Here is a 70,616-nt window from a genome sequence, read left to right as displayed (position 1 = left end):
CTCAGACCCTCGTGGCTGCCAGGCTCCTTGCATCCTGGTCAGGAAGTCACTTTTTCCAGCAGCCCAGGGCTGCCTGCCAGGGAAGGTCAGAGTGACCTGGTGATTGTGGCGCTCAGACTGGAAAGACAAAGTCCTGGGTCTATTTTGTTGTTACTGTTGTCACTTAGTCTGTATGATTTACAATTATTTTTAGGAACCTTACTGGACATTTAAAAAATGTGCACTGTGACTCTATCTATCAGACACTGGATGCTATTGGTGGGAAACAAGCCAGAAGAATAAATTCTATGCTTCAACTATGGTTGTGATTCTTTCCATGTGTAAATTAATTGAGGTTTTGCTACTGTTTCTCCCCTTCCTTCCTCCCTCCCTCCCTTCCTTCCTTTTTGTACTGATAGCTCAAAACTAAAATGAATTGAGTGCATGAATGCTCTGAATGGTTAATTCTTTGGATAGGTGTATATTTAGGAGCAATGTTGCACAGTGTGTTTCAAGATTATCTTCAAGACTTTATTTTGCTAAGTGCACTTTAATTTTTTTTATTGTGATAAGATGTATATATCATGAAATTTACAATGTTAACCTTTTTTTTTTTTTTTTTTTTTTTTTTTTTTGCGGTATGTGGGCCTCTCACTGCTGTGGCCTCTCCCGTTGCAGAGCACAGGCTCCGGACGCACAGGCTCAGCGGCCATGGCTCACGGGCCCAGCCGCTCCGCGGCATGTGGGATCCTCCCGGACCGGGGCACGAACCCGCGTCCCCTGCATCGGCAGGCGGACTCTCAACCGCTGCGCCACCAGGGAAGCCCGGACCATTTTTTTTTTTTTTTTTTTTTTTTTTTTTTTTTTTTTTTTTGCGGTACGCGGGCCTCTCACTGTCGTGGCCTCTCCCGTTGCGCAGCACAGGCTCCGGACGCGCAGGCTCAGCGGCCATGGCTCACGGGCCCAGCCGCTCCGCGGCATGTGGGATCTTCCCGGACCGGGGCACGAACCCGTGTCCCCTGCATCGGCAGGCGGACTCTCAACCACTGCGCCACCAGGGAAGCCCCGGACCATTTTTAAAGTGTATAATTCTGTGGCATTAAAGGACATTTATAATGTTGTGCAACTACCACCACTATCCATCTCCACAACTTTTTCATGATTCCCCAAAAGAAACTCTGTACCGGGCCTCTTTTTAACACTGGACCCTGGAAGAGACTGCTAGAGTCCAGTTTGACCACTGAACTTCTTGGTGACTCTGCCTGTTCTTCCTAGCCTGGGCAGAAAAGTAGTGTCCACCATGTTCTGGCCCCTTCCCCAGTGGCAATTCATCAGATACGGACAACAGCAGAGAAAGAAGCTATGGCTGCCTTGGTTTCCTACAGTTGCAGAATTCTGTAGCCAGAAGAGACCCCTAGAGGTCTTTTGAACACCCCTCCCCAGAGCAGAACCACAGCTAACCTACAGCCTAGCTCTGTGTCTGACATATAATGGGCTCAAATAAAGATTTGTTTAATGAATGAATGAGCCTGTACAGATAGATCACTATCCCTGGAAAGGAGACTTCATGGCTGTTCATGGTCATAGGGAGATGACAAAGCATGTGCTTTAGGGTCAGAAAGATCTGGGTTCAAGTGCTGGCTCTGTCCCTTACAAAATATGCAGCTAGGTTTTTCTTTGTTAGGTCACAAATGGGAACAATTCTTACCTTATGGTGTGAGGCCTGAATGAGGCAATGTATATGACGTACTTTACCTTAGAGTAGATAGAAGTTCAATTACGCTAATTCTCTTTCCCTTCCACCTACGAGAGGATCTCACAGATGCATTTCCAGAAATGACTTTCTCCTTTTTGATTCCATTTCTTATTGGCTCCTTTTGTGTCAGGTGCTCTGACAAAGAAGAAAGAGCATCTTCCCCATCTTCCCCATTGTCTGAGCTCTGACCTCAGCCTTTTAAAGTTGGAATTTTAATAATGATAAACCATGAAAGGGGAATGTTACTTTCCCCTTATCTGACATTGAGCCTCCCGATTTCTATTTTATTGGATATGGTTGTTGTGATTTATTTGTTCATGTTACGCGTTTTTTCTCTCCTTCCACCCACTCCCCATACACAATTACCCACACAGGCCACTCCTCTCATCCTTTAAACTAAACTTTCACATCTTTTACTATTTCCAAATCCAAAACCTTGGTTCCACTCCCCTGGGACAGAGGACATAGGGCTTATTATGGGCCCCAGGTTTTAATAGTAACAAGATCCTATCAATCATTCATTGGAGACAATGCAGTTTTATGGCTTCTGCAGTGAGTTTGCTGGGGAAGGGAAGAGGAGAAAAGGGGCAGGTGTCAGGGAGAGGCAGGCCTGAGGGCCAAGGATACTTAAATGTGTTACAGGATCAGGAGAAAGAGTCAGTTGAGTGGGAGTGGGCCAAATACTGTCAGTTACCTACTCAAAACCCATACCCCTTTTTCTTCCCTTGGGGAGCGCTCTTCCCTCCAGGCAGGGGAGGAGTTGGAGAAATTCCACTTCCTCTGTCCAGTGATTGGTTGAGGATAAGCATGTGACCCACTTCTGGCCAATGAGATATAAGGGGGGAATCTGTGGAGGTTCTCTGGAAATATGTTTTCCCATGATAAATAGGACAGTCACCGGAGGAAAAAAAAAAGCATTTAAAATTTATTTGTATTCTCTTTTTCACTCCTGCCTCTTTCCTTGCTCAGTTGAACCATGTCCTCTGAGGATGAGAAACTTGGAGCTGCTGCAGCCTCCTTGGAACAGTGAAGGGATGAGCTAGCTGGAGGGTGACATTCAGTCCGCTGAGGATGGCAATACGGGAGGATGGTAGGACATGGATCCTTGATGGTACTTGACGAATTTGTTGAGCTGCTGAGAAACCTGAGATCACCTCTGTTAGGTCTTATTAAGAAACTCTTACCTGCTTTATGGGTTAAACCACTGCTAGTTACCTTTCCAGCTGAGTTCATCCTTACTGATATGGGGAGGTTGTTATATTCTGGACCCAAGGTAATTTAGGTTGGTCTTAAAATGGGATCAGGGTACCAGTAAAACTTTTAAAGATGTCAAAGTAAAGCATCTCTGATTGGGACTCCCTCCCTAAAGTAGCAGTCAAGACCATCACTCTTTAAAACAATCCTGAGTTGCCGATTACTTTGTGATGGGTGGTGAAGATTATGGAAGTCAGATCTCTTCGCCTTTCTGCTTGAAGCCAGGCTAAACAAGCCCCTACATCTACAGTTCTAAGCAAGAAATGTCAGTTAGCCCTCTCCACGCCTTCTAGTCCTTATCGGTCGTTCTTGATCCACTGGGAGGCAGATTTTCCTAACCCTTCCAATTGGCCACACTTTGATCGTAATAGGAGACAGAACTTTGGACGCCATACTTTCCTCTGGAGTTTAGACAGAAGAGCAGTGCTCTCTTGATTGAGAGTTCAGTAGGCTGGGCTCCAGTCCAGAACATGGGCCTGAAGGAAGAGGAGAGATGTGCAAAGGAGGCATTGCAGAAGTAGCCAGGAGGTACAGGCTGCTTTTCTCGGGGCTACTGAGGAATGTATAGGTGACTGGGAGTAGAGTACCCACCCTGGAGAAATGTACAACCTAGGGGAGAGAAAGTTTTCAAAAGTAACTAATAAAAGCTTAAGCGTTTCTGTTTCATTTCTTTCTGCTCTGACCTTTATAATTTCTTTTCTTCTACTGACATTGGGTTTTCTTTGTTCTTCTTTCTCTAGTTGTTTTAAGTGTAGGGTTAGATTGTTTATTTGAGATTTTTCTTGTTTCTTGAGGTGAGATTGTATTGCTATAAACTTCCCTCTTACAACTGCTTTTGCTGCGTCCCATAGGTTTTGGGTCGTCATGTTTTCATAGCAAAGATTAGTAAAACTAAAAGCTGGTTCTTTGAGAAGATAAACAAAATTGATAAACCCTTAGCCAGACTCATCAAGAAAAAAAGGGAGAGGACACAAATCAATAGAATTAGAAATGAAAAAGGAGAAATACAAAGGATTATAAGAGACTACTACAAACAACTATATGCCAATAAACTGGACAACCATGAAGAAATGGACAAATTCTTGGAAAGGTACAACTTTCCAAGACTGAACCAGGAAGAATTAGAAAATATAAACAGACCTATCACAAGTAGTGGAATTGAAACCATAATTAAAAATCTTCCAACAAACAAAAGTCCAGGACCAGATGGCTTCACAGGAGAATTCTATCAAACATTTAGAGAAGAGCTAACTCCAGTCCTTCTCAAACTCTTCCAAAAAATTGCAGAGGGAGAAACACCCCCAAATTCATTCTACGAAGCCACCATCACCCTGATACCAAAACCAGAAAAAGATAACACGCACAAAAAGATTGTAGACCAATATCACTGATGAACATAGATGGAAAAATCCTGAACACAATACTAACAGACAGAATCCAAAAGCACATTAAAAGGATCATACACCATGATCAAGTGGGATTTATCCCAGGGATGCAAGGATTCTTCAATACATGCAAATCAATCAATGTGATACACCACATTAGCAAATTAAGAAATAAAAACCATATGATCATCTCAATAGATGCAGAAAAAGCTTTTGACAAAATTCAACACCGATTCATGGTAAAAACTCTCCAGAAAATGGGCATAGAGAGAACCTACCTCAACATAATAAAGGCCATATATGACAAAACCACAGCAAACATCATACCCAGTGGTGAAAAACTGAAAGCATTTCCACTAAGATCAGGAACAAGACAAGGATGTCCACCCTCACCACTATTATTCAACATAGTTTTAGAAGTCTGAGCCACAGCAATCAGAGAAGAAAAAGAAATACAAATTGGAAAAGAAAAGTAAAACTGTCACTGTTTGCTGATGACATGATATTATACATAGAAAATCCTAAAGATGCCCCCAGAAAACTACTAGAACTAATCAATGAATTTGGTAAGGTTGCAGGATACAAAATTAATGCACAAAAAACTCTGGCATTCCTATACACCAACAATGAAAAATCAGAAAGAGAAATTAAGGAAACACTCCCATTTACCATTGCAGCAAAAAGAATAAATACCTAGGAATGAACCTGCCTAAGGAGGTGAAAGACTTGTACTCAGAAAACTATAAAACACTGATGAAAGAAATTAAAGATGACCTAAACAAATGGAGAAATATACCATGTTCTTGGATTGGAAGAATCAATATTGTGAAAATGACTATACTACCCAAAGCAATATACAGATTCAATGCAATCCCTATCAAACTACCAATGGCATTCTTCACAGAATTAGAACAAAAAATTTTACAATTCATATGGAAACACAAAAGACCCTGAATAGCCAAAGCAATCTTGAGAAAGAAAAACGGAGTTGGAGGAATCAGGCTCCCCAACTTCAAACTGTACCACAAAGCTACAGCAGTCAAGACAGTATGGTACTGGGACAAAAACAGAAATATAGATCAATGGTACAAGATAGAATGCCCAGAGATAAACCCACGTACATATGGGCACCTAATTTATGACAAAGGAGGCAAGAACATACAATGGAGAAAAGACAGCCTCTTCAATAAGTGGTGCTGGAGAAACTGGACAGCTACATGTAAAAGAATGAAATTAGAACACTCCCTAACACCATACACAAAAATAAACTCCAAATGGATTAAAGACTTAAATGTAAGACCAGACACTATAAAACTCTTAGAGGAAAACGTAGGAAAAACACTCTTTGACATAAACCATAGAGAGATCTTTTTCCACCCACCTCCTAGAGTAATGGAAATAAAAACAAAAACAAATGGGACTTAATTAAACTTAAAAGCTTTTGTACAGCAAAGGAAACCATAAATAAGACAAAAAGACAACCCTCAGAATGGGAGAAAATATTTGCAAATGAAACATCAGACAAAGCATTAATCTCCAAAATATACAAAGAGCTCATGGAGCTCAATATCAAAAAAACAAACAATGCAGTTAAAAAATGGGTGGAGGACCTAAATAGACATTTCACCAAGGAAGACATACAGGTGGCCAAGAGGCACATGAAAAGATGCTCAACATCACTAATTATTAGAGAAATGCAAATCAAAACTACTATGAGGTATCACCTCACACCGGTCAGAATGGCCATTATCAAAAAATCTACAAACAATAAATGCTGGAGAGGGTGTGGTGAAAAGGGAACCCTCCTGCACTGTTGGTGGGAATGTAAACTGATACAGCCACTATGGAGAACAGTATGGAGGTTCCTTAAAAAACTAAAAATAGAACTACCATATGACCCCACAATCCCACTCCTGGGCATATACCCTGAGAAAACCATAATTCACAAAGAGACATGTACCACAATGTTCAATGCAGCACTATTTACAATAGCCAGGACATGGAAGCAACCTAAGTGCCCATCGACAGATGAATGGATAAAGAAGATGTGGCACATATATACAATGGAATATTACTCAGCCATAAAAAGAAAAAGTTATTTGTAGAGGGGTGGCTGGACCTAGAGTCTGTCATACAGAGTGAAGTAAGTCAGAAAAAGAGAAGCAAATACCGTGTGCTAACACATATATATGGAATCTAAAAAAGAAGAAAAAAAATTGGTACTGATGAACCTAGTTGCAGGGCAGGAATAAAGAGATAGACATTGCAAATGGACTTGAGGACATGGGGTGAGAGGGCGAAGCTGGGGTGAAGTGAGAGTAGCATCGACATATATACACTACCAAATGTAAAATAGTTGGGTGGTGGGAAGCAGCAGCATAGCGCAGGGAGATCAGCTCAGCGCTTTGCAATGACCTAGAGGGGTGGGATAGGGAGGGAGGGAGGGAGGCTCAAGAGGGAGGGGATATGGGGACATGTGTATGCGTATGGCTGATTCCCTCTGTTGTGCAACATCAACTAACACAGTACTGTGAAGCGATTATACTCCAATAAAGATCCATTAAAAACAAACAGGGCTTCCCTGGTGGCGCAGTGGTTGGGAGTCCGCCTGCCGATGCAGGGGACGCGGGTTCGTTCCCCGGTCCGGGAGGATCCCACGTGCCGCGGAGCGGCTGGGCCCGTGAGCCATGGCCACTGAGCCTGCGCATCCGGAGCCTGTGCTCCGCAATGGGAGAGACCACAACAGTGAGAGGCCTGCATACCGCAAAAAAAAAAAAAAAAAAAAAAAAAAACAGAAAAAAACCCTAAGCATAACAGGCAGAGAGAAAGATGGATTGGAAACAATGGGGACTGAAAGCAAGGAATCTAGTTACTGGAATATTCTAGGTGAGAGAAAACGAGGGCAGTGGCAGGGGAGATGGAAAGGAGAGGAGGATACAGGAGGCCTTGCTGAGACAGAAGCAGCAAGAACTGCCAACCAGTTGAATGTGGCATGTGAGGAAAGGGAAGAATAAAAGGACGAATCTCCTAATACAGCATTGGGAGAGACCTTAAAAATCAGCTAGATCAAGTCTGAAAACCAAACCTGGAATACCTTCTTCAACAAAGCCGTACACACATGCCCAGTGTATGTGGGATACAATGTGTTTTTCTCTCTCCCTTTCCTTTTTCAGGAGTACGGCACACACACTGTGTGTGTGATTCCACACACAAGATTCCACAACTGTTCTGTGCAGGGATTCAGGGGTACTGCTGCAGGGCCAGCTTTACGGGTGTGTGACCCATGTGGTCCCACAGGGACCTGTGCCTAGGGGGCCCCATGTTTGGCTTAATGCTCTTCTGTTGCTCCCTTGGAATTCTTCCTAATTTCTGAACAAGGAGCCCTGCATTTTCATTTTGCACTGGGTCCTGCAGACTACGTGGCTGGTCCTGGGAAGAGAGGCAGAGGTGAGGGTTAGATAACCCAGTCCGTCTACAGGCTCTGAAATGCGAGGGCAGCCCGGGTTGAAATGAGCGTGGATGAGAAGGGTGTGGATCCTCAGAGTCGCAGCCTAGCTCACAGGCTTGCTGTGAATGTTAAATGAGCAAATGTATGTAAAGGGCTCGGAACAGCGTCTGGCACGTCGTGATTGCTATGTGCATGTTTAGTGTTAGTATAATTCCCTCCCTGCGTGGATTCCTCACTTGACGGCCCCAGGTTGATTATTCACAGGGTCACAGTTAACTTCTCGTTTTTACGTTGTGAGCCTGGCATTCACCATCCAGCCCTAGGCTTATGACTGTCTTTTGGGGGAAAAAATCCAACAATAATAAATATCACAATAAATAAACATGTGATCTCACATCCTCTCATCCTTAGTGTAGCTAAATAGTGCTTCAGGCTTCGTCTGTCCGTGTGGGATGTGTGTGTGTGTGTCTTTGTGTCTGAGAGGAAGCTTTTTTTTTTTTTAAATCTTAACTCAATTAATTAGGGGTTCTCTCTGGTGGTTTAATTTTTTTCTTTACCTGCGTTTTTTGTTCATATAGAAAAGACCCTTGAACCACCTGCTTCCTCCCTCCCTCCACTTGTCCTCAAATCCCCAAGGGGAGGGCAGGATCTAAAGGAGGGACTCTGTCACTATTGTCATCATGATAATGGCCCCCTCCCCCACTTCCCTCCACTCCCATCTGAGTCCCCAGAGCCTGTAAAGTGCTCAACCTTTGTCCTTAAAGTACAGCTCCTTTTACTGGCGGTAAAAAATTAAAATACTGGACCGACACTTCTATTCTGTGAACAGTTGTCCTGATCAAAGTCTGGAAGCTGTTCCCCCTGCCCTCTCCTAATCTTAAATGGTCCCAACCCATTCCCAGTAAGGCGGAGCTCTCTCTTAACTATCCTGGGGTTTCAAGTCTATGGAGGACTGCATATTTTTTCCTTAGCAGAAATAGTTGTGGTTTTTCCTAACAGCTTTGCAAGTTCCCCAAAGAGCTGGAAATTCCATTCCTGGTTACAGCTTTTAATGGATGCACAAGAAGCCTGGTCTGGTCCTATCTTTCCTGCTGTGTGACTCTAGGAAGTCAGCTTAAAGTCTCTGGGCCTCAGATTACAGGGATTTCCTAGATTAGAACGGATTGAAGGCTGAAAAGGAAAGGATTTATTTTTGGAGGGCCCTGGGAGAAGGGATTTACAGACATCTCTGTGGTGAGAATAGCCAATTGGGGAACTACCAACACACTTAGATTCCTCTTCTTGAAAAGAAAATGAGCTTAATAATTTCCATTGCTAATTCCTATCCCTTACCCTTACCTCCATGCCTGCCTCCACCCTCAGCTGTTGACTGATAGGGTAGATAAGCTGTACTCTCCCCCCTCCCACTTATACACACACTTCTGGGAGGCCTTAGATAAATAGGAGGCAGAGGCAAGCCTGAGGAACTATTATTACCTTTATGATGACGATTATGCTTTCAGCATGAGAAACAGGAAGTGAAACTGACTAAAATGCCCAATGATAAATGTCTAGCCCCATCTTCTCAGCCAGACCTAAAGGCAAAGAAGCCGGCCAAAGAAAACTGGGGTCCCACCACAGGCTCTATCAACCTCCTGTGTGTGTGTGTGTGTGTGTGTGTGTGTGTGTGTTACAAGGAGTGTCTTTAAATAACTAGTTTCCAGGACTTGTGATCTTTCTACCTTATTCTAATGCCCATGCTTCCTCTTTCATGTGATACCCTCAGGGTCCTTCCTTACTACTTCCTTCCCCATTTCCTAGAGAGAGCTTCCAAAGGCTGTCAGATGTTAAAGGACACGTCCAGTGATTAATTGGTTCCTCTACACACACCTTATCTGCTGAGGCCAGGTCTGAGTCTGATGCTTTTCTCTGGAGCCTGTTTTGTCCCCACCGCAGACATTCCCTGAGCCAGAGGCCTTTCTTCTCTCTCCCTTCAGGGGAGCTATGTTTTCTCTTCTGTCCTAGCCTCCTGACACTCCATCTGCCTGGCTGATTATCCACATCCTTTGTCTTTCTCAGGAATCGATTATCGATAAACGGTAGTCGGAAAACGGCATGGGGCCATGTAACTACCCCACGTTGACATTTCCATTCGCAGCACCAGGGCCCCTGGAAACGCTGAAAAACAGTAGAAATGACCTGATTTTCAGACTGCCTTGTTAGCTCAACTTCCCAGGGAGAAAAGAGCAGACAGCTGTGTGGGAAGTAAATGGAGCAAGCTGGTGTTTTGGAAATACCCCCGCATTTGGACAATGTTCTGAAAAATGCAGAGGGAACAGAAGAGAAAAGGCTTCAGGACAAGGAGCAGGGAGAGGAAGAGGGAGTAGGATGCTCAGCTCTTGTTCTCCTCCCAACACCTTTAGTGGCTTTTGGACCAAGATCTTGATCCAGAGGAATAGATGATTGGAAATTTGGTTTGGGAAAAAATAACCATCTTAGTTGCATTGCCATTTTTTCCAAGCCTAGAACAGGGTCCAGTGGAGCCCATCCAGGGTTGGCATGGGGGTGAGGTCACAGCAGGGTAACTGATGGGAGAAGAAACTCTAGGATAGAGCCTTATGCCCCAAGCTGTCTATCTTTGGTGGCCTCTGCTCCCTGCTCAGGAAAGCATGGTGCCTAAGAAGACAGGGTTGGGTCCCAGCTTCCTGCCTTCAAATCCCCACTCCAGTCCTTACTTTAAGTCACTTAAACACACTGGGCCTCAATTTCCTCATCTGGGTCCCCGAAAGGATATTAGTAACATCTGCCTTGTAGGGTTGTTCTGGGGATTGATTAACACATGGTGAGCATTTAGACCCATGTCAGGAACATAGGAAGTGCTTGATCAATTGGCATGATTATTATGACTTTTATTTGTCTTTCCCTGAGTGCCAGCCACCGTCTTCCATTCCATCTGCCAAGCAAAAATAAGCGTCCTAAAAAAAAAAAAAAAAAAAGCGTCCTATTCTGTGGCAGGCGCTGGACAGTCACTAGGGATGGATAAGAAGTTTGCAGGAGGCTTCACTGCCTGCCAGTTCTCTGTTCTTAACACAGTGCGGAGTGCACAACAGGTAGTGTCATCTTGACTCCAGTCTTCCTGGTTCCTTGCCCCTGGTCCTTGACTGTTCACCTTCATTTGCTTCTTCTGCTGCCCTGCTCTTTCTTTTCCCAGCTCTGTAGAAGATGGTCCCAGATGTCCCAGCCCAGGCCATGCTGGAGTCCCGCCAGGCCCTTCCCTGACTCATCCTGGTGAGGAAGCCCGCTAATCTTCCCACTCAGTACGTCTCCCAGGCCCTGGGTTCCCCACACACTCCCTGAGGAAGCTGGAGGAGGGCCGCTTGGCTCTGTAATCACCACACTTCTTGGTGGTAAACAAGAACCAGATTCCTGGGGAGTGACGCAGGCAGGAGCTCAGTGGCTGGGGCAGCTGCGATCACACCGAGAGTTGAAGAAACACCTCTACTTGGGCCCTGACCCAGGGGAAGGCTGCCCACACACCCCTCTTTGCTACCCTTCCTATTGACAGGGGCTTTTGCAGCAGATGGCTCTGCAGACACAAGGGGGGCAGCCAGTGGGCCCAGATTCAGAGGCCTCCCCCACAGAACTGGGGAGCATAGCCCCATCTCTCCTCTTCCAGGATTGGTCTCACCCTCTTCCCTGATCTATACCCAGCTACCACCCCAGGCCATCATCGCTCACTTCCTATCCCTCCCCTCACCGATGCTGGGAGAAGCCTCAGACTCCAGAGGATGCCCTGATCCCAGGAAGCACATAGTAAAGGCTACACTGAAGGTTGGCATGGCCATGAGCTATCCAAGCCTTTTGACTTTGGGTAACATGGATGATCTAGGGCTTCCCTCTTGACAGTGTGACTTCGGAGTTTAGGATCTGGTGTCCTGGGATTTAGGCCAAACACAGTCCATGCTAGTTCCTAAGCAAAAAGCTGGACTGGCTCAAATACCTCTGGAAGGATGCACGAGAAAATCGGGCAAAGAACTGGGTGGCTGGGAGAGAGCTGTTTACTATATGTCCTTTGGGGCTTTTACATTGTGTACCATGTTCACGTACTAAAGCAGGGGTCCCCAACCCCCAGGCCACGGACTGATACTGTCCCGTGGCCTGTTAGGAACCGGCTCGCACAGCAGGAAGTGAGCGGTGGCAAGCAAGCAAAGCTTCATCTGTATTTAGAGCTGCCCCCATCGCTCGCGTTACTGCCTGAGCTCCACCTCCTGTCAGCATTATGGTGTGTTGTATAATTATTTCATTATATATTACAGTGTAATAACAATAGAAATAAAGTGCACAAGAAATGTAATGAGCTTGAATCACCCTGAAACCATCCCCCCTCCCACCGGTCTGTGGAAAAATTGGCTTCCACGAAACCGGTTCCTGGTACCAAAAAGTTTGGGGACTGCTGTATTAAAGGTTCAGAGAGAGAGAGAGAGAGAGAGATGGAATATTCTGTAATTTTGTAAATCTTCTACCTGTTGGATATAGGGAAGAGTCCTTTGTCTCGCTCCTCCAAGGCAGAAGGGGCAGTGAGGCAGCTGCATCGGGGAGGCCTCATCTGGGTCCGACTTCAGGCTTAGAAGGGGCTGTCAGAGGCAGGTGGCTGCTTGGGGAGATTTTCCAAGTGTCTGAATGAATTGGAATCTTGCACTAAAAGGTGACACGTTGCTGAGTGCAGTGATCCAGGAGGAAGGAGGGGGGACCTGCGAACCTCTAGGCCTGGAAGGCCACTCTCCCATCTCATGGACAGTTAAGCCCCTCCGTACCAGAGAGGTCGACATGGGCGGGTCATTCGGCCACCTTTGCACTGGGACCCAACACCAGGGGGCTGGCCTGAACCAGCACCCCAGGGGCCCAGTGTCCTTTCTGGTAGATGCCAGAAACTGCCTCCAATTTCCAGGTAATGTGTATTAGTCTTAGTACATTTGTTTCTTTATTTTATTTTTTAAAATATTTATTTATTTATTTTTGGCTGTGTTGGGTCTTTGCTGCTGCGCGCAGGCTTTCTCTAGTTGTGGCGCGCAGGTTTTCTCTAGTTGCGGTGAGCGGGGGCTCTTCTTCGTTGCGGTGCGTGGGCTTCTCATTGCAGTGGCTTCTCTTGTTGCGGAGCACGGGCTATAGGCGCTTGGGCTTCTGTAGTTGCAGCACGCGGGCTCAGTAGTTGTGGCACACGGGCTTAGTTGCTCTGCAGCATGTGAGATCTTCCCAGACCAGGGCTCAAACCCATGTCCCCTGCATATTGGCAAGCGGATTCTTAACCACAGGGGAGTCCCCATTTTTTTCTTTAAAAACATTTCTTTCTTTTTTGTTCTAAGTTCTTGCATTTATATCATGTGTTGAAGTTTGCACAGCACTTTCACATAGTATTACCAATGGCTCCCTGTTGCCCAAAGTCCAAAGCCTTAGTGGAATGTCTAGCCCTTAAATCTGCTTTTCGCCCCACATCTTGACATTCTCCCCTGCACACCCTGCATTCCAGCCTGTGCTGACCACCTGCTGTTCCTAAACAGGCTGTGCAATTTCTCGTCTCCCTTTGCTCCATTGTTTAGCGTTACCCCTTTCTCCTCCTCTGCCTGGAGAATTCTTTTTTTTTTGCGGTACGCGGGCCTCTCACTGTTGTGGCCTCTCCTGTTGCGGGGCACAGGCTCCGGATGTGTGGGCTCAGCGGCCATGGCTCATGGGCCCAGCCGCTCCACGGCATGTGGGATCTTCCCGGACCGGGGCACGAACCCATGTCCCCTGCATCAGCAGGCGGACTCTCAACCACTGCGCCACCAGGGAAGCCCTGCCTGGAGAATTCTTGCCCATATTTAGATCCCTAGGTCAAATGTCATTTCTTTGGTGAGAACTTTCTAGATGACTCTCTCCTGTTTGTGAGCCCTGAAGACCCAAACTTAAACCCTCTCAAGGCCACACCCATTAGGACGGCTATTACCAAAAACAAAACCCAAAAAACCTAGAAAATAACAAGTGTTAGCTAAGTGGAGAAATTGGAACTCTTATGCATTGCTGATGGGAATGTAAAATGATGCAGCTGCTATGGAAATTAACATGGCAGTTCTTAAAGAATTTCACATAAAATTAGCATAGGATGCAGCAATTCAACTTCTGGGTATATACCTAAAAGAATTGTAAGCAGGGACTCAAACAGATATTTGTACATCCATGTTCATAGCATCATTATTCACAATAGCCAAAGGGTGAAAGCCAACCAAGTGTCCATCAAGAGGGATGAGTGAATAAATAAAAGGTGGTGTGTATATATATATATATATATATATATATATATATATATATATATATACAATGGTACAGCCTTAAAAAAAAGAAGGAAATTCTGACAGATGCTACAACGTGAATGAACCTTAAATACATTATGCTAAGTATAACAAGCCAGTCATAAAAAGACAAATACTGTATGATTTCACTTATATGAGTTTCCTAGAGTAGTCAAATCCATAGAGACAGAAAGTGGAATGGTGGTTGCCAGGGGCTGGGAGAAGGATGGGAGTGGGGAGTTATTATTTAATGAGTTCAGAGAACTAATTTAGGAAGATGAAAAGTTCTGGATATGGATGGTGGTGATGGCTACACGTGAGTGTACTTAATGCCTCTGAACTAGTTAATAGTTAAAATGATGCATTTTATGTTATGTATATACATAACTGTCACCATTTACATATATATGTAAATATATATATATGTAACTTCTCAAGGCACTCAAGGTCCATCAGGGTCCTCTGAGCATTCCTATGCCCAGTACAATACTTGACCTGAACTGGAGCTCAGTAAATGTTTGTGGATATGAAAGGGGGTGCAGAGTTGATGGTGGGGGTCAGGTGCAGGTACCAGGCTGGCCCACATGCCAACTTCTCTCTTCCAGCACATCCAATTTTCCCCTGCACCTACTGCTCCAGTGAAGGGAGGGTTCTAGACATCTATCCAAAGCTGTGGGGAGACCCCTGGCCAGCATCAATGAACGAGCTTCCAGGAATGAGAGGGACTTGCCCGCAACATGTACTATATAGGTCACACAAAAGGAAGAACTTCCTTTCATGATATAGTGAGACACCGGAAGTTCTGAGAGCCTAAAGCTTTTAAGGTCACACACCTACTTGTCTACATGTAGGTGTGGTCTTTTGAGAAAGTTGACGGATCAGGTGGTCTTCATAGGTCCTTTTCATCTCTACAATATTACAGTTTTCATAACCTAAAGAGAAACATGGGGGAAAAAGTTAGCTCCTACCTCTGTCATTTAATGAGCAAAACCAAAACAAAATGTGGGTTATGCCACATGTACCTCATATATTTAAGTCATTTTTCAAAAGCTTATACATCCTAGGATCCTAAATTCATTACTGCTTAAATGACTTTATTCATTGCCTTTAACTCTCTGTCTTGGAGGAAGAGTCTTTGGAATTTGAGTGAGATGCAGGTTGCAGACTGTTTCCTTCTCCTGAGCCAAATGCAACTTACAAGAGCATTTAGGAACATGGACTTTGACATGTGTGGAAACAGCATGAGTTTTCAATTCCAGCCCTTCTGCTCTAGTGTGATGACTTTGGCCGGGTATTTAACCTTTCTGAGCCACAGTGCTTTCAATGATTGGAATAGCAGAAATAATACTAAGTACAGCCTGTCGAAAGGACTGAAAGAGATGACTGGTATGAATGTACCTGCTGCATAATAACTGCTCCACAGAGGCCAATCAGTATGTGTCAGTAACAGCTCAGAACTTGGCACGGGAATATTAATCTAGGGAATGTTATCTCCCCCTTCATTATACAAAAAGAATGCAGAGGTGCAGTTTTTATAGTAGTAAGTGGTAGAGGTGGGATTTGAACCCAGGACTTGATTCCGCCATGTTCTGCTGCCTCAAAATTATGGTCTCACGGGAAGCTGTTTATTCTTATACACTTAGGAAATCGCTACCCAGTCCCCCACCCCCACACATCTCTTCCTACCTTTCCTACCTTCCCACTCCCATTTACTCATCTTAAGTGAGGGATGGAAAAAAATTCCAGGGGTCAGCAGGTTACCAGACAAAGACCAATGACCCTTTGGGTTGACACACCCTGGTTGTGCTCCTGGATGGCAAATCCCCTTTACCTTTCTCCCTTCCCCATTTCACTCTCCAGGCTGAATGCTCATCTGAATTGCAATTGACATGCCAGATACAGGCTAGACTGGAGGGGCAAAGCTTTTAATATGGGACAACAGTCTTGGGCTATCTTGACTACGGTGGGATAGTCACCACTTTCCTCTCCATTTCCCATACTAAGGCACAGAATTCACAGTTAGGCAACCTGTAGTCTTAATTAGTCCCGTTTTCCGTCCCTTTGGACCAGGTCATGTCTGTCGATGTTCTGAGGCTAAGTTTCTGTTCCCCCTTAGGTACTTCCTTCTTTCTCTTTCCCTCTGCTCCGGCTGCTCCCTGCTGTGGCATTAAACAGTTAAAGGATGGGGTGCGGATAAGGGCATTGGGGCGGAGGAGCAGAGCATTTCTTCCCCTCTGAGATGTCCTCACATAGGGCATTGCCCACAATATTTACTTTGGGTAAAATTTCTTTCTGTGGATCAGTCCCTAGCACTTTCAGAGGTTTCAGAAATTTTGTGATGAATAATTCTTATATATCCGTCATTTTTGCTTTGGAGAATTTCTCAATCTCTCAAAGAAAAACTAGCCTATAAGATGAAGACTGCTTATCTCTCCCTGGCCTCAAGTCATTTTCCTTTCCAAGAGTGAGCTTTCATTGAAGAGAGCTTTTCCTGTGAATCGTGCTGCCTTCCGCAGAATTTTGTGTGCCCCAGCAATAGATACAAAGGCCACTTTATCTGTGTGCATATATCTATCCAACAGCTTGGGGATGATCGTATTTCATCAAGAGCGTGTTATCTGAAAATTTGCAGGAAATTCACCTCCATAGATTTTCACCCTTTGTCATCCATTCATAATGCCATATCACAGCAAAATAGGAAATTTTTACTCTCTGATGGTGGAAGGCAGGACGGGAGAAGCCTTGAGAAGAGATATTGCCATGGATTCACAAGTAATCCTATCATATAACCCAGTCATGCAAATTAACACAGACCTGTACTCTGTAACAGATTAGGTCAAGATTGAAGGAAATTGAGGTGTGGGAGATTTAAAGTTTATCTAAAATGGAAAGTATAGGCCATACCTCTTTAGGTCATTCCTGCCCAGAAATGGCAAGATACCATATTTCGGACATCAAGAAGGATATGTGGGTGTATGTCTGCTTAGGATTTAGAGTGGGGGCCATGAAAATGGACTTTGGGTCAGAAAGACCTGGGTTCTGTGCTTTGCTAACTATGTACCCCTAGGAAAGTTATTCAATTTCTCTAGGACTAAGTTTCCTCATGTTTAAAATAGATAAATGAGGATAACAGTACGTATCTCATAGGGTTGTATAATAGTTAGAATGGGATTTGGATGTGAGTGATAGAAAACTTAGAACATCAGTTGCTGTAATAAGAAGGACATTTATTTCTATTTCATATAAAGGCTGGGTAAGTTGTTTAGGGCTGATACGTTGGATCCAGGCTCCATCTTCTATGCATACTCCACGGATAGAAGGACATAGACTCTTTCTGTCCTTTTGCTCTGTCATCCTCAAACTGTGGCCTCCAAATTCATGATTCAAGATGGTTGCTCAAGCTCCAGCCATTACATTAAAAAAAAAAAAAAATATATATATATATATATATATATTTATTGACTGCATTGGGCCTTAGTTGCGGCACGTGGGCTCTTCGCTGCAGTGCTCGGGATTCTCTCTAGTCGTGGTGCGCGAGGGCTCCAGAACTCGGGCTCTGTAGTTGTGGCGCGTGGGCTTAGTAATGCCCTGCGGCATGTGGGATCTTAGTTCCCCAGCCAGGGATTGAACTGGCGTCCCCTACATCGCAAGATGGATTCTTAACCACTGGCCCACCAGGGAAGTTCCTCCAGCCATTACATTTTTATTCCAGTCACCAGGAAGGAGAAAAGAGGACGAGAAGGAGGAGGACTTACCTCTTTTCTCAACAGCTTCCATTTACAAGTCAAGAACACAGACAGCCGTAATGGAGGCTGGGAAATGTAGTTTTTATTCCGGGCAGTTATATGCTTAGCTAAATACTGAAGATTATTTACTATCAAAGAGGGGGAAATGGATACTGGCGGAAACAACCAGCAATCTCTACCACGGACCCTCACGAGATTTAAATGAGACAATGGCAGGCTGAGCACAGTGCTGGGTACAGAGTAAGCACTCAATAATCGCCATCATTATCATCATCGTCACCACCATCATGAGGAGGTGGGGAATACTCTGAAACTATGACAAGACATTTCCTTATTTTAACCTCATCTTTCTGATAAAGTCACCTATATCCACCTCCCTTTTTTTTTGCGGTACGCGGGCCTCTCATTGTTGTGGCCTCTCCCGTTGCGGAGCACAGGCTCCGGACGCGCAGGCTCAGCGGCCATGGCTCATGGGCCCAGCCGCTCCGCGGCATGTGGGATCTTCCCGGACCGGGGCACGAACGAACCCGTGTCCCCTGTATCGGCAGGCGGACTCTCAACCACTGCGCCACCAGGGAACCCTATCCACCTCCCTTTTAAGACACTATGAGCTTCACCTTTTATGAAGGTCAGACACCTTTATGTGTCCTTATGAAATAAAACTACATAAAAGGAAAGCAAAGGAATAATGAACCTAGGATTCGAGATAATGGTTATCTTGGCCAGAGAAAACAGAGGTGGGTTGGGGATGAATGGAGGAACCACCTAGTTAGATGTATGCTACTGTCAAAGTGCTAGTTTTCATTTTGGGTAGTGGATTCACAGGTGCCTACTGCATTATTAAAAATAACTAAGGACTTTCCTGGTGGTCCAGTGGTTAGGACTTGGCACTTTCACTGCCATGGCCTGGGTTCAATCCCTGGTCAGGGAACTAACATCCCTGCAAGGTGCAGCCAAAAAACCTGCCCAAAAACAAAACAACCAAACTAATAGCTAATTAAATAAAAGCAGAGATGGACCAATGATTCAATGATGAGGAGGATTATAATTAACCAAATTCTATGTACCTGAGGTCTTTCAATTGTCTTTGTGTGTACAGTATTCATGGCATATGTGTTTGCATGTCAATAGTAGACGAAAATAGTACTTTCTATTTGCATAGACTTTTTAACTTTTGAAGTGCTTCTACATATCCATAAAAATTGTTTAAGTAGTTCATTACAGATGGTTGAGAGCTTGGTATTATACAAATAGGACTTTGGACTTCCATGTCCTAAGGAAAAATATTTTATTTTATTCTTACAATAGCTCTACAAGGGAGGCAGGACAGATGTTAACATCACTGTTGGACAGATGAGAAAGAGGGAACTGAGAGGGCGCGGGACTTGCATGAGGTTACATAGTTAGGACTGGAATGGAACTTAAGACTCCGGATCTCTTGCCCGTCTTAGGTTCTTCCTTTAGCCCATCTCACTCCCCAGTTATTATCCATCCATTAGACATTTATTTCATGTCTGTTACATGCCAGGCACATTGCACTCATGTCTTTGTGTTGATATATGTATATGTTTTCTGGGTGCTGTGTGTGCAGCTTCTGTAATCTCTATGTACTGAGTCCTTGTGTGCCCCCTGGGCCTAACTGGTCCTTGTAATTCCAGAAGGAAGCCCCAGCTGTGGTTTCAGTTGTCTAGTTATTCCTAGGTCACTGGGCTGCAGCATCTCCCCAGAGTCCCAGCTAGATAGGAAGGCAGCTTTGATATCAGGGGCAGATCCCCATGCAGTGGGCACAGAGCAGAGGAGCAAGCCAGCAATGCCTCAGTCATTATAAGATTTACTATTTCATGATCATCTCTAGCTTTTGGGGAGTTCTCATGAACACTACCTCATTTAATTCTCACTCAGCCCCGATATTCAATTTTATTATTTTTCTCCTTGTTTCAGATACAAAGAGGAGAGACTTGAACTCAGGTCATTTGTCTCTAAATTCTGTTCTCTTTCCACTGTGCCTTCTGTCTCTGAAAGGGCAAAAAGAGCTTATCCTCTTTCTAGCCTTGTGGAGAGAAGCAGGTGAAAACTCAGTACCAGGCAGTAGGAAGCCACCGGTGACCCTCTGCAGAGGAAAAAAGACCAACTCCCAGCCCTGCGCAGCCCCAGCCCAGCTGAGATGAGAAGCAAGGAGCAGGTGCTTCCACCTCCCCATCCCTGCGTCCTTCTCTCAGTCCTTGGTCTTCTCCCTTGTGCGCCTAAGGGAAGTGATAGTAGTGCTGCAGAACGGGTGAGGTGTTTTCCAATCTCTGTGGCCGTAGGCTGTCTTTTTATCTTTGAGGAGTCAGAGGAATGGGGAACTAACTTATCCACCCTCTAGCATGAGAGGAGAGCTTCCACCACCTGCTATTGCAGAGGAGAATCCCTCTGCCCTCACCTCGCAGACTTGTGTCAGTGCCACTCTCTTGATGCTGTCTGCTTGTACCTCTCTTCTCCCCCACAGATCAACACCATCCACCACTGCAGGCCTGAGCACGGCACCTTGCACAAAGTCAAGGTGTCCACTAAATTAACTGTGCTCAGAAAGAGCGAGTATTTGTGTTAGGGGAATCGTATTTCTCCTTGGTCCATGGAGTGGGCCCTGGAGTGAGTCCCGGGAAGGGACTCTGCTGGGAGGGTAACTTCTACCTTTCAGGCTACCCTTCACTCCATCCTTGCCTGGGCTCGGTCCCCAGGGCACCTCTTCTTAGGATGTTCCCTCCTCTGCTTCTCCCTGAGCTAGGTCTCCCTGTACAAGGGGGCTCTAGAGTGTTGGGGGAACGTGTTAGGGGCCACGTGTGGCCATAGGTAAAGTCACATTCTCTAATTTGGCCTTATCAGTAATTAAGCTGAGGTTTTCTCTTCACCTCAGGCTCCTTGTCTTATTTCTGAGCTGTTTTACTAGTCAGAGTGGGGAGGAGATCAGCAGGAATTTATTTCATGATCATCCCCCAAACCCCATCAGAATATGTATCGACACCCTCTGGCAGCTTAAATTTAGGGCCTCCCCAATCTCCTCCCCTGATCTGGGCTATGCTTAGGTCCAGCTAGATCCTTAGTATCTTCCTCAGAGACAGGGGGCTAAATTGGACTAGAACTTGGCTTCTTCAAAAATACCCATTTCTTATGGCTGTAGGTTTAGGGCCTAACTTTTCCACATTGGAAATCAGGACCTATTCCCCAGACCTTCCCTTTTTGGTACATTGTCTCAGGGAATTCTCTCCACACCCTATTCTTCCCACTGGGAGAGGTGCACCGAATTTGTGAGAAAAGAAATGCAAAACTCAGAGGAAAGTGTTCAAGTTAAAATATTCCATATTTGCCTCACCCTATTCCGAGAATGAGTGGCCTCTGTAATTCCAGGTCACCCCGGAGGTCTCATCTGGCGCATACTTGCTAGTCATCCCCCGCCTTCGAAATACACCCTCAGCTGCTGCTCTCTAAAAGAGCCAGACAATTGGAGAAAAGTGGATTATCTATCTGATTATGCAGCTACTTTCATACGCCTCCCCTTTCCCTTTGCGTGGCCCTGATTATTTAAGAACTAAGATTTCTCGGTCCCCGCTCCTTGTCCCCAGCCCCAGTCCCTAGCTTTGGCCCTTCACGCTCCGGAAGCCTCGCGTCCTCCCCTTTAAGGCCAGCCCCTCCCCCACGCCCACGCCTCCCCAGCTCCGTCCCGCCTCCCCAAGCCCTGCCCCCTCCGACCCTCCCCTTTAAGGACCGGCCCCGGACGCAGACGAGGCTGTGACGCGGCCGCCGGCCCTCGGGCTGGGTACTTTGTCGCGCGGCCGCTTCCCCCCCGGCCGGGGCCCCTCCGTCCCGCGTTCCACCGAGCGCCTGGCCCCCGGGGGGAGGGTGGGAGGGAGGGAGCAGGGCCGGTGGGCGCCAGCGGCGCACAGCGGGACCCACGGAGCCCCGCGGCCCGCCGAGCCTGGAGCCGGGCCGGGGCGGGGAAGCCGGCTCCAGCCCGGACCAAACTTCGCAGCCGGGCTCGGGGTGGCGGGGAACCCGTCCGGAGCCGGAGGAGGGGCCCGCCGCGGGCCCTCCCGCCGCTGTTCTCGCGCCTACGAGCACCATGCTGTCCAACTCCGGTGCTGTTCCCCAGCCCGCCGCCGCCGCCGCCACCGCACCATGCTGTCCAACGCCGGCGATGTTCCCCAACCCGCCGCCGCCGCCGCAGCCCCCCGCCCCGGCCCAACCTCACCCCCCGGCCCAGCCGCCGCCGCAGCCCCCGCAGCAGTTCCCCCAGTTCCACGTCAAGTCGAGCCTGCAGATCAAGAAGAACGCCATCATCGACGACTACAAGGTCACCACCCAGGTCCTGGGACTGGGCATCAACGGGAAAGTTTTGCAGATCTTCAACAAGAGGACCCAGGAGAAATTCGCCCTAAAAGTAGGTTTGGGGCCCGAGGGAGGGGAGGACGGGCGGATGGGGTCTCCCGGGGACACCCCTGGCACTCCGCAGCGGCCTAAGCTCTCGGTGGCTCAGCGTGGTCGCGCCGACGCTTTCCTCGGTCTGGCGTCGGAGCCGCGGAGGAGTGGCCGCGGCGGGGCTGCCTGTCCCGCGCGCGTGAGGGGGTGCCAAGTGCGCGGCAGGGGGCGGGGGTCAGCGGGAAGGTCAGGTCCCGGCGGACCACGCAGCCGAGACCGAGTTTCCGGTCACCTCCGGGTGTGAGTGCCGGGGACTCGAGAGGACTCGTGAGGACCCTGCCATTTTGGGTTTGAGCGGCATCCAGCCGAGTCGCAACGGTTGGCTTCGGGACCACTTCTGCTAATTTTCCCCCTAGTCTCAAGGAAGTGATTTTCGAGGGTTGTGGTTCCCTATCCTCTCCTCCCTTCTTTCTTTCTGTGGGCACAAAAGGCCCATTACTCATTGAGCTGGTTGGTCGGTTGGTTTGGAGAAGTCGTATCTCAGAGGTTTATTTAGCCTCGCTCCTTATTTGGGAGCCGGAATGTGTGATTTCACTTCCCTGGGCCTTGCGAGTGCGGCTGTGCTGCCTTGGGGCGCGCCGGCCGGGGAGGTGCAAGGCTGGAGATTCCGCTGGGACACCGACACCACCCCCATCCCCGCCGCGACCGCCCCGGGCGCGGGGGAGGGTTTGTTTTGATCCGAGAGCGTGCCCCCTCCTACCTTCAGTGCCTGTGAGGCTCCAGATGGGAGGCCAGCAGGCTCCTTCGCGGTGTCTGCTGTTTCCATAGCTCCATTGATCATTGTAAACCGGGTCCGTAAACCACGGCTTGGCCCAGTGCTGATTCCGCAAATCGGAGATGGCCACTTGAGTCCTGGACAAGGGCGATTGGTGGACAGAGGAGGGAGCGTTTTCCTAGAGCTGGGGAAAACCAACCTCTTTCTTTCTTTCTTTTTCTTTTCTTTTTTAAGGGGATCTGGTAGGGGGGAGAATGGGGATTTCAGTGAGAGTATCTACTTCGGAAGTTAAACAGAATGGACTTGGAGGTCTGATGAGTCGCCAGTGCAGTGTGAGCCAATGTTCAGGGTCATGAAAAAGGTTTTCCCCAAAGAGGGGTTTCAGATCAAACCACATCTCTAAAGGTGACCAAAAACGCCTTTTTCCCTTGGGGTGTCTTAATGATTGGAGGAGGAGAAAAATACTTCCTGTGTTATATTTTCTTTTCCCCCTCAATCCCTGTGGCTAGCTGTGTTTCAGCTATTCATACAAAACTCAGATATGTGTTATGGGTGGAAATGTTGGAATATATAATTAGATAGAATAAGACCCTGATACTTGGGGGTTGTAGAAGACAAGCATGTTCAACTTAACAGATTTTAAGGCCTCTGAAATTATTTTCTTGCTGCTTTCATCCTCCCTTTTGGGGGAGAACTTCAGCTAGCCTCAACACTGTCAGATTTGTTTGGTTTTTACTATAAGCTGTTGCTGAGGGCTTTTGGTTGTTTGGTGTCGACTTTTGGAGAAGGAATATATCAGTATCCTGAACCCTTTAATACTTGTGCCTTAGACCGTTCTTTCCCTACTCATAACTGGGGGCAGGGAAGGAGAGTGGTTGTTTGACCCCGTGGCTCTGACCTCGGGGAGTGGAGTTGAGTGAATACTGTTTGACCACAGTTAACCTGTACTGTTGAGGAAGTGACAGACATTCTTTCCAGGAGAGTTTTCTATCCCCTCTGAGATGCCATCTGCCTTCACCCATCAGCAGTTTGGGGACACTGGCTGCTCATCTTCTTGGATAGCTGGAATATGGTATGAAGACTTCAGAACAAAAGCTCTGAACTTCTGCTCCTTATTCTATTTAATAGACACAGAAAACCACCCTCTAAAATGCTTTTGGGTGGCAATTCAGATTTCTTTTGTAATTAATAGGAGAGAGATTTGGATTTTTTTCTCCCTTTGAATGGTTTTGAAAGGAAAGATCCAGCAGTATTTTATTTTATTTTTTTAACGTCTTTATTGGAGTATAATTGCTTTACAATGGTGTGTTAGTTTCTGCTTTATAACAAAGTGAATCAGCTATACATATACATATGTTCCCATATCTCCTCCCTCTTGCGTCTCCCTCCCTCCCACCCTCCCTATCCCACCCCTCTAGGTGGTCACAAAGCACTGAGCTGATCTCCCTGTGCTAAAGATCCAGGAGTATTTTAAATAACACTCATAGTTTGTCCTTCTCAGGTTAGAAGTGGATGAAGATTGAAGTCAGAGTGTGTTTTGACAGGCAGCCTGCTCCCAGATCTTACAAGTTGACTCAACTGTTAAACTGTAGATTTCCCACATATCTTTGTGTGGAAACTTAATAATAGAGGAAGAAAGAAGGGATGAGGCATTCAGAGACTGATAGCAGTGTCAACAGCGCTTCCAATATCCAAATACTGGCTGAGACATAATTATAGCTGTGGGGGGAATCTGGTTCAAAGAATTCTGTTCCAGAGACACACACCAAAGAGATTTCTAGATCTTGAATCTTGATTAATTTAACCATAGGTGCTGAGTACTGAAATGATTTTCAAAACCAGGAGTGTTTTGATTATTAAGCAAGGGAGGAAGATGTGGTGGGGCAGGAGGGATTGCCTCATCGGAAAGGTGCCTGAAGAAAAAGGGAGGAGACCTCTGCTCTACCCGGGGTGTTAGGCCATTCCTGGGGAGTTAGGTCAAAGAGCTGTAGAGCAGCAGCAGGGCCTGTCATGGGGGTTCTGTTATCTGCTATCTCACAGCCCTGAGAGTTGGTGAGAGGTGGCGGCTGCCTTGATGCCCTGCTCCCTGTCTGTGGTCTGGTGACCTCTTAGTCCTATTAAATGTAATCAGCTTTAAAAAATAGTCCCGTTCCGCCCTGCTATTTCTCTACCTCCACCTGAGAGAGGTAACATTTACATGCTTTTTGGTGGGTGCTATGACCTTGCCTCACCATCTCTCCTGGCTGCTTTTGCGAAGATCTGAGTCATACTTATACTTCTCTCAGAGTCGGAAGGGACTTTAGAGGTCATCTCATCCAACCCCCTCATTTTGCAGATGAGAAAACCAAGGCCCAGAGCAAAGGCTTGCTTCAGGTAATACAGCCATGCACTGGGCAGAACCAGGATTAGCACCCAGGACTCCTGACCGCTTCCCACTTGGGAACTGCACTGACATCAGCAGGCTTGGCCCTGGGACGGGCTGCTGCTCCAGAGCCTCTCAAGCCCGAGGAGCTACTGTCACCGCAGGCCCTCCTTGACTGTCGGCCAGGGGGTGCTGGGTAGGGACTTAGCGGCTTCCCAGCAGAGGTTGCCAGAGTTGGAGAGGCAGCTTATAAACCAACTCAGCAGCTCCATGAGTTTTGAATCTTCAGTAGCAAACATATATATTTTTTTTACCACACCCTCCCCTTTTTAGGAAGTGTTTGCTAGAAACCTTATTTACTAGTATTACTTTTTTGTGCAAGAACATGAGAATTCTATTCACTATTTCTTTGGTAGGGACGCCTGGTCTCAGCTCACTTGTGCAGTAATTGGTCCTGTTCCCTGTGGGGTTCCTCAGTTGCTTACTGCTTCATTGTGTCATGGTGACTCCTAGGTATTAGCTGAACAAATTTAATTAAGGCCAGCACCGTTGTCCCTCTCTGCCATGTGACTCTGATTCGGTGAAGCATATTTTTGCTTTACAAAATATAGAATGTTGTCATAACTTATCTCTGTTTGTCTTTCCGTTGTGTGGATTAGAGGAAACAAAGTACTGTTCCTTCTCCTTGCCTTTCTCCAGCAATCCTCCCTCTCCAGGTGACTTTGTGTCACCGCCATGTGGCTTCCTTGGTGTTCTGAAGGGGAGCTGATCAGAACCTCTCATGGTTGAGAGGGAGAGCCGGGGCTCCCACATCCCCACAGTGCAGGCTGCACCCTCTCCAGCACGCCTCGTGCTGTGTACCGGTCAGGGAGCAAGAGAGTTTGTGGCTGGGTGAGGGGCAGTTTGCGGCTGGGTGAGGGGCAGTTTGCTGGATGGAATCACAAGGTGAGGAAAGTTTCATTAATCAACCAATCTCTTTTATCTCCACTGTTGTTACAGTAGTTAACAATTCTCTGAGCATCCTACCATATGCTTTGTTGTATGGAGGATACAGACATTGAAAGTGGCCTTAAAATTTTGGAGGTCAGGAAGCTTATTTGGAGAAGGTGAAATTAACAAATGTAGTCTAGGGCTGTACTGTCCAGTATGGTAGCCAATGCCCATGTATAGCTATTTAAAATTAGCTAAAATTGATTAATTAAATTAAGCTAAGCTAAATTTAAAAATCAGTTGCTAGCCACGTCAGGTGTTCAGTAGCTACATGTGGCTAATGGCTACTGAACTGAACAGTGGAGAAGAACATTTTTGACCTTGTAGAAAGTTCTGTTGTACTTTGCTGGTCTAGGGGTTAAATTGTGTGGTTGGGAATAGAAGAACTTTGAAGAGGCAATCTGTGAGGACCGAAGGAGCTGAGGACAGTCTCTGAGGAATGAGCACATCTGCAGGAGGTGATGGTGGCGTTGCCCTCGGGGCAGCTGAGGGGAGAGTGGATCAGTTGGTAAGGAGCAAGTGGGGCTGGTGACTCAGAATTGAGCCTAACCGATCTTTGTGTTAAAAGCAGGTTTCAAAGTGTTTGAGGAGCATGAAGTAAACTAACAGGATGTTATAAAGAAAGGTTACAAATCTCTGAGGTTGGGGCTTGTGGTTTTTTGAGGGAAGGTGTAGCTTCTGGGTTCAGAGACCCTGTTCCTTGCTTTGGGCCCTACCCTGGTTGCTGTCTACTGCAGCAGGGCTCTTGACATCCACTGAGGCAGGATCAAAGCTGGGGCGGCTCATGGTTCTTTTTCACTTACGAATTCTGGGCTTTGATAGAGCTTGAAAATAATCTCCAGCTAAGATGTGGCATCAGTGGCTGACAAAAGAGGGAGAAAAGCAGCCCCAGGCCTCAGGACCAAATATTGATGGGTGCCTGGGAAATGAAGGGGTCCTTTTTAGAGGGTGAAGGTATTGGTATTCATAATTAAGATGTTTTGACTGCTTGCAATCTGAGGAGTCGGGCCATCATCAGTTGACGATCTTATTTAAGAAGCAGGTGCAGGGCATTCAGGGAGAAGCCTGGAGGAGCCAAGCTTCACGACTGCTGGAGGCAAACTTAACCCCTGGCCACATCCTGGGGATGACGGAGGCCCCCTCCCTACCTGCAGAGCCCAGGGATGTGTGGAGTCTGTGCCGAGAGGAATGCCAGCCCTGGCGGGGAAGACAGGGCATCAGTATGTGCATCTGAGTCCTCTCACGCTTCCCAGGTGGCTCCTGCGCTCTGATGCAGGACTCTGCCTGTAGTTCGACATCTGTGGCACAGGATTCATACTTTCCTACTCCCTCTCCTCTGCATGAGGCCTTCCCAAGGATCCTGTGGGGTCTCTTTTTTCCCCTCCTCCCTGTGCTGCACCTTTCCAGTTGCTGCAGTGTCCTGGACAGAAGTAGGTGGGCAGGGCAGAGCTGTTCTTCGTGTATGAAGGGGCTGCAGCTGCTCTTGGTAATGAAATAAGGCTCAGTGGCAAAGGGACCCACAACTCATAGTTCCTTAGAGCTCACAACACTCCCTGCTTATCTTTCTTGACCCTTTCCACCTCACCGAGGAAGAGGCTGGGCCAGTCCAGAAAGGTTCAGTGGTATATCCAGGGTCTTACCTGGTATCAGCATCAGAGCTGTGTCTTGGGACCTGGTTCACTGGGACCTCCTCTTGGTCTGGGTTCCTTTGGTGTTTTGGTTGCTAGAGGTAAGAGTATGGGGATTGTGGACCTGGCAGTGCAAAACTCATCTCCACTAACTGGTCACTAGGATCTTTCTACATTAGTCATCTTAGAAACGGGGACATTGGCATTAAGATGGGACCATGCCACTGAGCAGCTTGATGTACACCAGATATGTAACCAAAATCAGATTTTATACCTTTTCTAGTCCTTAGGGGAATAGTGATATTTTGTGTTTTAAGCTATGTATGGATATAAATATCTAGGGATGAACCCGATACCATGGGTTATGTGCTAGATTCGAAAGAAAGAGAGAGACAGAGAGAGAGAGAGAGAGAGTGAGAGAAAGGAAGAAAGATAGATAGAGCTAGTCTTGGTGCCCTGCTAACTAGCTGTGTGACTTTGAACAGGTCAGTTAAACTTTCTAGGCCTCAGTGTACACATCAGAGGGTCAGGCTGCCAGTGGCTCCTGGGACACGGCAGTGTGGATAGTGGAGGGCTGTGCTGGAGGCAGGAGGCAGGAGAGCTTGCTGACTTGCTGCACGTCTGACCATCGGCGGCGTCTGGGCCAGCCTGGATGCCCTTTTCATAGGCTCGCTGCTGCGTTGCAGGGCAGCTCCCGTCCACTTAATTAATAGCCATCACCGACCAGCTGTGCCTTCTCTTGTGTGAAGACTTGGTGAGTGTTCCAGCAAGTGCCTCAGCAGAGAGGATGGACTGTGTAACTCAGTGGGGTGTGAATCCTCTCCTTCCTTGAAATCAGAAGAATCTTAGTGTTCTGGTGGCTCAGGGTAGAGATGGAAACTCTTCATTTTTTTTCGCCATCTGAAACTCCTTCCCGTTTGAAGTTACGGGGCCAAACATGGCTGCTGTGGTTGGCTGTGCAGGCTGTGCCCGGCACAGGGCACCTGGCTGAGGGAGGAGGAGGGCTCTAATCCAACTCACTGTCCATTTGTCAGGCTTTGCCTTGGTGTGTGACTGGGTCCGTACAGATGGGTGCCTTCTTCTAATTCACTTGGAGTTGTAGTATGGGTTTGGGGCTGTTCTGAGGTGAGAGCTGGGGACCGATTCCCAGAGCTTATGGGCAAGTTAGGATGTACATCCAGGTACCACTTCTTACCCGTAGGACTGGGTACTAAGGGATGTAAGGAGACTGAGGAAGCAAGAGGAGTGGGAGATGCCTAGCGAGGTCTGTTTTCGTTTCTCTTCTTCCTGCCATTCAGGGCTAAAGCAGTGCTTTTAGCCCTGGAGCTTTGGACTGAGGTCCTGAGTGCCAGGCCACAAGACTTTGTTGGAGGAAGAGGAGACTGAGTGGAAGCGGGGATAGGGTTGTGCTCCCCTCTGGCAGTGCAGAGTTCTTGGGGGTCTTTATTCTCTGATCCGGTAAACACCTTACTGTGCCATCTGCCAGGTCGTATAGGCTGGGACGTGGCTCCAAGGTCAACTTTATCTGTAACTGATGTTCCCTTCTAAGACCAGCAGAGCTGTGTGTTCATTCCGCCAGGAACCTGGGCTGTCCAGAAGGATCGTATGAAAGGGCATCTTACTCTTGAGGGACGTTTCCAGGCATCTCCAGGGCCAGTGTCCATCCAGGGCTCTTCCAGGGAGGTGAGGAGTGAAGGTGAAGCCTTTTCTGTCTCAGGGAAGATGTGGCGAACATCTCTGTTTGGCTTATGTCCGGGATGGTTCTTTTGAACCTGAAGCAAAGGCGAAATCTCTCTAGTCACAGGTAGAGGGGCGTGGGAGGAGAGCCCTTGACGGCCCCGCCAGCTTCTCCACCTTCATGCTCCTGTGGGGCTCCTTACCCTCCCGGGCCCTCCCAGGAGGTGATTGAGTTGATCACTTTGCTGCCATTTTGATTATTCATATTGTTATGAGGCTCCCAGCCCACACTGGACATGTGTAACCGGGCCTCCCGCCCAGGGCCCAGAACTGTCACTCAGCCCCTCTGTCTCAACGGCTAAAAATAAACCTGCCACTGCTGCAGTCTCCCCCCACAGCCAGGCCCTGACGCCTGTCCCAGGTCTTCCTGCCACACTGCTGAGCTGTGTCTCACACTCACTTGCACACCCTCCCCACTGGCCCCCTTCTCTTCCAGCCTGAGCTTGGTGGGTGGTTTGGGGCCAACTGGCTTTTCTGAGTGCTGAGAGTGAGCCGTGGCTGCTGCTTCTCCAGGTGTCGAGATTTATGTGTGGAGGCTCCGTGGAGCTCGGGGAAGGATGAATTAGCCAGGGAGGAGGTGAGCGGGCTTGGCACCGTTAGACTGTGTGTGTGCTTGCATCCAGATCTGGCTTCCTCCAGACTCCACCCGCAAGCTAGCCTCCCTGGCAGAAGGAGTGTGGGGATGAGTAGAGGAGTCCAGCACGGCTGTTCCAGGCCCTCACCCAGCCACACGCCCTGTGGCTGAGCGTGCTGCCTGCCCCAGGACTCCTGCCCTGTTGCTAAGCTATACTCTCCACCTCCGCAGCATGGGGCTTCAGGTTACCAGATTCAAAAGTGTGACCTCATCTCTTTGGCTTCCAAGAATAACTGGGCCCTGGCTCTCAGGGCCTGTTTCATGAGTCAGGCCATGGCCCCTCTGGCCCTCCCAGCTCAGCCACCTGCAGGATGTCACAGAGAGCATGGGTGTCTTCTACCTCCTGACTGTGGGGGGCAGGGCTGTTAGTGATCTGTGTCCCTTGAGGTCCATCGAGGTGGCCTCTTCTCCTACTGCCCGTGGATCCTGGGGCACTATAGAACAAGGAGAGGAAACGGGCTCGGGTAGCTGAGATACCTACTTAACTGATAGATACTGGGCAGAGTATTTCCTTTAGTTGACTTTGACATTCTCTTCTTTCTGATTTTTCTAATCCTTGGACAGGTGTTGGTACTAATCCTGTTGGATAGGAGGATTCTGTGTTTTCTGGTATTAGGGTTTATCTGGGAGAAGGAGTGCATGGGAGAGAGCCGAGGTAGGACTTGGGGGACCCTCTGCTTTCAGCTAGAGTTACATACCCAGACCACGTCTCCATGACTGCCTACTCCTGTCTTTCCCCCTGGGGCCTCATTTCCTCTGCAGGGAGAGATTTATCTGCCAAGGCCCATTGGCCTCTGGAGGGGAGGAGTTGGGTGTAAATTGCTAAGAGTTTATTTTTAACTCTGACAGAAGGAGTCCCTGTCCTTGGAGTAGCCATGCCCTCCCTCTTCTCTCCCTCTCCTGGGCCTCCTTGCCTGGCTTCTGTAATTCTTAGAGGAAGGGATTTTTTAAAGGAAGGATTTTAAAGGCAGGCTTCACAGGAGCCTTAGGTGAGGGAAGCGTTTCTAAGTGAAGAATCTACAGATTGCTCGTCATGCCTGATTTCTGCAGAGTTCAAAGAGTTGGGGGGTGGGGCAGGAGAAAGAGGGGGAGCCCTGGGCGCTTGAAGCCACGTGTGTGGAACTTAGAGCATCCTAGGAATGCAGGTGGCCTGGTGAAGAGCCCAGTGTGCCCTGGAGCTTGCTGCAGTCAGGCTGCTGCCTGGGGGAGCAAGGTCTTCTTGTACCTTTCGTTGTGCTTCTCTCCTCACTGGCCCCCGGATCTGAGGACGGCTGGAGGCCACGGGGCAAAATGAGTGCGTAGAGTAACCTGCTTTGAAAACTCTCACGCTTACAGAAATGTCGTTTTGCTATTCCCTTTGACTGCCAGGCTCCCCAGCACCATATCCCTTCCACTGGAGCCCATGTGGGATTCCCAGGGACTTCCTTGCTTCTGTGTCCCCTCCCCCTGGCCGCACTCCAGTCACCTGTGCTCTTAGGGAGGAGGAAGGGGCTGTGAGTGCCCCTTCCTCTGTGCCTCATCTCCCCTGCTTTCATGGTCTCTTTTGGTTACCTTGCTTTAGACTTTTTAAAAGAAAATAAAGTTGAGTTGGAGGTGTAATTAGAGAAGGAAGGGCTAGAGAGTAGAGGTGGGGGTGGGCTGGGCCTTCGAACATGTGGCCGACCCTGAGGACCCCGGCCTGGAATGAGGTCTTGCCCCCTCAGTTCCTTGGAGAGCATGGGGATTAGTTTACCTAAAGCCCAGCTCTGATCATGTAGCTTCCCAGCGTAAACCCTTCCATGGGTTCCCTTTGGACGCAGAGTTCAGGAGATTTCCAAATCCTTCTCAGATCTGACCCCAACCTGGTTTTTTCTGAGTGTGTGCTGTGCCTCAGCTTAAGTGGCTTATATATGCCGTTTCCTCATGGGGCTCTGCTTTCCAGCCCCACACCCTCACCCGTGGCCTGTACCCCATTCGTCCTATGTCGCCCTTACCACCCCCACCCCGTGCTCCCCGTCCCCAGCCCGTCTGTATCTGCCTCTTCTACCCGGTACACATGCTGCTCCTTCCTTCGTGAAGCCTTTCATGCCAGAAGCAGGTCTCCGCCATCCCTCCCTGTCACACTTGCCAAGACACTCATACATGTTCTTTCACATTTTAAATGTATTTCTCCACGTGTGAAGTGGAGATATTGGATTGTAAGTTCCTTGAAGACCCACGTCTCCATTATTTTTGTATCCTCTTAGTTCTATGTAGTGACTATATGCTGCCATTAAAAAAAAAATTCAGAGAGTATTTTGGCATTGTGCATTATACCTAGCTGCCTCACAAAGGTGGGAAAACTGAGTAATAGTGCATGCTGCCTACATAAGTATAAGGTACTAGCAGTGATCCTCAGGGTGGAGGGGGGTGGCCCTGGGTGAGGGGCAGTATTTGCCTGGGCTCTCTGAGAATGAGCCAGGGCTATAGTGAGGGTCCCCCTAAGTGTCTCTCCCTGCTCTTCCTCCTGTCTGCTAAAAAGCCATTCTCAGGACAGCCTTCTGGGTGTTCTTCCCTTTACCCACTTGGATCTGCTGACTCAAGCTGTCACCTTACGTTTCTGCTAACGGAGTTCTCGTTCTTGTAAGGGCCCTGACCACAGTTTCCCATTGATGCCTCTCCTCTTCCTCCCAGTTCCAGAGCCCCTCCTTTTCCTGTTGTGCTGTGGAGATGACCCTTCTGCCCCTTGGAGAACTTTAACTGAGGGAGGGACAGATGCGGAGCTTGCCAGCTCTCCTACAGTTCTTGGCATCTTCGAGTCAGCTCCAGACACAGCAGAGACACACAGATGGAGTCCAAGGTGATCTGTCTGTCTGCTGGCCTTGTTCCTGTGTGTTGCCAGAGGACCAGTATTGAGCCTCGTGTTGCTGGGACTGAGGTCAGAGGTTTGAACCTCGTGGGACCAGTTAATTCCATGCAGGGGAAACAGAACTGGACTGGCATGTGAGAGACCTACCTGGCTGTGTGGTCCTCAGCAGTCCTTGAACCTTTCTGGGCCTCACTTATCTTCTTCATTCGTAAATCTAAGGGCTCTCCTGTATTGAAGGGCTTTTTTCATTACTGCTGCTGCAACCCCACTGCTGGGAAAACAACCCGATGCTGGGAAAGAACCTGTTGCTGGGAAAGAGGTGGTCAGCCCAGGTTCCAGGGATCCCAGGATTGGGAGGCATCCTCTCTGTCCTCACTTTCTGCAGGCCAGTGTTCTTTCACCCTTCTCCGGGCTGTAGTATTTTTATTCATTCAGGCATTCAACCGATGTTTATAGACATGGATTCTTCTCTGTGCCTACCTCCTGTCTTCCCTGCTGACTGGCCATCAGGAGGCCCAGATGTCAAGATTAACCTAGAAGGTCGACTAGTCAGGGTCATCCCCTTGGGTTTAGACCCCTTTAATACCTCTGCTATATGAGATGAGAGGGATTTAGAACAATGAGGGTTGATTCTTTCTTGCAGCTTAGACTAGACCCCTGCCTTTCTAAGTGGGATTTGCCTTAGGGTGCCTTCTAGCCCTCTGAGATCCAAAGCAACCCACTACTCAAGAAAATTAATTAGAAATGCCAAGAATGACGTTTGCTGCCTCCCTAAGGATAGATCAGAACAGCAGAATGACTTTGATACCTACAACAGTCTTCTATCTTCTGTCTCCTTCAGATCACTGTTGAAAGCTTAGCAACACTGTGAAAGTTTCCCAGATTGGTAACAAGTCTTTATTGAGCAGATATTATATGTATCAGGCATTGTACTAGGTGTTTCACGTATACTCTTGTTAATCCTTAAAATAATACTGCAAAGTAAAAGTCCCCGTTTTACAGAAGAGGAAACGTGTTCAGAATCATTCACTCGTTAGCAATTATTTATTGGGCACTTACTAAGTGCTAAGTGTTATTTCAGGCTCTGGGGATACATCAGTGCACCAAGCAGACCAAAAAAAAAAAGATCCTGCCTGCGTGGAGCTCGCATTCTAGCAGGGGGAGACAGACAGAATATAATCAGATAAATGTCCGATGGTGACAGGTACAAAGGAGAAAGTAAAGGAGGGGAAGAGACCCTGGAAGGCAAGGAACTTGTGTGTGGTGTTGAAATTTCAAATAGGGGCTCAGGGAAGGCTTCACTGTGAAGGTGACATCTGAGTGAGCCTTGGAAGTGATTGGGGTGGGGGCAGGAGGAAGGAATAAAAGTGCAGAGCCCTGAGGCTATTAATGATGGGCATGCCTAGCTCTAAAACCTGGCTCCCTATAGCTTGCAGAACTGCCTCTCTTAATAGTTCTTCCCTGACTCTGCTATAATTCAGTACCTAGTTGATTCACCTCTTTATTTTATCCTCAAATATGTATGGAATGCTTATTTTGTGCAAATTGCTGCAATGATAAGATGGAAGTGCTGCCTTTGGGAACTTACAATTTAGAGGAGGAGTGAACACCCTTGTGTATAAAAGGAGTAAAACTAGACTGACCCCCCAAATCTGGACTGTGTGCCTTCACATGTCCTCCCTCTTGACCCTCTCTGACAGAGGCAGTACCTCTGACAGAGGCAGTCCAGGTGGTCTGATTCCAAGTTTTACACATAAAGAGGTTCAGGGAGCCGGTGGTGGGAAAGTGGTGGAATCAGGGCCACAAAGGATACAGAGACTCAGGGTGAGCTCCTTGAGGCCGGAGGGGTCAGGGGTGCGGTCACTTTTGCCTGGTATGGACTCACACCTGTGACAGGGCCCGGGGCCAGTGCAGACAGAAGTTTGGCCAGTGGGAGGAGTAGTTTGAGGGACTCCACTGGGGCTCCCATCTTCTGTTTGCTGATGGGGGAAGACCCAAAGTCTCCCTAGGGATGTTTCTGGTAACGGGAAATGCTTGGGATTACATTGACTGGCTATCGCCTGGAGCCGGGGAGGAAGGGGTGATGAGAAAGGGCTGGCCGGGCTGCAGCTGTGGCTGAGGCTCTTGTCCTCTTCTGGGCCCTCCCAGGGTTTCTCTTTTGCTCTGAGGAGTTGCATCCTTCCTGTGTTGAGCCTCCCAGGTAGACCAGTGGGCAGGTACACTCAGGGTGCTCTCTGAGCCCCAGCTCTGGCCATCTTTGCCTCCAGCCTCTCAGGAGCTGGGCTAGCGGAAGTCAGGGCTCGGGATGGAGCTGACGGTTAGTGAAGATGGGAAAGTGAAGCAATGGGTCAGGTCTGTTTTTTCCTGAGCATGTGCTGTGACAGAGGAAGTTGCAACATTTTTTTCTCTCTCTTTCTTTTTATAGAGCAATAAGGGGGGGAAGATAAGTCTTCCAGTAAACTTCAGAAAAAAGATCTGGTCTTTGAAGGATGGCTGTTCTCCCCCTCCTGCAGGGATTTTTCAGTTTGTAGTCTTTCTCCCATCCTTCCTCACCCGCCATCCCTGCCACCGTCCCTCTTCTCTGAGGGCCTGTGTCTCTGCAGCAGGCTGAGCACCTCTCCTGAGCGGAGGCAGTCAGTAACTTGGTCTGAGGGAGCCTTGAGAAAGCATCTTGTCCACTGTGAGTGTGTGTCCAGGCAGATGCTGGCAAAAGGGTCCCGAAACATGGGAGCAGGAATCAAGGCTGAAGGACCACACATGTGAAGCTGGAGTCCTTGGTCAGGTTTGAGTTTGGCCTTTGTGCTGTACCTGGGCAGGAATCCAGTTGTGTTTTTTAGTGTGCAGATGATATATTTTCCTGATGAAAACTTTCGAGGTCTGGAAAAGTAGTGGCACTTTTTTTTTTTTTTTTGGCGAGATTTTTTTCTTCTCCCTTGGATTTCTGTACCCCAGAACAGCCAAAAAGTTCCATTACAAACCAGCTTTGAGACTCCAGCTTTAGTCAGCTAAGGGATGTTTTAGGTCATCCTTGAGAATGAGGTCTGCTTGCTCTGGGGAAGCTGGGTGGTTGCACCAGGCAACAGGCCCCACTGTCCGGGATGGGGTGATGGCTGCTGGCACTGTTGGTGTTAATTGCTTTCTTGGGCAGAGAAGGGCAAAGCCCTGAGGGGTGAAGATTTTTGTTCAGGCTCTTGGTTCTCTGTACCTGTTGTCTCTGGTACAGCTGTCACAGAGCTCCTCCTTTCCTGCTGTTTTCTTTGAATTTAATCTCCCTGTCATCAGGCGGGTCTCTTCAGGCTGGGGATGAGCTCCAAGAGGTGGTGGAAGGAGCAGAGTCACAAGTTTCTTGCTTGTGTAAATCTCAGAGTGAATACATAAACCCTCTTTCGTAGCTAGCCGCACTGGCTGGTCCAGTAGCCACTAGCCACATGTGACTCTTTAAATTTAAATAATTAAATAAAGTTAAAAATTAGTTCCTCTGTAGCACTAGCTACATTGCAAGTGCTCAAGGGTCACATAGAGCTAGTGGCTACCGTGTTGGGCAGCGCAGGTAAGAGAACATTCCATCATTGCAGAATGTTCTCTCAGACAGCACCAGGCTCTGAGGTCATTATTCTACACCCTGGTAAAGATTTAGCGGAGCTGGAAGGGGATTTGTGTAAGAGCATGAGGAGAGGTTTTGGGGCCCAGTCGAGAGGGTAAAAAGAAGGTGATCATTTAGAAAGGGACTTTAAATAGTATTTTGTTTGTCTTGTTTAGGGCTGCATTCCAGCAGATGGTCATCTAGCCCAGTTGCTCCCAGCCAAGTCGACTGTCAGAATCACCTGTGGGTAACATTTGAAAATACAGATTCCTGAACTCCACTCTTTGTATCTTATTGTACAAGACTACAGAGGTGGTGTTCAGGAATGTGTGTTTTTGTCTGTGATAATTATCTGTGTTTGGCAACCTTTTGAATCTATTCTTAAATTCCTCCAGTGTTAGGGGAGCTTATCCCTTTTCAAGAAAACCTTACTCTTAAAATATTTTTTTTTTTCTGGTTTTAAAGTTTTGTGTTTGGAGGTTCCTTAAAAAACTAAAAATAGAATTATCATATGACCCAGCAATCCCACTACTGGGCATATACCCTGAGAAATCCATCATTCAAAGAGATACATGCACCCCAATCAATGTTCATTGCAGCACTATTTACAATACGAGGTCATGGAAGCAACCTAAATGCCCGCTGACAGATGAATGGATAAAGAAGATGTGGTACATATATACAATGGAATATTAGCCATGAAAAGGAACGAAATTGGGTCATTTGTAGAGACGTGGTTGGACCTAGAGACTGTCATACAGAGTGAAGTAAGTCAGAAAGAGAATAACAAATACCGTATATTAACGCATATATGTGTAATCTAGAAAAATGGTACAGATGAACCGGTTTGCAGGGCAGAAATAGAGACACAGATGTAGAGAACAAACGTATGGACACCAAGGGGGGAAAGTGTGGGGGGTGGTGGTGGTGGGATGAATTGGGAGATTGGGATTGACATGTATACACTGATGTGTATAAAATAGATAACTAATAAGAACCTGCTGTATTAAAAAATATATAAAATGCAAAAAAAAAAGTTTTATGATCATCAAGTCAAAATTTAGTTCCCTGAAGTTGTATCATCCCTTGGTGCTAGTGGTGTTTTCTGGAGCCTCACAGAATGCATCAGTCACATCTTCCTCACTCGGCCTTCTGCAGATAATTGCGCAGGGCTGTGTGTGCTCCTCTGCTGCCCCAGCGTCATGGCAGGGTTTCAGACTACTCGACCTGCCAGGGGCCCTAGAGAGATGCAGGGATGTGACATCATTCCCAGGATTCTTCTGATCATCAGGCCTTGCTGAGAGATTGAGGAAAGGTCCACATCTCAGTGGACTCCGACAATGGAGAGACCTAAGGGTCATCCAGCTGGTACAGGCCGTGCGTACCTTCCCCCTCTTTACATCCTGCTTCATAGGAAGGAGTCGCTGTTTCTCTGCATGGTTAATGCTTGCTCTTTGAGGCCACTGATCTGGTTTTCTTCAGAGGCATTGAGAGACTCAGCCATCTGTACCCAGGCAGATGTGACCACAAACATTACTTCTATTTAGAGACCTTCAGTGGTCTCCCCTTGCCTCTCCAGTGTGTCCCTCGAACTCCTAAACATGGTGTTCAGGCAAGTTGGCTTTGACCTTTCTTTCTTCCCCCACCCCCAACACACACACACACACACGCACACGCACACACACGCATGTATGCGCGCGTCTCTCTTTCTCTCTCTTTTTCTCTCTCTCTCCTTCCAGGAGAGGAGAGGGCTCCATCCCACTCTGCAGTGCGTTCCTCTGCTTCCGGATCTTCTTTTGCACCTTTCACTTCTTCATCCTTTTATTCCTGGTAGAATTGTTTTTCTCCTTCGAGGCTTAGATTTTACCTGTCCCCCCACCCCCAATTCCAGGCAGAATACCTTTCTGCCCTATACTAGTGGTAGCTCACACGAGCTCTGTGACTGCTCTGAATTTAAATTATGGTCACTCCCATATCTCGGCCTGCTGGACTCTGAGCCCCTTGAGGACAAGAGTGTGTCTCGTTCGTTTGGTGTCTGCGAGTGCAAGCACAGTGCCAGGCTCTTAGCTGAGCTGCACCGTACCCACAGAAGTGGGTTAGCTTCTTGCCTGTTTGTCTTCTTCTGGATTCTGACGAGACTGCCACAGAGGAGCTGAAGCCTCTTTTCCAGCACCAGCATTTTTACCCCCAGTGGCCTTGGGCCTCATCAGCTTGGATGAAAAAAGTACTGTTTAGCAGCTGTTAATTAACAAGCAGAGCAGAGCCTTGGCTGCCTCAGAGGCAAAACTGGTATTTAAACAATAAAGTTTTTAAAATCAAGAATTAAAGTGTCAGCTTCAGAAGCCACTACATCCAAACACAAGCCCTCCCAGTTAGAGAAGGTAAGTGGAATAATGGAGCCAAAGAATTCTTTGTAGCCTTGAGGAGTCCAGGGGGAAGAGGCTGGGGCAGGGGTGGGGGGCTCGGGGGGGATGGGGGTGGTGGTGGCAGGAGCGGGAAAGGGGCTTTTCTGTTTCTGCTCTTGGAGGTGGGGTCTGGGATTGCTTGGGGAGATGGGGGGATGCTTCACTAGAAAGAGCTCTCAGTGTTCCCTTTCACTCCCAGTTTCTATAGATTGAACTAATTTTGCTAGGTGGGCAAAAAGAAATTTGGAAAGGTAGGGTAGGAATAAACTCTGGACTTTTTCCTAAGGTGATGAAACATGCACTTTTGTATTCGGTGATAGACGGAGACTGTTCAGTATTACCTCGTGGGATCTCACCTTGTTTCCTTCTGATGCTGCTAGGGTTGGGAGGGAAGAGCTGACGTAGGGCTTCCTCCCTTCTTGGGTCAGAACCAGAGCCTGAGGAGTTCCCCAACCTCTTGGTGCTGCCCAGATACTAACCACGATCTGCATCTCCACTGAAGGTGTTCTAAGAAATATGCATGCCAGGAGCAGTCCGTGGCTTCAGAACAAGGGCAGAGGTTTTAAGAGGCTTCCTGTGTGAGGGGTGGCGGGCTGGAGAGTGCCTTCAACTTGTTATCAGGGGGCACCTGCCTCTGTGCTCAGCTGCAGAGGTCAGTGGGTAATGCCCTTTCAGAGTCTGCCTTATTGTGAATGAAACAGAAAGCCCACACCAAGAAACCAGAGAGGCTCCTGAAGGGGCTTTTCTACAAGTTCACCCCAGTGTACACAGCCTCTATTTTTCCAACGCAAAGGAAGGATCTGTCAGACAAACCATTTTTTTTCGGGGGGCACTACTTCCAGGTCCAAGAGATGGTCTGAGATATATAGTTTGAATATAAAAATACTGTACTTTCTGGGAGATGTTGACAGTTAATGTCATGTCTGAGTGTCTTGTCACTCTCGTGATGAGAGGAAGGTTGGGTGAGAACCCTTGCTAGTCGAGCTTGGTTAGCCTGCTATTCTTTTAAGGTTTCTCTTTGGGAATTGGTGGTATTAGTGGCTGAGCTCACTCAGACCATGTGTGAGACTTATGGTGGTGGCCTCTCCCTGACCACAGGTGTGTACGTTGAGTGCAGTCACCCAGTTACCATTATGGACAAATGCAAAACAGTTGGGGGAGTCTAGGGGGAGACTTGGTAAGGGAATAAAACCAGCTGGCTTATCTGGCGTTGAACCCTTGTCCTTGGTGACATAAGCACATATGATTCACAGCCAGTGTTGGCTTGAGTGTGTGCAGAGGTTCAGTCTTTTGGATGAAGTTCTAATGGTCCTTGCGGAAGCTTCATCACCGGTTGAACTGAATTGTGAAGATACCACAGCGTGTGCGCGCTCGTGAATCTGTTCATTCATCTGTTCACTGGAAGCTTATTGAGGGGGGAACATGTAAGCAAAATATTTCTTATATATTCCAAACGGTAGAAGAGCTGCTTACTGGGGACTGGGTGAGCATGGAAGAAAGAGCCACCCATTTCTCCAAACTCCAGACAGTCTTGGAATGTGTTGGTGCGTCACCAGCCCTGAGACACTCTGTGATCAGATGAATCTGGGAAACATTCTGCAGTGCACATTATCATTCTAAAGGCTCTGAGAAGTTCTGTAGTAAAAGAATCTATTTGACTTCGTATAACCTGGTGCTTCTGACACATTTAGGGCCCCCTTTTTACCTGTCACTTATTAACATCCTACAGAATACTATTTGAGAAATGGCAGTACAGTCTCCATGCTCTGGGAAAACTGTCCAGTGATTCAGAGAAAAATTCACCTGGCTATATGTTAACATATATGTTAACACAGGTTTGAGAGGCTTAAAAAACTGTGTGTGTGCATGCTGGGGGTGTGGCAGAGAAGGGCCCCTGGCAGGTGGCTTCCATTGAAGTTGGCCTGTCTGCATTCCTGCCTGGCTTTGTGCTTCTGGAGAAGGCTTTTGTTCTGGCTTGAACATACTGAATAGCAGTTACATCTGTCATGCCTGGGAAGTGGCAGTGTGCAGTTTGGGGGGGGGGGGGGGCGGGGGGCGGGGGCGACGACAAGCAGTGAGCAGACACCCCTGCTTGAGGCCCAGGCTGCTGAGAGCTCCTCACCATCGGAGAAGGGAGGGCCTGCTGATCCGGAGGCAGCTGCTTGCTAGGACTGGAAGTGTAAGGGCGCAGGAGTTAGCTCCCTTACCTCTGTGCGTCCTCCTTGTCTGATGGGGCAGGACTTTGAACCTTGAGGTGGCAGTGTGGGAGAAACAGGTGGGCTGGATATTTCCTTCCCTCCCCACCATCCAAGGGCATCTGGAGGGCAGACCAGGGTGGAAAGGCACTTGGCTTTTCATCACCCGGGGGAACTGAGGTGAAGGCATTTTGGTTTAAATTTAAGGAAGAATTCAGAATTGGGAAGTGGATTTACTAAATAAAGTTTGTGGAGTCTTAAAATTCAAGAGTCGCGGCTAGAATTCTTTTCAGACCGTTGGTGACTTGTCGGTGGTCCCCCTGATGGCTGGCTCCCGAGGAAGGCCTCACTGGCTTCTTCACTTGGAACAAACCCAGGCCCAGGGAGTTCCCAAGCCCACTGTGGGCCTCTGCGGCCTCCTGGTGCAGCTTTGCACGGAGGTCATGGTTGCTTACAAGGAAGTTAACCACTGAGGGAAAAAGGGGATGTTAGTGGGAATCAGTCCCTCTTCCTGGAGATTATGCACTTCCAATGTAGGTAGAGCTCAGTGTCATGAAAGCAGGCCCAGGATTTCCTGTTTGTAAGTGTGTATGTATTTATATTTTTATGTTCTGTTTCCTCTTTTGACCTCCCCAAAGGGAAGGGAGGTAGTCTGTCCTCAGGAACTACGGTGAGCTGTCCCTCATCTCCCAGCTTCTCTGGCCATCTCCCTGTCTTACCTCAGCCATAGCCACAGCGGCGGCCTGGCGTTGCTCAGAATGGGGGAGGAGCAAACCCAGGCCCTCTGGTTGTTGCCTGTGGGAGTAGAGAAAGGGCAGATGCTGCCCTCAGTTTCCCCTGAACAGGAAGTCTGGGTGGGCCGGGCTTTGGTTTGGGAAGCAGGAGTATTAGCTGTTGCCGCCAACTGGGGTTGTGTTTGCAGACTCCCAGGCTCTGGTGTCCCCAGAGGGACCAGTAGCTCTGAGCCCTGAGGACTGGCGGCCCCCAGGGAGGGAGCCCTTGCCAGGAACCTCTGGTGGGTCTTGGGTAAGGGTGGAGGGGGGCTGGGCAGTAGGAGAGGAGAAGGGGTGACTCCTCCCTCTCACATCAGCTGGGATGCAGCACCACTGCTGGGAATGCATTTCCGCCACTTCTAGGCAAATTGGTCACTGTGGAAATTCTTTCTTACTCCAGGGTGGAGCTTTCCTTGTTTAGAAGAATCTTCAGGTGTGTTCTTTCCAGGTCCTGGCAGCGAGGCACTAAGCTGTTGACCTGCTGCCCCCTCAAGGCTAGAAGGCAGGGCAGTGTCTGAGCCCCATTCCTGTCATCTCTCCTTCTTGTTCTCCCTTCACCTGTCCTTCTGTCTTCACCTGATTCTAGCCTGGTGCGTAGTAGGCATGGATTGGGGGAGGGGTGGCACTGCACGCCTGGTTTTCCTCTTTATCACAGGTCCTAGCCTTGTTGGGTCTCCATTTCCTGTCATGGCCCTCCTTGCATCTGGGACGCGTTTGGAGCTAGACAGGGTGTCCTGTTGTCCTGCATGATGAGGATTCCAGATTTCCCCTAGGTGATTGGCCACAGTTATTCCAGGGGAGGAGTGGGATTTCCCCCACCCTCAGGCACTCCAGGCTCCTATAAGAGTCTTGACCTCCAAGCAGCCTGCCCCCCACCCCCTCCCCACAAGGAGAATGGTAGGAAGGAAGTCCTGCTGGAAGTTGTTTTTTGGTTTGTGAGGTAACTGTCTTTGGTTTGAGAAGCACATAACATATCCTCCTTCCCTTTAAGGTCTGAGGCCAAAAGTACTAGATTCTCTGGTTTCCAGGGAAACCAGAATGGATAAGGCAGAGAAAGAAGGGACTGGTTGTAGGTACTGAAATCTAAGAGGGGTTCCTGGGGTCTCCTGTGCTTTTCCAGGGAATGTGTGTGGTCTTCTCAGGGCCCTGGGTTGTACCCCTCACTCCATCAGCAGCCAGTGTGGAACCTTGGCAAACATCCTAAACTCTCTGCACCCTAGTTTCCACGTGCCTGAGTGAGGATCTTGTCGGCCGCAACCGGATTGTGCCTTTAAAGGGCTATGGAATATGTGAAAATTGAACACATTTTCAGGTTATATTACCTACCTAGAAAGAGAGAATCATATCAAAGAATTCAGCATCAGAAGAAACCTTTGCCCTCAGGTAGGCTAGGCTTATCTAAGATTCCACAGAGGAGGAGACAGAGTGCAGGTTCTCAGCAAGGTAACTAACTGTAGAGCTGGGACTAGAACTAGGCCAGTCAGCTTTCCGGCGTCTCCTTCTTTCACTTGGCCAACTCCAGGACATGTGTCCCCCAGGTGGAGAGCCAGAGTAGGCAAATCATACCGCAGAAGATCTGACAGTCTTGTATGCAGTCAGGTTTACATGGTCTATGCCATTGTGGGCAGGGGAGCAGGGATAGTCAAGTAGATAATCTTCAAATTATTGAAATTGGACTTTTCAAAATATCAGTGACTTTTTTTGTTTTTCTCCAGCAAATATATCTCCTTAATCCTCTTGGGTTTCCATAATGTTCTGTGTCCCAGAAACCTGCTGGGTCTTGGGGGGCAGGGTGCTTCTGCTCATTGGTTCAGTGTTTGTGGTGGATAATCCACAAAGTGGATTATTCTCGTTCACACAGAGCTATTTGTACCCAGTCCCTTTTTTTGAGTACATACTGATATGATAGCAATCTTCTTGCTGTAGGAAGCTTGCCTGTAGGAAAGTGGCTGGAGCTTGCTGCAGCTCTAATTGCATCTCTGCATCCTTTGGCTCCTGTCTAGAAACATGGTTCGCAAAGATGTGGTGAATAGGGCTTCCCTGGTGGCGCAGTGGTTGAGAGTCTGCCTGCCGATGCAGGGGACCCGGCTTCGTGCCCCGGTCCGGAAAGATCCCACATGCCGCGGAGCGGCTAGGCCCATGAGCCATGGCCGCTGAGCCTGCGCGTCCGGAGCCTGTGCTCTGCAACGGGAGAGGCCACAGCAGTGAGAGGCCCGCGTACCGCAAAAAAAAAAAAAAAAAAAAAGATATGGTGAATAGTTGACTGTCAGAGCTGGTCCCTTCACTGTCCGGGGGTGAATACCACGGCCAGAGAGGGGCAGGGCTAGAGTCCGATAGTGATGGAGCTGGTCCCATGGGAACAAGAACTTACGACAGCAAAGGTCTGAGCACTAACCTCACATATCCTCCATCTTGGCTAAGATTGCCTGTCTCCAGGTCAGCTGCGCCTTTTGCAGTTCTGCCCTTGAGAGGCCCCTGTGTTGTCTGAAGGTCCTCTTCTCCCCCTTGCTGCTGTCCTCCCATGACCTCCCGGCCACCTCTTCTTTCCCTAGTGCTCCCTATTGGCTGTTACTTCCCCCCCCCCCCCCCCCCCGCCTTTATTATGAAATACTTTAAAAGGCAGTGAACTTGAAAGAACTGTGCAGTGAACACCCATATACACAACGACCTAGATTCTACCATTAACATTTTACTCGCTTTCTCATGTCTTTCTCCACGTTTCCATCTCCCTATCCATTTATCAGCCTATCTTATTTTGGGAATGCATTTTATAGTAAGTGGCAGACATCAGCACCGTTCGCCCTTAAACATAGCATACGTAGGCATTAATTAGAGTTCAATGTTTGTTCATGCGTTTAAGTAATTTTTTTTTGGTGGTAAAATTTATATAGCAGTGAAATGCTCAGATTTTAAGTGTATCATTTGACGAGTTCTGATATATGCTTCCATCTGTGCAACCCGAACCTGTGTCAAGGTAGAGAACAAAAAATTTTGTTACCCTGGTAAGTTCCCTCATGCTCCTTCCCAGGCAATCACAATTCTGGTGCTTGTTTCACTAGAGATTAGTTTTGCCTGTTCCGGAATGTCCTATAAATAGAATAATCACGATGAGCTCTTTTATGTAAAGTTCATCCACCTGGTTACTTGCATTGGTAGCCCGTTCCTTTCTATATGGAATAGTTTTCCGTTGTATGGTTATGATACAGTTTGCTTATCCATTCTTCTTCGGAGCATTTCCAATTTTTGGCTATGATGAATAAAGCTCCTATGAATGTTCTTGCACAGGTATTTTTGTGGACATAATGTTTTCATTTCTCTTGGGTCAATACCTAGGAGTGGGATTGCTGGGTCAAAGGAGGCTGTTAATTTCTTGTTCCTGAAATTACACCCTGTATTCTGCACCCAAGATCGTGAGTATTAGAAAGTGCCTTATTGCTCATCTAGATTCTTTCACTCAATGTAGGAATCCCCTGAGAGCCCACCTGAGAGCCTCTGCTTGAGTGTTTCCAGGGATAGGGAGCTTACTACCTTACAGGCCCCTGCTATTGGGGGATAGCTCCTTTTAATTTCTGCCTTGGGGAGCCACATAGGGCAAGTCTAATAATTTAGCCTTCTTCTCTGTGACAGCCCTATAGAATTTTGGGACTGTTAATCACATTCAGTCCCTCAGCTGCTCCTTCGGGGTTTCTCTTCTTCAGGATAATTGTCCCAGTTTATTGACCCGTTTCTCCTGTGACTTGCTTCTCAGACCTTTTATGCACTGCTCATCATTCTTTGGAAGTTTAATACTTTTTTTTTTTGCTTAGCAGGTGACACTGGATTCTAGATGTGGTCTGAGAGGTACAGAGTGTGGCTGGATCTGGACTCCTGTCTTGATCTAGGTACTTGATCTGCTAGTGAACTGAAGGTGATGCTGACTCTTTGGCAGCCACATCATGGTGTTGGGTCAGACGAGTTAATGTTCGTAAAAAAATACCGCAAATCTAAGGTGATATTAAGGTATTCATGCAGCTCAAAGTCGTTTAGACAGAGCCTCTGATATTAATAGCATCTACTGTGTACCTTCTGCTTGCCATCATCCTGTTTAATCTTTGCCACCACTTTATGAGAAAGGTGCTATTAAAAAGAACTTAATAAAAACTGTTTGGTTTAACACAGGGCTTGTCAGCTTTGGCACTATTGACCTTTTGGATCAGATAATTCTTTGTTGTGGGGATTGTCCTATGCTTCTTCGGAATTAGTATCCTTGGCCTCTACCCACCAGATCCCAGATGCAGCCCTCTCTGTGCCCTGCCAAGTTGCGACAATCAAAAATGTCTCCAGACATTTTCGGATGTCTCCTGTCAGGGAAAATCATCTCAGGTTGAGAACCATTGCCACGGTGTAGAACTTAGTCATTGAAATAATTTAAATAATGTAGCTCTTCCTGAAGGGTAACCACTGCTACACCTTAGCATATATACTTCCCTATTATGTTCTTTGTAAGGGCAGTCCTTGCTTTTCACAGTTACAATATACATGAATTTCATTTATCACAGTTTAGTTAAATAACACCAGTCTCCCAACAGCATGGTTCCAATTCCAGTTGCCATGGTATATGAACTCTGAGTGATTGCATAGAGTACCAACTTTGCTACTAGCTCTTCAGTCCACAAATCACTAAGTACCTAACAGATGTTTGTTATGATCAGTGACCAGTCACAGCCCTTCTTTCAGAGTCTGTTGGTCGTGGTCACCGCCCATCTGTTGTTGAGTTCACACATACACAGGACAGTGTGCAGTTGTGTTGCCTCCTTGTCCCCTAGTGATAAACTCATGTGACATTTTACAAAAATGGATAATCAAAAGAGGAAATTGCCCACCATTGATGAAATTTCAGCAAAGAAATGAAAAGTGAAATTCCATAACCGAACATAAGTGAAATTATAGAGTAAATAGCTGATTGTAGGAATGTTGACATTGCCGCTGTTTGAGACTCTGCGCATGCAGCCAGAGGAACTCAGTGAAGGCAAACTCGTTGACACAGTGGTTGTGATGCAAAGGATGAAGAAGTTCCAGAGGAAGTGACACTGGGAAAAAAACTTCACGTTGAAGGCACTCTTGGAGATATTTTGCAACATTGAAAGCACAAAGGATAAAATGTTGGAAACTGATCCAAACTTAGAAAGGAGCGTGGCAGTTTGCAAAGGCGATGCTTGCTCGATATTGTGTGTTAAATAACAAAAAGGCAAGCCCTGTTCAGAGGGCTCTGGGTGAGTCTTTACAAAGCAACAAAACACTCATTCTCAATGTCTGATATTTTTTAGTTACAGTGTGCTAAATAAATATTAGTTTTATACTAAATTTTTGTTTTCATTTCTCTATTCATTTATAGCTGACAGTAAAAGAGTTTTTAATGTTTTGACAAAAATTTCTAAAGGTCATGGAACAATCTTAATTTTCCCCATTGATGATTAAGATTGCTTTGTGTGGTCATTTGTGTGGTTCCATGTTACTAAGTAAAGCAAAGGCTGTCTATAGTTACAAAAGTTTGGGTAAATACACGTGCGCGCATGCGTGCGTGCACACACACGTACGTCTGCTTTTTCTTTTTCAAAACATTTTACAAAAATGGGACCAGACTACATGTATCAATCTGCAGCGTGCCTTTTTCACGGAAGAATATCTTTCTTGGAGAAGTTTTGATCTCATTTGTCTGGATCTACTTCCTTCTGTTCTATAATTGCATATTGTTTAATGCACCATTATGGGTATACCATATTTATTTGACCAGTATCTATTAATGGGCATTTAGTTTATCTCATTTTTTTTTTCCCCATTTGAAATGCACTTGGCCCTTGAACAATGTGAGGGTTAGGGGTGCTGACCCCCATGCAGTCAAAAATCCACATATAACTTTGCAGTCGGCCCTCTACATCTTCAGTTCTGCATCCGTGGAATCAACCAACTGGGGATGCTGTAGTCCTGTAGTACGTATTTATTGGAAAAAATCCGCATGTAAGTAGACCTGTGTAGTTTAAACCCATGTTGATCAAGGATCAACTGTAATGCTAAAGCGAGTATCTCTGACAGATACTATCATTAGCCCCATTTAATGGATGAAACAGTGGAGATTAGAAAGTGAAGGGAGTTCCCGGTGGTCCAGTGGTTAGGACTCTGTGCTTTCACTGCAGGGGGGCCCGAGTTCCATCCCTGGTCAGGGAAATTATTTAAAAAAAAAAAAAGGAAGAAAGAAAGCGAAATAACTGCCTAAGGTCAGGCAGCTACTAAGCTTAGAGCTGGCTTGAATTTAGGATAGTCTAATCGCAGGGCCCTTGCTTTTAACAGTGCTCTATAGCTTCTCTTCTCTTAGAAGTAGCTTTTAACAACAGAAACAACAATATCACCAACAAACAGTATTAGAGTTGATTGAATAAAGTACAATTCTAAGTGCAAGTACATTATTGTTATTTTTACTAAACAACAACCCTATACAGTAGGTACTATTATTATCCCTGATTACAATGAAGGGAACTGGAGGTATAAGTTAGGAAACTTCCAGGATCTCATGGTTAGTTAATGGAAGAACTGAGACTCACCCAGGCAGCCTGGCTTCGGAGCCTTTGCTCTCACTCATCGTGTGGTATGGGTCTGACTTGAGAAAGGTCTCTGTCATCACAGGCCGTTATAGATGATTTTTTGAGCCCCAACATGTGGCTTTTTAGGGGGTCACTTTGGCCCATATTTTCACCTACTGTGATCTGTAAAAAATCTGTTACCTGGCACACTCCAATTTTGGAGTCACTTGCAAGTCTGATGAGCTTGCTGTCTACTATGTCTTCAGCCAGCTTATTGGTAAAATTCTAGGCAAAGCCAAAGATTGCATGCCTTGGTTTGTCGCTGGAGGTGTTCTCTGGGTTTAGTCAACAAGCAAATATTGAGTACGTCCATAATGCCATGTATTAGACCCAGGATTAGGAATCAAAAGGTGAACAAGACATGGTCCTAGTCTCCAAAAGGCACACAGTCTATTCAGCAGAAGGAGGACCAGTCTTGTAAATAACACCAGTGAGTGCTGCAGTAAGAGTTTAACAAGAGCCTTGTGGGAGCAGAGAGGAAAAGAGGGCTGACTGTGCCTGGAAGCACCAGGGAGGATTCACAGAAGAGGTGACATTGCGCTGGCGCTCAAAGGATGCAAAGACGTGGAGTCGTGACAAGGCATGGCATGTTTGAGGACAGTGAAGTTCAGTGTAGCTTAAATAGAATGTGTTAGGAGGTGGGGGCAGAGATATTACGGCTAGGAGTTAGGAAAGACCAAGCTAAGGAATTTGGGTTTTATCCTCTTAGCCAATGGACATCTTTAAGGAAGAAAATGTCCCGCTCAGATTTGCCTTTCAGGGATTGATGTGGGATGTGTTGGAGAGCAGATTAAGTCTACTGTCTAGAAGCCAGTTAGAAAGCACATGAAAGAAAAGGGAACCAAGCAAGTGGCAGCAAGACTGGAAAAGGGAAGATTAGATTTGGGAGATATTTCCATAGACAAAATTGGATTGGTTCTGTGGGTGAGGGAGGGAGAGAAGCTGCACATGACTACTTCAGGATTTATATGTGGGAACCTGGCTACATGGTGATGTCATTGTCATTTACTGAGACTGGGCAACAAGTCAGAGGGAGTAGTGAGTTCAATTTGGTGCATGTTCAGCCTGTCCTAGGTCCATTAAATAACACTTTTATTATTGGTCATTTATAACAATTACAAATATCAAAATGCTTTTTCATCTCACCCCCTCTTTCTTTGTCATCCCAAAGGTCTGGCAGGAGACTTTGTCCATGTACTTTGTAGAAGTCAAGGACCCTGGTATCTGTTGTTTGTTTGGTCTATAATTTAGTAACCCTGCTAGAAAAGGTAACAAGACTAGTGTGCCATGGCTTCTTAGGGAAGCAGGCTGCGTTGTGAAGGTCCAGTTCATGATCTGCTCCAGAGCTCTGCCAGAGGCAGATGTGAAGTTAAGCAGTTCTTCTTCTTAACAGTTCTGTGTACATATTGTTTCTTTTGCCTTGACTCTGTTTCCTTCACTAGACTGAACTCCTTGAACCCCCTGGTGCCTGGAGCAGAGTGGGTACTGAGGGAATGCTAGCTGCCAAAAAGCAGGGCGTTGCCTGTTTTCCCCGTGGCCCCTCAGTGATTACCAACGGTGGTTCGGGAATCATACCTGCAGGTTCCTTCTGTATCCTGGGATGTGATTCTTCTAAGACGGGCGTCTTTTAACTCAGTCATCTTTGGGTGATTATAAGTTGGTTGGTTCTTGGGCCATCTTGGATTTGAGGTTTCCCTTAAGTATGTCCCAATTTGAAGTGCTTTCTCCTTGCTAGAAAAGATGGAACACTTTGGAGATGAACATTTCCCCCCTTCTCTGTCATTTTGGTAGATTAGAGCCTCTGTCCCCATGAGGGGCCCACTTCCTCCCTGCTGCTTCTTACGGCTTTGCATGTAGCCTTTAGCCATATTTCTCATAGTTCTTGCATTTTCACAAGCTCTGCTTATGCTGTTTTATGAGCCCACACCACTGTCTTTGGGTCTGTCCTGGATTATGGGCAGGTGCTCGTGTCTTCGGACACATCCTTAGAGCCCCCTGTGCATGGCCTTGCCATTGGCAGCTGCTTCCTCCTGGTTCCTTTTTCCGGGATTATCATGCTTTAGATGATCAGAATCCACTTGTTGGAGGCCAGGCCTTGTCCTTCAAAATGCCTCCCTTTTGGGATCTCTGATCATACTATTCCTTTGTCTCAACTTCTAAATACTGATTTTCTGGAAGTCTAGGCTAAACAATTGTTTTTGTCCTAAGGCTTTTTCTTCCCTCCTTTGAACTCTGAATTGACAAGGTTACTTCCTCCCAATGTGGTATTCTTCTTGTTATTGTTTTGCTAATTAAGGTTTTGTTTTGTTTTTTTAAACATAATTTACTAGACTTTGCTTTCTGGTCAGAATTAAGTTCTGGGTAGCAATTCCCTTCAGCTGTGTGAGAGGCAAACTCTTTAGTAAGGCAAGACAGGAATGTATCAGGTGCCCTGCTCTTGGCAGAAAAAGACTTAGTCTCTCTCGCAGATGTCCTCGTGCTCATGGTGGGTGATTTGAGTTCTGTCTTGCATCTGGGCCATTTTGTAAACTGTGTAGGAAAGAGTGGTTCATATCTTCTACCACGTTACCACAATAGCTACTTATTGTTCTTTTTCCTTCTCTTTTCACGCAGCTGTCCTCCAGTCTTAGGTGTGTGGAATTGTTGTCAGGGGTGGTTGTGTGTGTGTGTGTGTGTGTGTGTGTGTGTGTGTGTGTGTGTGTGTGATTTGTAAGACCCTTCTCTTCTACTTTCTCTCTCGACTCCCTCCACCTCCCGTTAGATCTGTTGATTAAGGTATACATGCCTTGAGTCTCATTCCGCTAAACTGGGGTGATGAAGATGAGTGGCATTTATCACTTCCAATTGAAAATTTATATTTGCTTTGTCAGTTGTATAGGGTCAAATGGATGGGAGCTACGTGTGGACCAGAAGCTGTGTTCGTGACCTCCTTCTGTCTTATTTTCTCTTAATAGTCCATCTCTGTGGGTTTCGTAAAGTCATACCTACATACTACAAAGAGCAGAGCATTTTTTCTCCCTGCCACTCAGATTTTAGCTTACAGCCAACTTGGAGAGCCTAGTGTGTTTCCTTCCTCCCGTCATCTACCCTGTGTCCGGGGGAAAGATGCCTTGTATCCTGCTGTAAGCCATGGCCTATAGAATTGTTCTGATACACAGTCTGCCCATTTAATCAGTAAGTGTGTGTTGCAGCTCCTCTGCACTAAGCTCTGTGCTGGACCTGACGGATGCAGAGATAAATGGGGCTGACCAGCAGACAGAGCAGGGAAAGGAGGCCTTTAGGAGGAAGGAGACAGGGTAACAGTACACTAATATCAGCAGCTCAGGGTTTGTTTGTCAAAGCCTCGTTTGTAGTGAAAAAAGGGACCTGGAGGTTAGAGTCTGAATTGGGTTGAATCCTGGCTCTGTCAGTCACTAGCTGTGTGACCTTGGGCAAGTTACCTCGCCAGCCCTGGTTGCCACACCTGTAAATGGAGTCAGCCATTGGCTCTATTCCAGAGGCCTGTTAGGAGGCTTAAATATAGCATATTTTCTATATATAAAGTGCACCTGACGCATGGTTGGTGCGGTATACACGAAGATTCTTCTTTCTCTTTCAAAGTTGGCTGGAAGAAACAGAAATATCTGTGTCCTGTAGCCTTTCACTTTCCTTTCCAAGACTCCACCGTGGTTGACATCCCTGCTGTGTGCAGGACTCATTTCCAAATAAGTCAGAAGTGGTCAGCAGTAGCGGTTTGGGGCCTCAGCCTGCTCTTTATCATATTTGGGCTATACTCTCCAGGAAGATGCCAGGTCTTTCTGTCACCTGGGTTCCCCTCATACTCTGAGTTCCAGCAGGTCCTCTTTCCCCCTCCAAGGTCAGCATGGTATCCCCATCTCCACCCACCTCCTGCTCTAACAAGCAGGTCAGCTTGCTTCTGGGGCACTCAGGCTGGGGGTCAAATATAGGACCAAAGCATACTGCCCCTGAGAATCCCTAGACTTAATTTTTAAGAAGAAATACACGCAGATGGTAGAAATCCAAACAATATAGAAAGATATAAAATGAAAAGGGGAAAAAATGGAAAATGGTACTAGCTTCTCTCTAGTGCCTACTCCCCTGGGGTCAACTCTGTCGATGTTTTAGGGGGTAGATACCTCCAGAAAAACGTTAAGCATCGACGTGTCTGTATATCTTCTCCCTCTGCCTTAAACAAAACAACAAAACAACAAAACCACCCAAGTGGTATATTTTACATTCTGTTTGGTACATTTTTATTTTTGGAAATTGAAGAAACACAAAAAAGAAAATGCTACCTGTATTACCACCATTTATGAATAACCACTAATGAACCTTTTGGTGTGTTTGCTTCTTGTCTATGTGAACATACTTTAAAAGTTACTTAAGTAATGTGAATGCAGCTCCATTAAAAAAAAAAAATAGAACAGAAGCAAAAAAGCCGAAGTATCATCATGTTCTTTGTCTGCTTTTCCATTTATTAACACCCAGTTCCCCTCACAGTGGCGGATGCAACCCTGCTGCGCTCTTTCAGCAGGCTGTGCCACACTCGGTTGGTTATATGCAGATGCTGCCATTTATCTGACCATCTCCTCAATCGTAGACATTTAGGTTCTGACCAATTTTTTTGCCATTAAGATACTTTAGGAACGTATTTGTAGGATGATTTCCTAGCTAAGTAATTATTGGGCCTAAGGTTTGAACATTTACAATTTTGATAGATATAGCCAAAAATATACTAGTTTATATCCCTGTTGAGTGTATGAGAGAGTGCCTTTTCCTCAGCAATCTTTGCGTAAACTCAGGAGTTTGTTTGTTTGTTTGTTTTTTGGCCTCACGGCTTGCAGGATCTTAGTTCCCCGACCAGGGATCGAACCCGTGCCCCCTGCAGTGGAAGCTTGGAGTCCTAACCACTGGACAGCCAGGGAAGTTCCTCTTTTGTTCCGTTTTTGGTCAAACATTAAAAAAAAATTTGCCATTCTGGTGAAGTTATTGTTACTGTTTTTTATAAACATTTCTCTTTTAATGACTTGCATCGAGCATCTTTGGTTTGTGTTTCTTTTGCTTTGAACTGCCTGTTCTTATTCTTTGGCCATTTTTATATTGGATTGTTAATCTTTTACCATTGATTTGCCAGAGTTAAGTTAACCTTTTATCTGTCATGTGTTGCAAGTATTTAAAAGACGTTGTCATTTACAGTGTAACTTCTAAGCCTCTTGTCTTTTGGTTGAAGGTTGGTCCTTTGTGGCTCCCCAGGGAAGGTCCTGGAGAGTAAGAGCGAGGGCGAGGGTGGGGACCACAGGGAAGGTCATCTTCTGGGCAGTGTGGCTCAGTGCTTTTAAAGGCTTTTTGTACTGGTTTCCTTCCCCATTTTAAGTTTTAGCTTTGTTTTAGGTCGGGATTTCCCCCCATCACATTAATGAAAATCAGTTAGCAAAATAGAAAACCGCTTTTACCTCCCAACCAAATGTTTGGGAATGTGTGTGCCAACATGAGGGACCCGGTGATGTACTTCTGTGTGTCTTTATTTTCAGTGACCTTCTAAGATCGAAAAAAATCTGCTGTTAGATTTGTTTGTTTCGATCACTTCCTAGGGGAGGCCCATCAGTTGCTCCTCTCTGAGCTGTGCAGAGGTTCTAGAAGAGGGAGATACTCTTGCTGCCCCTATAGATGTAGAGGAAAATCATCATTTCAACCAAGACTTATCTGTTTGTCATGTCTTATGCTCCCGAGCTGGGCTAGGTGAAAAGAGATGTGTGACACCTCTCTCCAGCGTTTCGTCTCTCTGAAATTTGGGAGGTATTGTGGCAGCACACAATTTATGTCCTTTATAGCACAAAACATGATGTGTAATTAAAAAATTTTTTAAAAAATCTTGTTGTGTGCTTCCTGCACTAAAATGTAAGCTCCATGGGGGTACAGGCCTTATTTGTAGTGTTCTCTGTTGTTTCCCAGCACCTTCCAAACCAGCGTGTGGCACGTGCCAGGCACTCCGGGTTTGCCAAGTGATGGCAATCTGGGTAGGTGAGGTCAAGTGCTGTGAATGCCACATGTCTCCCCATCCCCTCAATGGCTGCAGAGCCAGGGACGGGGGCTTTGGAGGGACCTGGCTCTTTAGAGAGATAACACATGATACCAGGACAGCATGTCCTGGTCCTGCAGCCTTGTGACTCCTCATAACCTCCTTGTTCACTGTTCAGGGCTCTGGGGGCCCAGTGTTGTAGGTTTCAGGTTGAAAGTAGGGGTCCAGGGATTTTTGAGCCAGACATGGATGCCCCACTCCTAGCTGGAGAGCTGGGGAGGCTAGGTCAAGGGCCAGGTGGAGCTGGAGCAGGACAGAGAGTGACTGTGTAGGTTGCACTACAGTTCTGCTCTTCTCCTCTCCTTAGAGGAGGGCTGTGCAGCATCCAGCGCCCACTGGGCATGAGCTGCTTTCTTGCTCAAGACTCGACTGGGCAGCCCCTGGTCTGTGGCTAAGCCACCTGGCAGAACTGCTTGGAAGCCCATAGCTGCTGTTCCCTGGCCACAGGGCCTGGGGGTATGGGTGACAGCCTCCAAGTAAAATTGGGAGAGTAAGCTTCTTTGCCTCTTTAAAAGTATATATGCTAATTGTAAGTCACTTAGAAAATTAAGTTATAATAAAGAAAATAAGGCACCTGTAATCCTATCTTTCAGATATATAATTACCAATATTAACATTGTACTGTGAATGCACTTCCATATATATGTGTATATATACACACATACACATACTATATACATCTGTGTACATATACATACACACACGAATATAGATAGATATACATACAGAACCGTACTGTACCTAAAGCTTTGTAGGTTGCTTTTTCACATACTGTCAGATAAATTTAAGGAAATTTCAGATTGGGAATTGTGCTGCAAAAGAAAAAAAATAAGGTGCTACTGCTGATAGCGACAAGGTGACTGAGACATTTAGGAATCCATTTCGCATTAAATATTCTTCCGAAACATCATTTTAATGATTGAAGAGTGTATAGATAAACTCTTTTTGAAAAAGCAACCTCTGTTGCTTGTTGCTGGGCATTCAGTTTGCTGGCCATTTCTAGTTAAGGTAAACAACTCTTGGAATATACATAGCCTTAAAGCTCCACCTAAGATTAGTGCCATAGGGTAAATTCTAAAATTCTACAGTTCTTGAATTCTGGAATTTCAAAGTTAAAGGTTGGTTTGTACTTTAAGGCCTGTGTACAGCCCCCATTTTGGCTGTTGGTATCATGGACAGTCTTGGGCAGATGTTGTACCCTTTGCCTTACCACGGGGTGGTGGGAAAGAGGCTTTGGGAGCAGTGAGATTGGGGTTCAGATTCCAGCCCTGCTGGGGACAGCCAGCTCAGACCTTGAAGTGATCGCGTAGCTCCTCTGAGCCTATGTTTTCTCATTTATAAAATAGGATGTGTCCTATTGGGGCGGGTCTGAGGGCTCCCCATTGGAAGTGCTTAGCACACGTTTTAACTCAGAGCCCTCCCTGGAAGCAGGGGCTCCCTTCTCCCTGCTCCTTTTCAGCTGCTCCTTGCTTGCTGCCAGCTCTGTGCTAAGGAGCTTGCTAGGACTCAGCCCACAGCAGCACCTCTCCTTCCCAAGTCCTCCTCGTTTCTTCTGGCCTGCAGAGTGCCCAGGTCAGCCCCCTCCTTGTGGTAGGGAGGGGAGTGGGTGAGCCTGGCCCACAGCAGGGTTGGTGCCCTTCCTGCTGGGAGTGCAGAGGAGGTCTTATTTACCAAGATGCACCACGCTCTGCCTGATTCAGACTTTTGCATCACTATTGGCACCAAATCAGTCTTGGGAAGGGATGGATGGCTTCATTCTCTCAGGACATGTGCGCCCCACCCCCAGCTGTCTAGTTAGGTGATGTGGGAGGGAGGCTTAGGGATGCCTAAGCCCGCTTCTCTCCCAGTCCCCCTCCACCCAGCGCCTGGAGCTATTAATAGCACCTTAAATGAGATGGGTGTGAGCGAGATCCCAGCTGCCCACCCCAGTGGGACTCTGGCACACTGTGGGGGGTGGTTTGGGGGGCAGAACAATATATTAGCAAACACTAATGCAGTGCTTACTATGTGCCAAGCACCGTTCTTAGTAATTTACATAATGCATATGTATTAATCCATTTAATATAGGTAGGTACTATTATTATCCTATTTAAGAGATAAGGAAACTACAGCACAAAGGGATTAAACACTTCCCCAAGTTCACACACTTGGTAAGCGGTGGAGCTTGTGAAGGGGATGATGCCTTGGGACCTGGGGCTTGTTCCTTCCTGTCTTGTCCTCAGATCTGCCTTGTTGGTGAGCTGTGCTTCAGGCCCCAGCCTCTGTTTCCCTCCTTTTCTCTGGCTCACCTAGGCCTAGGATGCTGATTACTCCTGAGTCTTTTCATGTGGCCCCATGATGGAAGGTTTGGTGGCAGATATAAGGGGCACCATCCTCTTCCCTCCACGTTCCGGCAAAGACAGGCATGGAACAGTATTTTTTTTTTTTTAATTTTATTGGTGTATTGTTGATTTACAATGTTGTGTTAGTTTCAGGTGTACAGCAAAGGGATTCACTTATACATCTACATGTATTCATTCTTTTTTAGATTCTTTTCTCATTTAGGTAATCACAGAATATTGAATAGAGTTCCCTGTGCTGTCCTTGTTGTTTATCCATTCTATATATACTAGTTTGCATCCCAAATTCCCACTCCATCCCTCCCCCACCCCGCTCCCTCTTGACAACCACAAGTCTCTTCTCTGTGAGTCTGTTTCTGTTTCATAGATAAGTTCATTTGTATCATTTTTTTAAGACTCCATGTATAGGTGATATCGTATGATATTTGTCTTTCTCTTTCTGACTTACTTCACTTAATATGACAATCTCTAGGTCCATCCATGTTGCTGCAAATGGCATTATTTCGTTCTTTTTAATGGATGAGTAGTATTCCATTGCATATATATACCACATCTTCTTTATCCATTCATCTGTTGGCATGGTGATTTAGGTTGCTTACATGTCTTGGCTATTGTAAATAGCACTGCTGTGAACATTGGGGTGCATGTATCTTTTGAATTAGAATTTTCCTCTTTTCTGGATATATGCCCAGGATTGGGATTGCCGGATTGCATGGTAATGGAACAGTATTTTGGGAGAGCTCCCACAGCTCCCTCATTGCCACCATTACCCTAGAGGTTCCTCCCCAGGCAATGGGCTCTGTGGCCTGGTCCCTGGCCCCCCGCCATACTTGGTAGGTAGGTGACCTTGCCTATTGCATTGCTATCTAGCACATGCAACAGTTGACCTTCTCTACAGAGCAAGGGAATTTCAGATGCAAACTACAGGGGGGCCGAGGCAAGTTGCAGTATCCATTCCAGGCTTAGCATGGGCTTAAAATATTTTATAATCCCTTTCAGGCATTCCTTGTCTCAGGGCCTGTGGCTTTTTGATGGGAAGACCCTTCTTTCCTTCAGACATGAGCCCTCAAGGCTGTGGTTCTGGGCCCTTTCGCCCCCACTGTCCTTGTCCAGGCCAAAGAGGTAGGAGCCTTTCCCACATGACTCTCTTGGCTTCTGGTTGAACCTGCTATGTTCCTCTGCTGGTGGCCCCTGGCAGCACCCGGGGAATCCTGTTTTCTCTCCCTGACTCTTCTCTGGCTCAGAGCTCAGCAGCCCCCTTGCTGATCTTTACTTAGCCGGGTACTCCAGATTAGCACATTCTTGCTTTCCTCTCTCCAGGCTTCTGTACCCAACAGCTGTCTACAAAGTCTCTTTGGCTCTTAATGGCTTTGCCCCTGTGATGTCAGCCAGCCTGTCCTCCTGACTGGGTTGAAGGTCTTGCCTTCATTGCATGGGCTGGTTTTTATATCCAGTCAAGGATTTCTGATAAATACATACCTGGCTGTCAATTACCAGTCTTCATGGGAAATTCTTACTATGTTTCTCTTAGAATTTAAAAATACTTGCTTTTTCCAATTTTCTTACTTTGCCACATTGAATCTAGTTTTACAGATGAGGAAACCCTTTTCAGAAATGTAGATTGGCTTGCCTGACACAAGCTGGGAAGTGCAGAACTGGGATGCAAATTGTGTGCGATTCCCAAGACCAGGTTTGTTGTGCTAGGCCAATCCAGCTCCTCTGCCAGGTAAGGAATTGTGTGTAAACCTGGAGGTGGAATGTGAACCCAGGCGTTCTGGCTGTAGATTCTCTTTTACCTAATGCCACACACGCTAACGTGTCTATAGCAAAGAGAGCAAGCAGAACCTGCGGTGTGTGCTGAGTTTAGGAGGGGCCGAGGGGCATGCACTTGGGTTTGGGCCTTGGTGTGTCCTCATTTAGCACAGCTGTGGTTGGTTACAGCACAGAGCTGGTTTCCAGGCGGTGGTCACCGGCTGCAGACAGAAACCCAGCCTATAGTCTTGCTGGTGACTTGTATATATCAGGGTTTCTTGGTTGTATCAGGATGTTCCAGCCTCAACTCAGAGGTGATGGAGAGGGCCCCTGTGCAGTGGCAGTTATGCTGATGGTTTACAGTGGTGAGTGCCTTTCTGATAACAAACCACACTTAGAGGTATTCTTTCATTAGATGCTTGCAATGGCTCTCTGAGGGAGGGGGCCAGGCAGGTATTTTAACCCCCAACTTACAAATGTGGAACAGGCTTAGAAAGGTAATAGCCTCTCCAAGGCTATGCAACCAGAAATTGACAAATTCCAGACCAAGCCCAAGTTTCTCATGATTGTAAATCCAATGACCTCATGTTGCCTCTGAGTAAGTTTGACGACTTCAATTCTTCCTCTCTGGGCTTCAGTTCCTATGTGCCTGTAGGGGGCGATAGAGGTCTTTCTATTTTGGGTGCTCTGAGAACTTTTTCTCTTGAACCCTTTGAACTTATCAGTCTTATAGCACATTATCTCTGGATTAGAAGCATTTTCTGTGTGTCTACCTCCCCTCATGCCCTCACCCCCCAGTTTGAGTTCTTTCAGATTGGGACTCTTCTATTTGGTCTTGACATCTAGCACAGTGTGTGGCCTAGTAGGAGCTCGATAAATGATTGTTGAATTGAGATACATGCAAATGAGATTGGCCAACGTCTCCTCCTCCTTCTCATAGTGCATGGGAAAGGAAAATAACCTTTTTCCTTGGTCCATCCAAATAAATGAAGTTGAAGGTGGCAAAACTCAGGACCTGTGCAGTGTCCTTAGATGGCCACCAGGTGGCAGTGTGACCCCATGGCGACCTTGTCTTCTGCCTGCTCCCTAGGACACTGAATTATCTTGGCCCCTGTTGGGAGACTGCCTCTGCAAAGCCAGTTTGCATTTGGTGATCTGAGACTGACAAGTCTCGGTCTCTGCCCCTCCTCTGAAAGTTGCGTGTTATCGTGGAAAAGGTTTACGCTTTGGAATCCACCAGGCCTGGTTTCCAACCCCGGGCTCTGCCTTTCCCCAGGAACTGAGCCTGGGACACACTACTTCTCTGAGCCTCAGTTTCCACATCCTGTAAAATGGGCAGCCATTGTACGATTAGGAAAGGACCAGCATATCATAGACCATAGCATAACTGAATGTTAGTTTTATTTTTGGAAATTCCTGTGTTTGCTTTTCCCTGCCCTCTGTAATCTGGCTCCGTCCTGGCCATCTGATCTTACTCACCAAGCTTCATGCACTTTCCAGAAGGTCTCTTAGTGCTCCTGATGCATCACCCACCGCCCCAGGGTACCTCTTGGTACCAAGATGACTGCCATGGCACCAGGTGTCATGTGCAGGAGAGGTGGTGTGCATTCCTGTGCTCCTTTTAAGAGGCCTCTCAGCAGACTTCCTATAAAGTTCTTCTTGACCAGTGTCAGGTCTTAGTAAAGGGCCTGGCTTAGACTAGTCAAGATTCAGCCCTTCAGGACAGGAATAAAGACGCAGACGTAGAGAATGGACTTGAGGACACGGGGAGGGGGAAGGATGGGCTGGGATGAAGTGAGAGAGTGACATGGACATATATATACACTCTCAAATGTAAAATAGATAGCTAGTGGGAAGCAGCCGCATAGCACAGGGAGATCAGCTAGGTGCTTTGTGTCCACCTAGAGGGGTGGGATAGGGAGGGTGGGAGGGAGGCTCAAGAAGGAGGGGATATGGGGATATATGTATACGTATGGCTGATTCCCTTTATTGTAAAGCAGAAACTAACACATCATTGTAAAGCAATTGTACACCAATAAAGATGTTAAAAAAAAAAAGATTCAGCCCTTGAGGGAGGTGAGGGCACCAGGCTGCTTTAATACCCCTGGCCACCTGGTGCATGGACGAAGAGGGGACAAGGACGAGGACCGTGAGTTAAGTAACTTGCTCAAGGTTGCAGATCTAGTAAGAACCAGGATTCAGACCACACCGGGCTGACTCCTGAGGCTATCTGTTGGTTGAAAGGACATTGCTCGGGATTTGATATGCTGGGTTTAGGGATCTTGGAGGTACCTTTTCTAACTGATCTGGAGTCTCCCCTGTCTCTAGGCCCCTTTCCATTGTTGTTTGGGTTTTTCTCGGTCTGTCTTTCTGCCCAGGTGTCCTTTACCCTCTGTCTCCCAATGTTCCATTCTGCTCGCCTTCTGGAATAGACTTCATGCCCATAGCTGGGCCTTTCCCCTGAATGGTCAAGGGTGGTCTCAGAGTAGCTGTCGAGACCCCACGAGGGGTCATCTTGAGGTTCCTTTTAGAGCAGATGAGGGAGCTGCAGAGCTCTGAGTCGGGGCTTAGGAGAAGGAAGTGCAGGGAAAGTGCTAAGGGCTGGTGTTGGACCCAGGTAGGGAGAGTCGGTGGTGTGTCGGTGGGGATGCGGGCAAGTGTGTGGGCCAGGCCTTCCGGTAGGTGCATGCAGGTGGTGCAGCAGCCGGCTGCCCCGCTGAGATTACTCAGGAGGCACTCGGCTTGCAGATGCTGCAGGACTGCCCCAAGGCCCGCCGGGAGGTGGAGCTGCACTGGCGGGCCTCCCAGTGCCCACACATTGTGCGGATCGTGGACGTCTATGAGAACCTGTACGCGGGGAGGAAGTGCCTGCTGATTGTCATGGAGTGGTGAGCAGCCCTTCCGCTTTACTCCTGGCCCAGCCTGATCCCACTCCCCACCCAGGCCCCCCACCTTCTGAGGACTGCCGGATGGGGACTCTGAAGCTTAAAATGTAGATGCCTGATTTTTGGAGGGGCAGTGGGGAGAGTGCTAGTGGGATGCTATGTCCTCAGATCTGACTGTGGCTTTGTTTCAGTTTGGATGGTGGAGAGCTCTTCAGCCGAATCCAGGATCGAGGAGACCAGGCATTCACAGAAAGAGGTAGAAAGGGTCTGTTGTGGGGCCTGGGCTCGGGCAGGCAGGGGCACGGGGTGTCTGAAGGGGCTCTCGTGAGAGGTGCGGAGGCCTGCTGCCTTCTCCGGCTCACCGCTGGGGCCTTCTTCCTCAGCTGAGCCAGGGCTGCTCCTCATTCCCTGGTTTCTGGGGGGCGGGGGTGGACGTAGGGAGCCTTAGGCTGTGTGGGGGGATTGGTGTATTGGGTGTTCCAAGCTAATGACACATCTTGTGAGTCTCCTTCCCGCTCCCCTGTTCTCTCTTCTCTGCAGAGGCATCAGAGATCATGAAGAGCATCGGCGAGGCGATCCAGTACTTACACTCAATCAACATCGCGCATCGGGATGTCAAGGTACCAGCTGTTCTTTTTGTCCCCCCCTCAGTCCCCCGAACTCAGGTGCCATGGAGGCCATAGGGGTCAGGGTCGTGGTGACCCTAGGGAGGGTCCCCAGAGTCATCCTGCGGTGCATCCCCGCTGCCTGGTTCCTGAACGAGAGTGGGGCGGAGTGCCACTCTCTACCCCGCAGGCCCTGCCCTTGCTGGGCAAACCCCTACCCCAGTCATGAAGCCTTGTGAGGCCACCCTCACCCTGCGGTGCTCCTCAGCCACACCTCACCGCCGCACCTTCGGTCTCTGTGTCACTGCAGTGTTCACTGCGGTTCTCTGCATCAGTGTCCGACTCCCATGCACGCTATAAGCTCTTGGGAGGCAGGGAGCTGAGGGTCGTCACTGTCAGCTGTGCAGATCACAGGGGCTGGACAAATGGTTGTTGAATGGAGGCAGAAAGGAAGGAAGGGAGGAAGGGAGGGAGGGAGTGATAGCCCCTCACAGGTTCAGCAGAGGTTCTATTTATTTCTCTCTCTCTGTAGCCTGAGAATCTCTTATACACCTCCAAAAGGCCCAACGCCATTCTCAAACTCACTGATTTTGGCTTTGCCAAGGAAACCACCAGCCACAACTCTCTGACCACTCCTTGTTACACGCCATACTATGTGGGTAAGTCCAGAGGAGGCCTGGGGAGCTTGTCTTCCCCAGAGCTTTTCTCAAGCCCTCCTCTTGCCGGTCTCAGGGCCACAGGTCCTAGGAGAGTTGAATCCTCAGGCCCTTTCTAGCACTGGTTCTGGTGTGACCTGACCCAAACTAGGGCTCGTCAGAACTCAGCTGGGACTGAAGCATTATAGGAAATCATCTGCCTGAGATTATGGGTGGCATTTTGCACACATGCACGCTTTTCCTGAGTAGAGCTGTCATTCCCATCAGATTCCCAGTGGAGTCTGGGATGCAGATTTGGTTCAGGAGCCCCAGCTGACTGGCACAGAATAAACTCTCAAAATGCGTTTGTCAAATTAAGTGGCAGTCTGAAATGCTCTTGCAGTTCAAGGCTTGTTTTATCTTGAGATTCTAGCCCTAGGGCTCTCTTGGAGAAGGGTCTTCTGGTCTCCTTTGTCCAGCCCTGGGTCTGGGCTATGACTGTTCCCCTTCCCAGCCCAGCTAAGGTCCCATCAAGATGGGCTGAAGGGTTGGATGGGGAGCACCAGCCACCGAGGAACTGCGGTGGATCCCAGTGTTCTGAGGGCCAGGCCCACCCACGTTGACCTTTGGTTTGCAGCTCCAGAAGTGCTGGGCCCAGAGAAGTATGACAAGTCCTGTGACATGTGGTCCTTGGGTGTCATCATGTACATCCTGTGAGTGCGTGGGGAGGGGCCTGGGGGAAGTGGGGCTGGGCTGGCCTGGGCTGGGCTGGGGTAGGGGTGGGATAAGAAGAAGAGGCAAAGATTAGCATTCCCCTTCTGGATGGGAGATGCCCTGAGAATCCCCTGCATGTCCCCATCTCTCTGCGTTTAGTGGATTCTGACAGCTAAATGCTATAAATTAGCTTATGGGCAGGAAAATGTGTGGTTTACATACTGTTGCATTCCCGGGCCCTGTCCTTGACTTTGTATATTGTACCTGAGTCAGTGAGTCCCAATTTCTCTGTGACCTTTGCAAGAAGAAGCCTGTGTTGCGCTCTAGTCCTGGTGCAGGACCCTAAATAACATCAGCTCTGTCCCTCTCTTCCCACTTCCTCTCGGCTCAGGCTGTGTGGGTATCCCCCCTTCTATTCCAACCATGGCCTTGCCATCTCTCCGGGCATGAAGAGTCGCATCCGAATGGGCCAGTATGAATTCCCCAACCCAGAATGGTCAGAAGTATCAGAGGAAGGTAGAGAACCCACGTGTACATGTGCGTGTGTGCAGGTGTGTGTGCGTGTGCAGGGGCGGTCTCACGTGGGTGGCGTGGCTGTGGATCTGCACCCGGCCCACAGCTGCTGGGTACGTCCTGTCTGTGTGAAGGGCCTGTGGCAGAGCTGGGGTATGGGGCGCATGGGGCTGTCAGGGCTGGAGCCCTAATGGTCTTCAAGGCTAGCTCCTTGGGTGGTCTGTGTCCGTGCCCCTTTGAATCTGGTTTTTCCCTGAAAACTGTGGGAAGGAGAAGCAGAAGGGGGGTGACCCCTTAGCCATCTCTGTCCCCTCCCTGCACCTCGCTTTCCCCCACAGTGAAGATGCTCATCCGGAACCTGCTGAAGACAGAGCCCACCCAGAGGATGACCATCACCGAGTTCATGAACCACCCCTGGATCATGGTAAGCCTGGTGGGCTGGAGGGGCCTGGGTTCACGGGGACTGTCCCTTGGGGCTCCACCCCACCCAGGCTTTCACCGTGACCCTTTTCTCTGTCCCCAGCAATCAACAAAGGTCCCTCAGACCCCACTGCACACCAGCCGGGTCCTGAAGGAGGACAAGGAGAGGTGGGAGGACGTCAAGGTGAGGGCACCACGGGCCAAGAGGGGCTCAGAGGGTGCGCGCCGAGGTGCTTGGGTGTGAGAGGCGGTGCTGGCCCAGAGGGGTTGCTTCTGTACTCGCTCACCCCAGGGGGGCCCTGTTACAACAGGAGCAGCGGCTCTGAGCCACTTCCCTGCCGGGTTGTGGGCAGAGGTTCTGTGTTTGGTCTAAAGTTGGCCGTGGCTGTTTTCTACAAGCCCTCTACTGTCTGGGTCTCTAAAGGGACCTGAAAGGTCATCTGGTACCATCTCCTCACTTTGCAGACGAGGAAATTGACGCCCAGAGGGGGGGGTGACCTGGTCAAGGTCACGCAGCTAGTGATTGGCTGGGGCAGACATGAACCCAGGTCTCCCGACTCCTGGTCGGCGCTCTTTCTGCCTTCCCGTGGGGCCGCTGGAGGGCTCTAGGAGAGCGCTGGCAGCACGGTGGCCAGGCTCTGTTGACCCAGCCCTGGGCCCATCACCCAGCCTGCCCTCTCTGTCTCCTCTGCTCCCGCCCGTCACCCGCATCCTGCCCTTGCTTTGCCTGTCGCTTCTCACGGCTCTCTCGGTCACTGCCCCCCCAGGAGGAGATGACCAGTGCCTTGGCCACGATGCGGGTCGACTATGAGCAGATCAAGATAAAAAAGATTGAAGACGCATCCAACCCTCTGCTTCTGAAGAGGCGGAAGAAAGCTCGGGCCCTGGAGGCCGCGGCCCTCGCTCACTGAGCCGCTGGGCCCGTCCTGCTCCACTGGAGGACAAGCAATAACTCGTGACCTGAATCTATTTTTTAAATGAAGAGACACAGAACTGTCCACTCCCGCCTCCCCTCCTCCTCAGCCTCATGGAGCCCGGACCTCGTCATAGGCTGAATTCTGCCTTTGGTTCTGGCCACCTCTGAGAGGGAGAGCCTGGAAGGCTGAGAGGGCGTGGAGAGAAGGAGCAAGGTGCTCTTGAACCTGTGCTCATTTTGCAGTTTTATCAATAATTTGACTTAGAATTTTTATGAAACTTCTTTTATTGTTCTTGCCCTCATTCCTGCTCCTTCCCCCCAGACCCTTTCCTGTCTGGATACTACAAGGGTTTGGGGTTTGTTAAAGGGTATTTGTGGAAACTGTTATAGGGGGCGTCCCTGTGTCGTGCCACCAGCCCTCTAATTTCCCCACTACAGCCCCAGGTCCCCGCTGGCTGAGGCCTTCCGGGAGCTGCAGGCCGTGGAGGGCTGGGGCCAGGAGGCCACCCACCTCCTCTGCTGAGCCCACAGACGTCACCGGTGTGCCAGACGGATAGGAGTGAGTGTGGTTGTGTGTGTGCGCGTGTGCCCGTGCCCGTGTGCGTGGATCAGTGCCTGGGCCTGTGCATTTGAGGGGCCAGGGGCAGGCAGGGTTGCAGAGGGAGGGCCTCCGTTGGGGCTCAGGAACTGTCTCCCTCCTCAGGCCTGCCCTGCCCGCGCTGGCTCTGCCAAAGTGCCTGGGAAGCGTGTCCAGATTCTGAGCCAGGCCGTCCGTGCCTGCCTCTGTGAGCGGGTCCTGGGAGGTGGAGAGGAGTGACTTAGCACTGGCACAGCGACCAGGAAGGCTGGAGCCCCGCCCAGGACCCCACTCCCCGCTGAGTGCTGGTCCTGGTCCTCCGAGGCGCTCATCTGCCACGTCATCTCTCTGCTTCCCCTTCCTGCCACTATTAACCTGTTCGTGTTTATTTTCTTACATTTTTGCTGTTTCTCAACAGGCCCACTCTCAGCCCGCATGGGTGAGCCTGGGCAGTCGATGAGTGACACACAGCTGCTGCGTTTCCTGTGCCTCCCGGGCTCTGGGGCATCGGCAGCACCCCCTGGTGGGCAAAGACAGCACCACTCTTGCGGCCCTCCTGCAGATCTCCATCGTGCGGCCTAGCGGGTGGGCGGGGGAGGCTTCACACCAAAGATGTCCCGATCCTGCCCCCTCCCCATCAGCCCCTTCCCCCCGACCCCAAACAACTCAGCGTCATGTGTCCAGGCCAGTGGGGGGGAGGGGGGAGGGGGGAGGGGGGGTAGGGCCCTCCCTCCCCAGTATTAATTTGCAGCAGTGTGGGGAGAGGTCCTCTGTGCCATGGTCCCTTGGGACAGGGGTGACAGTAATGCTTCAGCTTTCATCTCCCTCAGGGGCAGGGTTGGGGGGCGCACCCAGGGTCTTCTCTGGGTGTGAGGGAAGGGCTCCGAGTGCCCGCGGCGCCTCCCGTCTCTGATGGCGTGTCCAGCACTCAGATTGTTGTAAACTCTTATTGTTTTGTATGAGCAAAATTGTCTTTACTAAACAGATTTAATAGTTGAAAGGTTTTCTTTCTCTTCCTTCGTGGGGCTCAGCCCCTTGACCCCCCCCGCCTGTCCTCTTTCCGCACGTGGAGAGCGGTTCTGTGAGTTGGGAGGGCAGAGTCCGTGTGTCCTGGGAGAGGAGGGGAGGGCTCCCGGGCGAGAGGGAGCCAGCGCACGCCCCACTGAGGGCCTGGCCAGGACCTGGTATGGGGACACGAAGAGCAGGGCCGGTGCCCACCACGGTGCTGGGAGCCCATGCTCTTTTGCCAAGTATTGAATCAGGAGCCCAGCTGCTTCTCAGCCCAGTTCTTGGACTTGTTTAGCCACAGTCAGGCGCTGACACCCTCAGCCTGGGGGGCTGGCTGGTGTGAGGATTGTGAAGAAGTTGCTGGTGGTGAATGGGTTCAAATCCTGGGAAAGAGTCCAGAGCAGCAGGTCAGTGTAGTTCCTGAAAGTTCCAGGAGGAGGTGATGGGGTCAGGCAGAAGCCAGAATACTCTACCTCAGACCTGGAAGAGGCCTCAGGGCTCCTATGACCCATTCGCCTCGATCCACAGATGAGAAGGCTGAGGCTCAGAGGTGGGGTATCTGAGACGCGCAGTGAACTGGTTCGCGGTGGGGCCCAAGGTAGAAATGGGTCTATTGACCCCACTGCTCTCCCTCCCAGTCAGATGGAAAAATGGTCATCGATAAGTTCAACTGCATTTTCTCACTTGATCCTCAGAGCTGTCGGGGAGAAAGGCAAGGCAGGATGGTCATCCCTGTTTTATGAGCAAGGAAACCGACCAAGGGAGCGAAGGGATGTGCTGGGGATCCCAGAGCTAATGGGTTTGGACTAGAACTCAGGATCCCAAGGCCTGGGGTGGTCTCATCCTAGGACCTGGTCTCCTGCCTGGAGGAGAGGCCTGCTCATCCCCCCAGTCATCAGTGGGATCGCATCCCCCCTGCTCGGGTTTGTGGCAGAGGCAGGGCATGCCTGGGGCCCCATGGCCTCCCCCTCACAGCTCCTGAATGTGGCTGGCTCCTACCTTGAAACTCTACCCATCACTCTAGAAACCACCATTCGAACGAACCAGCATGAGGTTTTGCTTTCAGAGAAATCCAGTCACGTTGTCTGTGCTTATGTGGGTATCAGAGGTGATTGATAAGAACTCGGAGGAAGAGGGGATAAGCGGTGGTAGGGCGGGAATTGGGGTACAGGGGAAGGGCGTTATCAGTGCTCTGCTGTCTTTGGAGGCCATGTTAGTTTTCTGTTGCTGTTGTAATACATTTTGTGGCTTAAAACACAAATGTAATATGTTAGATTTATGAGGTCAGAAGTCTGATATAGTCTCCTTGGTCTAAAATCTAAGGTCTCAGCAGAGCTGTGTTCTGGAGGCTCTAGCAGATTCTCTTGCCTTGCGTTTCCAGCTTCCAGAGTTTTCCCCATTCCTTGGCTCACGGCCCCCTTCATCCATCTTCAAGGGCAGCAACATCGCATCTCTCTGACCTTCTGTTGTCGCATCTCTCTAACCTAGCCAGGAAGGAGTCTCCACTTTTAAGAACCTGTGTGATTAGACTGGGCCTACCCAGATAATGCAGGAGGTCCTTCACCTCAGTCCCACCTGTAGAGTCCCTTTGCCATGTAAGGCCACATGTTCCCCGGTCCAGGGATTGGGATGTGAGCATCTGTAGGGCCGCTGCTCTGCCACAGAGGCCCATCTCACAGCCTTCTCATCCTCTTGCCCCACACGTTAACACTTGTGTTTTCCTTCCTCCTCCATCTAGGTCAGCCCAGTTCACAAAACTGGATCTGACATTCGGGGAAGGTGGCTGGGATGAAGGGCAGGAGGGGCCTGGCTTGGTGAGTGGGGTCTTGCCATGACTTTCTACTCTCTCCACACCCCTGACCTTCCACACTGGTGTGGCCCTGTGATTCTTTGTCTCTAGGAAGAACTTAAGCTCCTTCTGCTAAACTCCCAGGTGGGATGGCAGTGGAACTTTCGTGCCTAAAGGCAGATGCTGGCTTGCATGGTTCCAGGGGGCAACAGGAGATGGTTCTTGAACACCCTTCAGCGGTGTGAGATGTAAGGAGGGCTTATGGACACTTGCAGGTACCTAGGAAGCACTGGTGCTGTGCTGGGCTCTTTCCCTTGATCTCATCACCATCATAAAAGCCCTCTGACAGAGTCAGTCTAGCCTCCAGTTTACCTGTAAGAAAACTCAGCATCAGAGAAGTAAAGTGACTCTCCCAAGGCCTCATGACTAAGCAGAGGTCAATCTGATTTGGGTCTCCTGCTTCCAAGTTTAGAGTTTCTTAAAAAACACCACCACCACCAAAGTCCTCTTGCTAAGGGAGGGGGGAAGGGAGGCCAAGCAGGGAGACAGCTGGATTCTTCTCCACTGAGTAGAGGTGAATTTCCTTTTCTAGGGAATGGGGGTGGCACTCCTAGGCCCTGTGACTGTTGAGGAATGCAGCAAGATGATGGATTTAAATGTTTGGTCAGGGGCCAGGTGGCCTTTATCACTATTGGTGTCCTACCCTCTGGTGGGCTGCCCTGCCCAGAGGGCACAGGGAAGCCCAGGTTTGGAGCGGAGTTGGTGGTCTAGGCTGAGTCCATGTTTCTGTCAGCTTGAGGGCATCACCTGTGCCTTGGGGTGAGGAGGCAGTTGGGTTGGTAAACAATAACAGAAAATTTGGGGTTTTCCTTTTTTTTTTTCAGGTATGCGGGCCTCTCACTGTTATGGCCTCTCCCTCTGCGGAGCACAGGCTCCGGATGCGCAGGCCCAGTGGCCATGGCTCACGGGCCCAGCCACTCCGTGGCACGTGGGATCCTCCCAGACCGGGGCACGAACCCGCGTCCCCTGCATCGGCAGGCGGACTCTCAACCACTGTGCCACCAGGGAAGCCCTGGGGTTTTCCTTTGACTGGGTTGGAGACAGGAAACGCGGAGGGCTGGGAATGACGGTGGGTAGAGTGGGTAGGCTGGCCTGCTCAGGGTGCGAAGGAAATTCAGTTATTCAAGGAAGGAGGGTGGAGTTGGTGAGGCTGGGGAAAGTGGCTGTCTCACCCACCCCCGGTGAATGTAGACCTGCTGGGTGGTCTCCAGGGGGCCAGAGGGGGCTGGAGGAGGCTTTGGGAGCCAGCCTCTGATCAGCCCCAGGGATACAGCCTCTCCCTGGCTCTGTCTCTTGAAGCCCATGTTTAGGGGCCACCCCAGGGGGAAGCTGGTTGAGTTGGGGAGTAGCCATTCTTTGGAAGGGACACCAGCCTCTGGTGGGGCCTTTCGGTGGACTCATTTTCCTTTCCCTGTACTCAGTCGGACCCAACATACTAAATCACCAAATAAATACCCAGGCACTTACTATATGTGCTATGCTTTGGGAAAAACCAAGTGTAAGACCCAGTTGCTGCCCAGCGAGATAAAA

At 48.3% G+C, this 70,616-nt stretch overlaps 1 protein-coding gene and 1 long non-coding RNA gene across 2 annotated transcripts; one reads left to right on the top strand and one right to left on the bottom strand.

Moving 5' to 3' along the window:
• Positions 1 to 14,935: 14,935 nt before the first annotated feature.
• LOC116751464 lies at positions 14,936 to 24,284 on the bottom strand. The gene is made up of 3 exons (XR_004349269.1): positions 23,029 to 24,284; positions 21,226 to 21,337; positions 14,936 to 15,059 (listed from the first exon to the last, which is right to left on the bottom strand). It is a non-coding gene; the product is annotated as an uncharacterized LOC116751464 (long non-coding RNA).
• MAPKAPK2 (MAPK activated protein kinase 2) lies at positions 21,757 to 65,934 on the top strand. The gene is made up of 10 exons (XM_032627373.1): positions 21,757 to 22,290; positions 61,713 to 61,852; positions 62,041 to 62,105; positions 62,390 to 62,469; positions 62,987 to 63,113; positions 63,727 to 63,802; positions 64,195 to 64,319; positions 64,655 to 64,740; positions 64,840 to 64,920; positions 65,504 to 65,934. Exons 1-10 carry the CDS (start codon positions 21,973 to 21,975, stop codon positions 65,645 to 65,647), a joined length of 1,242 nt encoding a protein of 413 aa, XP_032483264.1. The 5' UTR covers positions 21,757 to 21,972; the 3' UTR covers positions 65,648 to 65,934.
• The last annotated feature ends 4,682 nt before the right edge of the window (positions 65,935 to 70,616 follow it).

The sequence above is a fragment of the Phocoena sinus genome, chromosome 1 (genome assembly GCF_008692025.1).
Source record: "Phocoena sinus isolate mPhoSin1 chromosome 1, mPhoSin1.pri, whole genome shotgun sequence".
Classification (NCBI taxonomy): Eukaryota; Metazoa; Chordata; class Mammalia; order Artiodactyla; family Phocoenidae; genus Phocoena; species Phocoena sinus.
The sequence above is the reverse complement of the archived record's forward strand: the minus strand, read 5'-3'. Positions and strand labels throughout refer to the sequence as shown.

Excerpts from the sequence above, each read along its gene's own strand:
- MAPKAPK2 (XM_032627373.1), top strand. The coding sequence starts at position 21,973 with ATGCTGTCCAACTCCGGTGCTGTTCCCCAGCCCGCCGCCGCCGCCGCC. Across the intron at positions 63,114-63,726 it reads TTACACGCCATACTATGTGG|CTCCAGAAGTGCTGGGCCCA; the intron begins GTAAGTCCAGAG and ends TTTGGTTTGCAG. Across the intron at positions 64,921-65,503 it reads AGAGGTGGGAGGACGTCAAG|GAGGAGATGACCAGTGCCTT; the intron begins GTGAGGGCACCA and ends CTGCCCCCCCAG.